Genomic DNA, 72,089 nt, shown 5'->3' on the forward strand with positions numbered 1-72,089 from the left:
GCTTAAATTAATTACCCCAGATGATATTTATCTCCACTTTTTATTTTTCCTCCTTTAATTCTAAAAGTTTGGTTATGTCAAACATAAGCTCTAGTTAACTATATAGTGAAAATGTTGATAATTCGTTTAAAGAAGAAGAAAAACAAAAAATATAATTAATCTACCAACACTCTTAAATCCTGAACTAGTATAAGTGTTTTTAAATTTACACTAATATGAAAAAATCCTACTTCAATGAAAAAAATTATAAAATAGTATTATAAAAATTGTATGCAAGAATAATATAATTCTATTAAATTCAAATACAAACTTACCACCAACATCTTTACAGAGGAGTTAATTAGAAAGAAAAGAATCCAGATTTAACAGACTTATTTTAAGAACAAAATCGATCAAACAACAACCAGACACAATCTTTCCCATCACACAAGGTTTTAAATTGCAATATTAAACGGTTACTGAGACCTTCATAACCATGATTTTACACTAGAGTAGCTGCAATTGCAATTGCAATTGCAATCACAATTCGGTTGTAGATACTTTTAAAACTATGATTGAGACTGCAATTGTGATTACCTACTACAGTTTTAAACCTTTCCTGCACCTTTCATCTTGTTGCTTATATAAGATCTCTTTCATGCCTTTTCTTGATAAAAATAAAATTAAAATTAAAAGTACTAATATTTTATTAAAAAAGTAAATATTTATTTTATGAGAAATATCAAATTATAATAGTATTTTATTTTATACAAATTTACTATTTTTATACATGGTATTGATACCTATAATTTGAGAGGATATTTATTTTATATATATTTTAATTAACGGATGTAATTTTTTTAATGTATTAAAAATAAAAAAAATATTAACATCTTTTTTAACTAAATTATTCATTTTATTATTTATTAATATAAAATTAACGATTAAAATTATTTTATGTGTAAGAGAAAATATCAAATTCTCTCAATAACTAAGAATACTTTTATATATTTAAAATTAATAAATTTTTAAAAAAGATATTAATAAAATAGTTAAAAAAATATAAAATATAGACCTTTCATTAGAAAATTTGTCTGGAATTGATGAACATATATACAATGGTAAAAGGAAAGGTCTGAATATAAAAATGGCACCGAAATTAAGGACCCACCTATAATCGCCAGAATCGAGGTTGATGAGAGACATGGCAGGTGAACTTTGACTGAAGTCGGCATTTTTGTGGCATCAGTATATAAAGAAGGCAGACAAACTCATTCGGAGATGACAAGAAAAAGCACATTGACGACAGAAAGAAATTGCATCTTCTTTGAAAAGAGTACATCAATGCAAGTTATGGAAAATAATAATTACATCTTGGAGTCTAACGGCCCTGAAGAAATTAATGGCAATAAGGTGATTTCCTTTGTTCTGTGCCATTTAAAGAGATTTTCAGCCTTCTAGAATTTCACCAGTGCCTTGCATATTCAGTTTGGTCTTCTGATATGCATAATTAGAAGTTTAATTTCAAGCTTTCCCTTATAGCTGTTACTTTCACCTTTTTACTCCATTAATGCGGTTCTATTATATATATATATATATATATATATATATATAGAGAGAGAGAGAGAGAGAGAGATAGAATTTTAGGGATGATGCATGCATGTTAACTTTTGTTTGTAAAAGTGGATCTTGATCGATTACTGTTAAACTAATAATCAGAATAAAAGTGATCATATATTTAAGAATAATGTTAGTATCACTCTCACAAACACAACACGATTTTGTGATATTAGAATTTGATGTTCTATAATGGAAAAAAACATTGAACCTATATATATATATATATTCTTTTCTTTTCTTTACATCAACATAAAGGGAAGAAATATTTTATATGCTTGGGAGAAATTTTTTTAAAAAAAGAGAAAATAATATATTTTTTAATTTTAAATTAAAATAATTATGTAGAACAAATCATTTCTGGACGTATATCTATTTAAATATCCCTAATCATAATAAGATTAGTCGCAGAGACACAGAAACAGAATAATTGGAACTTCATCCGAGATTTGATGAGAAAACGGAGATAGAATTTGAGGGTTGTCTGAAAAAGGAGGTTTTGGAGAGAGAAAGAGAGTATAAAATTTATATTTTAAATAAATATGTTTAAAATTAATAATAAAAAATATAAATTAATATATTAATATAGATTTAATGTATTTATTATTATAAATGAAATTAAATTTTGTGTTGGAAGTTTAAACTTTAAAGAGGATAATTGAAATTAAATGTTATTCCCTTATTTTATACTCTTTCAAGTTATACTTTTTTAATCTTTAATAACAAGCTTCGTTTTCTCTTATTTTTATTTGATTTAGTAAGGATTTTGAATTTATTAATTATAATTTTAGCTGTTATTGTATGATGATGATGATTATTATTATTATTATTATTATTATTATTATTATTTAATTCATGTTTAAAATAAAAAAGTTTAATTTACCATATGTGGGTTTAAATATTTCAATCCACAGTTATTGCTGCAACACTACAGTTTTGTAACCATATCATGATCACTATGGTTATAATTGTATTTATGATCGATTTTATCTGCAATTTTTCACTATTGTAATATCAACACAACCTAAATTTCAAATCATAGTTCATAATGTTCCATAATATATATATATATATATATATATATATATATATATATATATATATATATATGTATTCGCATTAACCATGGCTCAGTACCGTGAATCTTCAGTCGAGAGGTCAGAGTCAATGTACTAAAGATCCAACGCAATCCCACGTGAAAAACAGAAGATCCATAGCCTTTTGAATTTCAATGATTCTACCTCCGTCTTAATCATCTGCCATTAGTGAAATTCAACTCTTTTTCCTTTTACCTGTATGTTTCCACAAAAGAATTAGTACTTGGGTAGATGAAGAAAAACTGCATTGAACAAGTATATTTTATAACTTTATTAAGCCGAAAACCTGTTTAGGCTTATGCTCCCATTCCACTTAGTTAACCTATTTTCTTTCATTTCGTGTAAGTACACACGAATCATTAATTTGGTCATATTTGACTTCTTCTAGCTTGCAATGTATGTTACTATGTTTACCCTGAAGGAGTGATGTTTACATTGACTAGCAAATGATAATAATTATGAACTCTTGAAATTTCTTACAACTTAAAAGCATCTCTGTGAACTCGAGTCACTGGCTCACTGCTGTCAAATAAATCTTGACACGTAAAGTAAACAATTAATGACAAACGAATCACCATTGCTACGTTCGCCTGGAAGGAAAATAATTCAACACATACGCACACACAAAATAATAATAAAAATAATGATAACGTAATCCATTGCATCATTAATTTCCATCATGTATTTAAGTTTCAATGCATAGCTATATTCTCCTACCAATAATTATACCCTGAAATTTTCATTTCCTTCAAACACATAACACCCAACAAGTGTGGAAGATACTTGCTAATAACTTTAGGCTTGTCTTTGATTATGCACGGATACCAAAAGTTCGAAAAAGCTAAGAGGGTAATGGGAGAGGTTGGAGAAGAAAATGAGAGGTTGAAGCTTTCATTGGCACGGGTTGTAAGGGATACAAGTAGTGACGAAGAAAACGAAGAAAGTGAGGAACTTATCTCCCTTTCTCTTGGAATTTCATCCAAAGGCCAACAGCATGAGAAGAAGAATAGCAAAGGAACTGAAAGGATAAGTGAAAGTGAGGATTTAAATAAAGGACTTGATCTTGGGTTAGACATCAGGTTTGACCCTTCATTTCAGGTTGAAGCCACAAAAAATCCCAACACTGAAAGTAGCTGTGATTATGAAAGGAATGAAGAGAATATCAGGGACATGTGGCCACCCAGTAAAGTTCTCAAGACAAAAAGAATTGGGGATAAAAGTGAAGCTTCTCAACATTCTCAGCTTAAGAAAGCTAGGGTTTGTATCAGAGCCAGATGTGATACCCAAACGGTTAGTATAAACATGTACTATACTGAACATAACTACATAATGCTTCTTGATAATATATTTAACATTGAGTTTCTTTTCTTTGTCCCAATAACATTTGCATAGTTCCAAATTGAAATAAATCATGGATTTAAATTACATTGTAACTGTAATTGGGGTTGCAATATAGCGATTTTTTAGGCTTTTTTTTCACCATTTGTATACGCGTACTTTACTTTATAAGCCTTCAAGGTGACTTGTTAGGCTTCTGAAAGACTGAAACTAAATTGCGATTGGGTCGGCTGCATTGATTAGTCCTTTTTCTCAATTTTGCTTATTGTAATGCAACCACAATTACAATTTAAAATTGTGAAATCAATATTAAAGACAGAAATCGAAATAGAAGAATAAATAATAATCAAGGTGTAACTTTGTAATAGAAGAATTGTCATTAAATTTATAAAATATTACTGTATTACTTTCTGTTAAGAAGAAATTTGTTAATTAAAGAAACATAAAGAGTACTCTAATATGCATACAAAAGTTCAAAATGTACAAGATAAATATTATTATATATATAAATTTCAGTACTATTGTTTTTCCTTTTTCTCAATTCTTTCAAGGCTGAAATTAGAACATTATTGAACTTTAAAACAGATGAATGATGGTTGCCAATGGAGAAAATATGGACAGAAAATGGCAAAAGGGAATCCGTGCCCCCGAGCGTACTATCGATGCACTGTCTCTCCCTCTTGTCCCGTGAGAAAACAGGTAAAGGGTTTTCTAATGGATTGTCTCAGGTAACAAAGGAGAATAGGTCATAAATGGAGAGCAATAAAACGATTGCATACATGCATTACCAAATTCCAGTTCTTATATTTTTCTTTACCTCCACTTCAGTTTGTTTCTAAACAAATGATTGCATGAGTAAGCAATATTTTTTATTAGACTAAGGTTAAATGCAATGAGACTAATATATTTTTTTTATTAGCAAAGAAAATAAATAAAGGGGAACAAGAGGGTACCCAAACCCAAATACAAAGTTTGAACACTTCAGAGCTTTGATGAACATAAATGACTGATTAACCTATTTAAGAAAAGATAAATAAAAACCATTCATCTTATCCCTAATTCAAATCTATGATCTTAATTTTATCATTTCCATTATAATATCAAAACTTGAAGACTAATCGTTATAAAAACTGTGATTATTATAGCTCCGTGAGGACCATATGACAACAAATCATAGTGCACCAAGCCTCTTTTGCTTTGTTTCCCAGTAAAATGTCACGATGTTGCAGGAAGTTGGCCCTGAAATTTTTATGAAGCACATTCTGATACCGTATACATTTAAAACATTCCTGCCAAATACCATTTGAAATATTGCATATATAAACTTCTCTGATATATGTCGATCGGTTTCCTGTTTCTGAGTATCACTCTTTAAAATCTTAAATTTTAATATGGGATTTAACTCAAGTGACTGATGGACTTATACGCTTAGGCAGAGTTATCTAGGTTGAATAACATTATTTGCAATAACAGTTTCTCTTATTGATTTTATGACTTAACAATTGAAATTGTAAACTCGAAAGGTTATAGCTAACATTAATAATTAATTAACCTTAATTATTTGCTTCAAAATTTTCAGGTTCAAAGATGTGCTGAAGACATTTCAATCTTGATTACCACATATGAAGGAACCCACAACCATCCACTGCCAACTTCAGCCACCACCATAGCCTACACAACTGCTGCGGCCGCTTCAATGCTTCAGTCTCCCTTATTGAGCTCACAGGACCTACCCAATTCAGATTCAATTTCCCTTATCTACCCTGGGGCTTCTGATAACATGAATGCCCTAAAATTCACATCAAGCTATCAGCAATTTTCAAAACCACAACAGCTATACTATCACAACTCATATATTTCAATCTCCAATTCCCACCCCACAATCACTCTTGACCTTACCACACCTCCAACTTCACCTCAAAACGGAAAATTCACCCCAGGCTTGTCTTTCATGCCAAAATATTCATCAACAAACAATTTTTCCTCAAGTACTAACTCTTCTTTGCAATCTAGTATGCTACAGCCGCCTTATTGGAATTCTTATAATGAATACTTCAACTATGGGGGATTGATCACCCAAACTAGAAACCAAAATGGTTGCTTTATGAACACTGGAAAACTACCATTTCAGGGGCATCTCTACCAACCCACTTACACTAGAAGCTGTGCATTTTCTCAACAACCTTTACCAAATTCCACTGCAGCAGCAACAAAGGCAATCACATCTAACCCAAAATTTCAATCTGCACTAGCGGTTGCTCTCCCAACATACGTTGGTAATGGAGCTGCTAGTGGTGAGGTAAAAGAAAATCATGTTGGGGTCGAAAGTGAAGCTTTGAACTTAAATCTAGGTGGAGAGATGCCATACACAATGAAAATGCATCTTCAAGGCGCATGAGCTTGCCATCATGTGTACCTAATGTTCCGAAAGCGAACTCGGCCATATTTCAACCATCACAAGCATCTAAAAGTTCCCTTGGATCATCGATATCGTCTAATAAATGTAACCAACTCTTAGACTAATGGAAGTCAAATAGTGTACAAATCACACCATTCGTTCTAGTATTTCCCAAAGTTGGTTTTGTACTGTAAAGAATAGCGAGAATAAAAAAGTTTGCTACTTGGCATATGCGATCACCAAAATAGAACAATAATTTATTGTTGTTTCCTTTTGCAAAATTTCATAATGAAAGTTATTGTTTGCTATTTACCTATAACTTGATAACATATATTTATTTACTTGAAGCAACTATATTTATGTAGATATACTAGTATTTGAACACATGGGATGTATTAGAATAATTATACAGTTATGATTTATTATTTAGGGAGAAAATGGTGTATTAGTAATTTTTTTCTTATTAATAATTTTGAAAACAAATAGAAAATAACTTATCAGTCTTTTGTGGAAGAAATAAAAATATAACTTATATATGCACTTAATATAGTAAAATAATTTGATATAATATTATGTGATTTATAGATGACAAATAAAATTACAAATGTAGCATTGCAAAAGCTGGGATAATCTTATGTTTGTAATAAAAGAATATCTCAAAAAAAGATTAACCTCTTACTAAAAGAAAAAAATATTATATATGATAAACTTAAGGTTGTTCAGAGCAGCTTGTATGGTAGAATGATGTATTTTTTACCCCTTGTACCTCGCTTTCTGTTGTAAATACAATAAATGCTCGCAAAGATCCTAATTCCAATGATGGCGATGATGGATCTTTCTTACTTAACCCAGAGATATACTTGTCAAAGTTCGTGGGAGAATAATCCAGAACGTAGGCATCTAATTTGAAGGCCATTTTCGACTGAGATAACATTTACTTTGACATTGGCTAGAAGTAGTGGGGTGAAGCATTACATCAAGGAAACTCCCTTGTGTTATTAGCAACATTTTGGGCTTGTGATATAGTAACACCTACACACAATATTACCTTTTAGTTGGTACTTTTGCTAGACTAAATGCATGTTTTCTATGAAATTTTGATGTGATTATTTAATATTGATAACAAACTAAATCAAGCTGAAACTCCCATATAATTCTATAACATACTGTACTATATGATAAGTAAGGGTGTCACACCTAAAAGAAAATAAATAAATAAATGTCTTTAGAAGACTAGTCCCTCAATAATATTGGTCCCCATGTTAACTCCCATTTCTAAAACAATGGCGAAAAAATGGCATGACACATTAGAAACCATGGAGAAGATCTAACTAGCTAGCACAAAAAAATAAAGTAAAACAGCATTTTGGTCATTTGTAAAACAGAGTCAAACAAGTCAACCCATAAAAGAAGAAAATGGTGAGATTGAATTAAGAGAGAAAAAAATGGGACAAGCCTTTAGTTTTACCAACATGCACCAATTGTCCACCATTACCATAACCTCTATCTTTCACACAACTGAAAATGTCATCCAATTGTCCACCATTAACTTATCAAATTGAGTAATCTATGCATGAAATTGAAAGAGGTGCGTGATGACTTGGTGGATGATGACACAAAAATTAAATGAGTTATTTATTTATTTTAATGAACTCGTAATGGTGGGCAAAAAAGTTGACTAACGAAGGTGTGAGCAAGAAGTGTGCAGGGTTGGTGTGGTGGTGTAGTTATTGCAATGGTTTCAGCATAGCAGTTTGAAAATGATTTTGGGAATGGGGCAAATAGGTGCATGAATGAGAGAGGTTGTTAGGGAGGCTAGTTCATGAGGTGGTGGTGCAAAGCATCCTGGGCACTTGGCCTTGTTAGAGGCGCAACTTAGTTTCATTATAGCTTTTGGAGGAACTTCAGTGATCGAGGATGGTGCAAAGCAAAGGTAGCTAATAATGAGAAAAAGAGGTCAACGGTAGTGACATAATGTGGTCACGTTTGGTAGTTGTCGATAATAATGGTGGCTATTGTGTAAGGCTAGGGTTTTGGTCTCTTGGTGGCTGAGCAAAGCGAAGATATTCATGGTGAGGTTATAGGTCTAACCAAAGGAGTGTTGACGACAACGGTTCGAGTGGTTCATGGATGATTTGATGATGGTTCATGGGTATGACTAGATTCGAAGGAGTCTATAGAATTTTTTGGAGGTTGAATGAATTGTGGTGCCATGGAAAGGATAAAAGGAATGTAAATCTATTTATCTTGATTCGACTACCAATCATCTATATATGACATTCCAGTTCCTATATTTTCACTCTAGATATTTACATTGACTAATCAATACTACAATATCCTTTTATAAAGGTTTGAGATACTTCGCCTAAAAATAACTAGGGATACCTCACCCTAATGCTCAAAAGGATACTTTGCCCTTATAAAACACTATTAATACCACTAAAAATACCTCACCTAATTAATACCTATAAGGATATCTTATCACAAAACAAAACACTTTAAAAGTAATACAACTTGAGGCTTTAATAATCTCGTACTAATGTAGTAAATAAGCTCCGAGAGAAATTTTAATTTTTAATATTTATTTTCTTTTTCTCTTGTCAAAAACATGTAAATAAATGCCTTTAAATAAATTAAAAATTGATTTAAAAACAAGTTATAGAAACCAAAATAATTTGCAAATGGTTTTAGAAAGAAATAACTTAAAAATAGTATGCTGGAAAACAATTTTGCAAAAGATTTTAAAATGATATTTGTTTGGAGGGCAAGTGTACATGTCAAGAAGTAATAAAGGGTTCTTAAATTAAATTCTCGAAATATCGTCCCACAAGGATTGTTTTTCAATTACTAAGAATTTCCTAATTTAATTGTTTAAGCTTCAAAGATATGAGATTAATTAAAACAAGAATTTCTAAAATTAATTATAAACTAAGAGTAAGGAATACATTGCACGTCTTGGTTAAACTTCTCGGAGAGGAACCTAGGGCATATGAGTTTTCTCATTCAATCCTTTATGTTATTTTTGTGTTTAACTCTAAATTCGATTTCCTTGTGATTACCAATCATTCATACAAATACTATTAATATTCAATGGTCATGCAATATTAATATTCTTTTCTCTAAATTAACATCCTCAATGATCATGCAAGATATCAATTTAAGAAAGCTTAAAGAACCTATGAACTTGTTAATTTAATAACGATTAGAAGAGAAAGATTGGTTTAGTCTACCTAATCTTTCATCCCGTTTTATCCTATAAATCTATTAATTAACCGAGGTACGGTCGCCTAACGATGTAATTAATTAGGATTAAGAGTGAGATGCGATAGGATAAATTTTAATCATGAAACAGAAATCGAATTAAGATTCAAACATCAAAATCTCATAAATTTATAAATAACAATTCCCATAGCCCTAGCTATGGATTTAGTTACTCATGTTGAAAGAAATAGTTAAAACAATCATAAACAAAACCATAATCAAGAGAAATAGCAAACTAGAATATGAGATGAATCTTCCGTCTTCAAGTATGGTCACTTGAAGCTCCAGTTTCTGCCAAGAATATGCTAAGGATTTGTACAAGAGAGGTGAAAATGATCGAAACCTCGAAGGACTAAAGTTGTGTGTAAAATGGTGTTCAAAAGATGCCTTTGACGATGCCTTTCTCCCCCTATTTATAGAGTTTGAACTCCTTTAAAATTGTAAGATTGGGTTTCCGCAAACGAGCACAGCCGTGCACCACAATGCAGCACGGTCATGCATTCCTTCAAAGCACCCCTGTGCTTGTTGGGCGTGCTTACTGTTGTAGGACTCTAATCTTCATCCAGTTGGGTCCAATATGCACCAAAATTCACTTCAGGCTTCCTTCTACCAAACAACACAATCAATATATAAATTTGTGTAAAATATCAATGAAATAAAAGTCAGATATGAATATTTTATGGCTGTAAATAAGATCAAATTACAGACTTATCAATATTTTTAAAAATAATTTCTTGTATAATATTAATATAAAATTAACCCTTATAATCTTAAAATATTTTTAAAAAAATTAAATTAAAAAATTATAGTTTAAATTTTTGAAATATATATAAATTTTAACTCATTTTTCATGTTTATCTTTGTCAAAACTTCAACTTAGCTATTTGACCATTTTTATTTATAGTTATAAAGGCTTGTTCTTTTCCTTTTCTTTTCTTGATTCCACCTTAACCCTCCTTTTCATCCTTCAATAACAAAATGAATTACACAATTTTTTATATACTTGATAATAAGAGTTAATATAAGGACCAACTTGATAATAGAATTTCTTCTTCATTTTTTATAAACTAATTTGATCAATTTCCTTTATTTTTTTTTATCATCAAAATAATTTGCATTATTTACAAGAGCACAAATAGTACTCCATAAGAAGAATTTTATACGCGTTATACAGATGTTTGCTACTGCTTAAGTTCACATGTATTCAACCCCTTACGCTTGAACTTGACTTAGCTAAAGAGAGGGGATGCATTGAGACGTACTCAATCTCACAAATAAAAAACATAATTAAGCTAGATATAGGGAGAGAAGTAAGGCGTACAGGGACCTAGTGTTTCGTTTTTGTTTTTATTTTTGTTTTTGTTTTTATTTTCCAATTTGTTTTGTTTTCAATTTGTGTTTATTTTTATTTTTCTGGGTTAAATTAAATTTGTTTTTTATTTTAAATTCATTTTCAGTTTTTAGATCTATTTTCAAATTTTAAATTCCCTTTTTAGTTTTAGATCTATTTTTTGCTTTCGTTTTAAATTACTTTTGTTTTAAATTCATCTTTAAATCACAAAACTTCCAAATTAACCACTGTTGCATGTTTAAAATTGAAAACATAATGAATTTGTATTTGTGTGAAATGACCTAGCTTTGCTCGCTATATTACAAAATTAATTGAAAAATTTAGTTTTATTTGACACCATTACAACGTGAGTGTCAGCAGCAATACCCCCTCTCGCTATAACGAAAATCTTAAAGGAAACTGTACTCTGGTATCTGTAGAATCTCACTACAACGAGATCTTTTTACTATATCGAGACTGTATCTAAACATACACATTCCTCTGTTGCACTCTCGGTACAGCGAGAACGCAACTGAATCACCTTTTTTTCACAGGACCTCATCGCTATAGCAAAAACGCCACAAGCTCATGCTCTCCACTCTAGGTGTTCTCGCTATAGTGAGAACACCCTCCAACACACACTTAGCCAATATTTTCAATCAATCAAACCACATCAATAATTATACATAAATACATACATACATATATATATATATATATATATATATATATATTCATCTATACGTATTCATACATATACACATACATTCACATCATCATACTCATTCAAATAGAAATTTGTAATTTATATTAATATATGAAACATCATTACAAAATTTAGGACGTTACACTTCCTGCAATATAGCTTTCTATTTTCTTAATTTTTTCTTTTCGTTCACTCTAAAATTCACTTGTCGTCCCCCCTCTCTCGCTCCTCCTTTCTTTTAATGACTAAAATAATGTTTTATTCAATAAATATGATGATAGTATGATAAATATGAATTGGATGAAGGATATGGTAGTAATATATTATTAAATCTTATTATTTAAAATTATATAAGATTTTGGTGTTCAAAAATTTATATTTTTTTCATACGATTCCTCTAGTAATAATTTGTTACTTTTTTTAGTATGCGCTTTTGTTTAATTTTAACTTGATTTATACAATATCACGTAGAATTAACGTGAATGATGATGTTATTAATACTACATTTTATTTATATTATATCTTACTAAATTATATGAGTTAACTTGAATGTTTATGTAACTAAATGACAAAATAAAATATCAATAGATAAATAAAATGAAAATAATTTTTGAGAAACTAGATTGAAAAAAAAAGAAGGAAGAACCGTATAAAAAAGTTATAAAAAATTTACGATTAAAATTTTATTCAAGCCTTTTGTTTAATATATTTAGTTTTTCTTTTCTTCTAATTTAAAAATATGATTAATTGAAAAAAATTTAAACATATATAAAAAGTTCTTACCATTGAATATTTAAAATTTGCTCATTAAAAATTGAATAGATTATTTTTATTTATTATAAACTGTAATAAAATATTTTAATAATATTTAAAAAATTTAATTTTGATGAACTATTGATATAATTTACCTAATAATTTAGAAATTTTGAATTTTTTATTAAAATATTATTACAAGTGTGATCATTAAATTAATGACAAATTTTACACAGAAAATGTATTTGAATTAAATTTATAGTATTACAAATTTTTACATTAAATTCCTTATATTCAATTCCCCTTGTGAAAAAAAAGCTGACGTCAAATGCAAATGGGTATGTATAATGCAGAATGTGTGATGGGTTGTTGGGAGTTTGTAGCAAGTTGGCAAGAAAGGCAGACATCATCTGAGAGAAAAGAAAGAAAAAAAAGCATTTGGGATTGGGACCGCTAAGCTGACCAGACCTGACCATTCTACAAAAATCAAAATTATTGCAACTAAAAGATTCTCTCTCTCTCTCTCTCTCTCTCTCTCTCTCTCTCTCATGAACCCTTTGCCATGGAACCATTTCTCTCTTAACAAAACCAAAATAATTTTCTTTTCGCATTCTTTCCCTTCCTTTCTTGATTCTTCCAAGTCCATTCCAAGCTCCAAGCTCATCTTCACTCACAGGTCAGAACCTTCTTTCTCTCTTTATATGTTTCGATTTCGCTTAAAAATCCGATTTTTGTTTTCTGTGGATGGCTTTTCTTGAAACTAATTCATACCCAGAGTATTTACTCTGGCATTTGTATCAAAACCCCCTTATTTGTTTCGTAATTGTTGTGGTGGAAATGGTGAAGACGATCTGGGGTGTCTACTAAGAATCCCCGTTCTGTGATTGTGTGAAGAAATTTTAATGGGGTGTATGGAAACTGTTGATTTTTCTGTTTTCTTGTTTTGGGCTCTTACAGAGCATGAATTAGCATATACCCACTTCTTTGTTTAGTCTGTGAATGAATTGAATCTTTCTTTTAGTTCACTGATGCAAACTCAAGGACTGTTGCTGAGTTGAATGTACAACTCTTTGTATTATTATGTTGTTCAATTGTGAATGTTTTGTGGGACAATTCAGATGTTTTCTCATTAAGTATTAGTGGATTGATGATTGCTAAGCTCTGAGAAAGTAAACTGTGCTCTATTGTCTGTGTGTTTGCATTCTCTGAACCTTTGATGTTGTTCTCTGACATGTAATAAAAGATTTTCATGTTTCTTCAATATAGTTACTCACTCAATCACTCTCTCTCTCTCTCTCTCAAATTTATATGTATGCACATGGCATGTCAATGAATGATTTCTACTGTTTGGATTGTAGTTGATTAGGATATAGGTGGTGAGGATGTCTACTCCGGCAAGGAAGAGGCTGATGAGAGATTTCAAAAGATTGCAACTAGATCCTCCTGCTGGCATCAGTGGGGCGCCCCAAGACAATAATATCATGCTTTGGAATGCTGTTATCTTTGGGTGTGTAAAAGTTTACAAATCCTGAAATTTTATTTTCTTTATTTCTAGTTTGTGTTTCTCTTTACTTTTCGGTTTTGGACGATTTAAATCATAACAGAAATATAATTATGCTTTTCTTGGTGCTTTTTCAGACCAGATGATACCCCGTGGGATGGAGGTACATTTATATCTTCCACCTTATGTAACTGAGACTTTGTGTCCTATTTCGATGTTTCCTCTTGTTGCAATAATTGTTTGATTTTCTGGTATGTGTGATAGCATTAATCTTTGTTATGATCAAGATTGATTAGAGGACGAACAGATTTTGTTCTAAAATAATATATAGAGCTGAAAGTTGAAGTGTGTTGAACTACATGCCCTTTTATCTATTATGTATATGTTTTGTTGCTTTAATATTATTTAATCAAATATCTTGATGTAAAATTGTGTCTTGCGTTCAACTTTGTCCTTGAAAGCAGAAATTAGAACAATTCAAGGTAGATCGGAAGTATCTAATATGGTATTATTCTTTTATTTTATTCATACAAACATAAGTTAAACCTGTAGGTGTGTCGCACAATGGTTAGTAACTTAGTATTTGATGTATTTTAGGTTCTTAAAAATATAATGGTTTAAATTGACTTTGTCATGGTCATTTAATTATGCCTGGGTGTGGAGGCTTCTAATTTCTGGTTTTTTGTCTGACTGATTCTGTCTTTCAGGTACGTTTAAGTTGACACTTCAGTTTACAGAGGATTATCCAAACAAACCACCTACAGTGCACTTTGTTTCTCGAATGTTTCATCCAAACAGTGAGTATAATAAAGATACCCTGCAAATCCATTTTGGAGTTAGGATGAGAATTTTTGAAATATTTGTGTAGTCAATGCCTGAGGGTTTCTACAACATTGATTTGGCTTTTGGAAATTATTATTGAATCAGCTTCTGAACAGTGGTGACTTTTCTTCCTGCAAACTTTTTCTGAGAATGGTTAAACTGAAAAGTAAAACATGCATTATTTTATGTTTTAGTCCTGATCTAGCACTTTGGTTCTAGAGTATAGATGGTGTGTATACCTCTTTTCCTTTTTATAAAGTTATTATTTTCATCATGGCATCCTGTAATGTTCAAATTTATTTATATTTGTTATAAAAGAAAATTTTAATATTTTAGATATTTAAAAGCATTCTAAACTCTTACAAGTAAAATAATTAAAGATGTGATTAAGGCCTTTTTCTCATTATCTATCTGTTTCCTGGAGATGCTGGTTTTGGGGATTGATAGGATTAAAATAGTCTGGATACTTTGACACCTGTGTAAGAATTTTGTATCATGCAATAACTTCATATAGAAAATTATTTTGGACAATCTGACTGATGCATCATACATAGTTAACAATTTAGCTTGTTGATCTGACACTCCGAATTTATGAAAAGTTCCTCAATAACAAGAATGTAATCAAACAGTAAATATTTCCTTTTGTATGCATTTTAATAGCTTTCAATATTTCTAAGCCCCTTTTACTTGGCAATTTAGTTTATGCAGATGGCAGTATATGCTTGGACATTTTACAAAATCAGTGGAGCCCAATTTATGATGTTGCTGCAATTCTTACCTCAATCCAGGTATTTGTGTTTGACTTAATATTTTAAAATTTCTATGAGACCATAAATTCTGGCAATGGTTTGATTGTACCCAGTCTATTAGAAAATGATATAAATTTCTAGAATAGTCTAGATAATTATATGAAACAATTTAAAAAAAATTATTTTTATCTTCTAGTTTGTAGATACTTCTAGAGAGAGTTCTAGAATATTGTATACCTTTTACTTTCAAGATAGTTCTAGAATATTAAAACACCCAAACATAATGGTGGATGATGTCTATAAATAGGCATGCTACCTCATTGTAAAAGTTAAGAAAAAGTAATCAACCTATCAATTCTTCATCTTTTGAATCTCTTGTTAAAACTTCTTCAACTCTCATTTTCAATTATTCCTACTAACATATTTCAACTATCTTACTCATCTCATCTACACCAAAAATTATCACAGTCCATCAATTTGTCTATGATACAATGGGTATCAATATCATTATTGAAAATACTTTACTCAATCACGGATGAAGGAGGAAAAATCAATTGTGCAAATAATTTGTTTTGAATATTACTTGAATCTTTGAATATGTTTTCATTAAGATTCTACATTGGTTAGGAATATCGTTTGAGTACTCTTTATAAGACTTGGACAATTCTTCCTCCTAAGCTAACTTTTGGGGTTGCATTATGCGAAATCCATTTCTTATGAATTTGTATGTGCCGTTACCTGCATTGAATTCTGAAATTATGGTAAAAGAAACAATGCCTTTTTATCTATTAGTTTTACATACGGTATCTGTCATGTAGATTCATGTACAAGTGATCTGCTTCGATATAATTCCCAATCATTTTTTGTCATGCAGTCATTTATCCAATCCATTTGAGTTCTCTCTTACAAGGCCGTATGTGCTGACAGATAACCCTACCAATTAAATTCAACTAATAAGAATAAAACCTAATTACTTAAGCCCATTTTGCTGATACTGTATATTCCTAGAATTGAGCCAACCCTCATTTGCCCAATTGACTATTTAATGTTAAAATGATTTACATCAATCCAAAAAGAACGAAGTAACCAAGAAAAACACATGAAGAAATTGTATATAACTTGATTAGATATATCGTGTTTGATTTGCTTTACTATGGAATCTTGTTGCAGTCATTGTTGTGTGATCCAAACCCAAATTCTCCAGCAAATTCTGAAGCTGCTCGGATGTTCAGCGAAAACAAGCGTGAATACAACAGAAGAGTTCGTGAGATTGTTGAGCAGAGTTGGACTGCTGATTGATTAATCATCCATCATAGGCCTTAGTGGCAGTTAAAAGGGGTTGTCAATGGATCTGATTGAATAATCACGAAACTTCTAAAAGAACAATTATGAATTTCTAGCTCTTGATAGAGTGCTTGCTCAAACTATATCAATTAATGTTCCACCTTATTTTCTCCATGTGCACACTCAATTTTTATTAAAACCCCATATCATTTGTTTCATCGTCATGACATAAGATGGCGTGCTGAATAACAGACTACTGTGGTTCGGAATAATCATTATTGTTAATATTATATAATATATGTAAAATAGATAGTGAAAAATTAATGGTTCATTATAAAAACAAATATTTTTAAAATTTTAAAATATTAAATACAATCGTTGATTTAAGAAGGAAATAAAATGTCATTTCAGAATAAAATATTAAATTATAATATATATATATATATATACTCAATTATTTATTTAAAATTTTAATTGTAATTATATAATTGTTTATAGTGTGTGTGGGAAGGGGAAGGGGAAGGGGGAGAGGGTTAAATGAGTGTAGTTACTAAATGCTCGTTTCAATATTCGTATCATAGAATTTTGTGGATATTTACTTATATTTGAATTCAAATTTATCAAGTATTTACCTTATTCATTGTAATATTATTTATTTATTTATTTGTTGATACTCAATGAGTACAGGACCCATCACCGATCGTCGTCCTTTAGGAACATGTATTACATGCCACTAAAAATATGATGAGCTAGATTGACGAGAGTGAAGCATTAGTCGAGGATAACTATTTGATGATAAATCTATTAAGGGATTTTTTTTATTTTTTATTTTTTCACATGTTTGGATACTTGAAGAAGGGATGAATTTCTATCATGATTAGTTAAGTACCTTTTAACTTTATTAAATAAATATAGTTATTAATGAAAAATATTAATAGACAAAGTAACTTCTAACGTATAAAATACTATACAATGTAAACAAAATACACTGTACAAAGTTGATGCCTTTAGTATTTTAAAGTTGGCGTTTAACTGATGAAAATTTAGGTCTAAATTTAGTTGTACTCATGATGAAAATGTTATTCCTAGCTTTGTATGGCTTATTGGAACAGTTTCATGATTTATTGGAACCATGGTAATCCAAAGGAGCAAGGAATTGATAAGAGCCTAAATAATACTTTTGATCAGAATTTCAATAGTAATAATGAAAATAATAACGATTTTCTAACTCAGGCAATATATGACAAGAAATTAAAAAATTATAAGTTTTATTAAAAAATGTAACATTTAATATAATCAATATATTGAATTTCATTAAATTACGTAATTTTTAATAAAATAAATTCTTCTATATAAATTTTTTAATGTGTAATATTGCGTAGACTATATAAAAGCCATAATAATAATCATAATAATATGAAAAAAAAAATTGGTGGCCAAAGTGTGTTTTGTTGACCTTATTGAAGAAATTACATATTTACATAAACATTTATTCATTATGATAATGAACTTATGAAATGCAAAGAAAGATTTTTCATGACGGGTGGTTTACAATTTTGTGCTGAGGTTTCCACTGCTGGTCCATGACTCTTGAACTTGCATTGAGTACTGTAAATTCCAGAGAACATCCTCTATAGAAGGGCGCTGGCTAGAAACCTTGGAGAGACAGTTAATGGTAATCTGAACTGCAGTTCTCATTGATTCATATGCATATGTTCCCCGCAGTGAAGGATCAATTGCACTTCTTAGCACTGATGCTAGTTCTGATGAACCTCTTTCCAGCTGAACATGATATAAACAGCATAAAGATTAAAAAAAATATATCTTCATTTGGTTATCTTTTTTTTTTTTTTCTTGATTCTTAAATGGGTTTCAGAACATTTATTATGTAAGCTTGGCAAACTTTATAATTGTGAGTATTTAAGAACAAAGGTTTTAATGGATACCTCGTCCTTCAGCTCCTCTATTTCACTGGAGGATGCAATTTGTTTGCCAGTGATGACTTCAAGTAGAATAACTCCTAGCTGATATATATCTTCTTTTTCTGCATTATTTGTGCTGCATATGGGTATAATAACAAATTATACTTTAGGATACAGCAGTGGAATTGAAGAGAAGAGAAAGGTAGTCAAGAAGAAAAATACCTCCCACTATTATTGGTGGCAGTTTGTTCATTATGTGCACCCTGAAAATTGATCAAGGCATATATCAATGGAGGTTAGAGTTTTGGATGTAATTGTGCAAATATTAATTAGAGAATGATCAAATTATGTTCTGTCCATACCTTGGATTGCAATGAAATTTTGTATCTGCTGACTTTTGCATTGAGACTATCATCCAACAGAATGTTCTCAATCTTTAGATTGTTGCCAAATATGCCAGGTGCAACTCCAGTGTGTAAGAACTGGACTCCTCTTGCAATGCCTATGCTGATTGCCATTCTTTGTGGCCATTTCACCATTTCTCTCTTTCTCCCATCTGTTGAATGAAGATGTTACATATTTTGGAGCAGTCATATCTTTGCTTTAGCATTTAATTCTATATGATTCTTTACCTGTAAGTTGATCCCTCAATGACACAGTTGAGATGTATTCAAATACAATGTAGACTGTGCTTGTTGTTTGGGGAGGGTCCTGTTGAGTAATGATAGAGTGTCCCAGAACACTCACCATATGCCTATGCCTCAAATTGGGTAATACCTCTATGTACTGCATAATGCTGTGGGGCAAGTTCTTCTGCTTTATTTTTACACAGTTAACCAGGACCATTGAACCATCTCTGAGCCAACCTTTATACAGCTGTGTAAATGTGATAGTAAAAGCCATTAAAAGTTGGACTTGTGGTGGGTTCCATTTCAGCACAAGTTATGATTCCACAAACATTATAAAAAATATTTTACCTGTCCTTGTGACCCTTCTTCTATTAGATTTGATGGGTCAAAGTTGTTTGTTGCATCTTCAATTTCCTCTGATGTGAAAATACGGTATGGTGGCAGTCCAAGTGCAGCTTGCTTCATTGTCTGAGGAATACGTCCTATTCCCACGGGAGAAGCCACAATAATGCATCATTTAAATGAAGGAATAAGAATTTTGAAGAAGATCTAAAGCACCAACTTGGAAAATAATGGCCATTTGTCTAAATCTAAGATGTTCATGATTTATCAAACAAATGCAATTAATAATAGAAATATAGTATTGACCTTACTTGTACCATAATTTGGTGTAGGAGATGCACGGGCAGAAAATTTATCAGCTAAAGATTTTTCTATTTTATGATGTGATTGTGATCTTTCTGCTTTGGACTTCCACAAGATGAACGCAATGAGTAAAGCCAGAACACCTGCAAATACTACAACTCCTCCAATTATACCAAGTATTAGGCCTAGTTGCACACTTGATTCCTTCTTCAGCATTTTTGCTGGAGGCTTAACAGCTAAAGCCCCTTCTTTCTTACAATAAGAAGATGGATGTTGTTGATTATTCAAACTTTTGGTTGATAAACAATTCCCAGAATACAGTACTGCGGCCTTTGAAGACATTGAACCAAAGCAAGATGGCAATTTTCCTACCAGAAGGTTGTGTGAGATATCCACAAATGTTAGTGAAGAACTACAGGTTATATTCACAGAGAGGTTACCACCTAGTTGGTTTGAAGCCAAATTTAGGTACTGAAGGGAAGGCAAAGAGATAAGAGAGGATGGGATGTTTCCAAAAATTTCATTGGAAGAGATGTCAAATATCTCAAGTTTATCTAAGTGCATTACTTGAGGAGGAATATGAGATCTCAGTGTGTTATTTCTCAAAATAATACTCACAACATTATTTCCCACTGAAGGGAAATCAGGACCAAGTTTGTTGCCTCCCAAGTTGAGCTCTTCAAGAGAAGTTAGACTTTGAAGATCAGGAACACTTGCATTGAAGAGATTATCAGCCAAAACCAAACTCCTCAGATTCTTCATAGAGGATATTGATGATGGGATTTCCCCATAAATGAAATTTGAGCTAATGTTCAGCACTTCAAGAGACCAGAACCTGTTGATCTTGGGTGGTAAAGGACCCCACAAACCCAAGGACACCAATGACAACACCTTCAAATTTGAAAGCTTTGTCATCACAGTGAAGAAAGAATCAATGGAAAAGCTTCCTGAAAGGGAATTCCAAGAAGCTGCTTTGGTGATGTGTGAAGATGGGGAACTCTTCTTTCCAATGATAGTTAGTTCTGTCACATGACCATTTGAACAAACTATCTTGAGTGAAGGTGAAGGAGGGAGGAAGCACAAATTGGTCCATCTTGTCCATCCTTGAAGAACTTGAGGATATTCAAGAAGCTTCTGAACTTGGAAAAGAATTCTATTTTCACTTGATGATAGCTGTGCAATTGAAGGAGGAGTAAGCAGAACAAGCAACAAGTAATAGAAGGAAACCCACAATATCTTCATAGTTTTAGGCTAAAATACTTAGAGATTGGATAGTCACAGCATACTCTACTCACTGCAGAGTGCAGGATTGAAGCAAAGGAATTGACATGGTTAAATTGCTCATAATATGATATGAAACTATGAGCCTCACTGAATGGCTATACAAAAAACAGAATCCTTGGTCCTGGCTTTGTATTTTTTTTATTTTTAGTTTTTAATTTCTTTCTAGTTGTACAGAATCTAATAATTTGAAGAGAAATGCTTTAAATCAGAAAAGTTACTTGTCATAGTATAATGATTGTGAGAAAAGATTTTTGATGGGAAATTATGAGAATAAAGAATTTCACTAATGTGGAGCAGGTGGTAGGACAATGGGGGAGAGGACCCAAGTTTTTAAAATGGATCTCAAATCTGGAAAGAATGAAATTTCAATTTTTCCGTGAAGCTACCACGAAAGTAGTATCTAGTAAAGGAGCTTTGTTACACACATCACATGAGAAGAGTGCAAAGGCAATGAAGCGTTAATTATGATCATAGGGTATGCAAAGCATCATATTAAATAGCCACTTGGTTTGCTAACTGCTACATTGCCCAAGAAATCCACGCTGCCATTGATGCCAAAGTCAACACGACGCTGAAATCAAAGTTGCTGAGTGCAGGAACTTTGGTGTTGACCATTTTATATGGACCTTCATGTATGTTAACAATGCATTTTTTAAAGAAATTGAGAAAATTATAAATTAACACCATAGTGAGACTTAGTTTTTAAACTTCTAAAAAGATTTATTTCGATCTTTAAAACTTTTATTATAGGTAGAATAACTTTTCGTTAATTTATTTTCAAAATTATCTTCAAAAAATACAAATTAGCACTTCGATATTGAAATCATATACGGTGTAATCATTAAATTATGTGTGCTTTTAAAAGAAATATAGTTTTCATGTAGCACGCGCCATGGCACGTGATTGTAATGCATTTTATCCACAATAATTCAGCGTTTCATTGTCAACAATAATGCCATAACTGCACAATGGTTTGGAACTTGGGTGGAGAGAGCTCGGATTTTGGAGTTTTGTGTTGGTGGGTCTGTGTGTCGGTGAGGTGTTCCCTCTAAAGTGAGGGCAAAGTGAAGGCTATATACCTAAGTTGCCACACATTCTTGGTAAAATGTGTGACAGTGACACATATTTTAATGTGCTATTAATTATTTCCAGCTAATCCAGTTCTTGTTTTTTATCCCTGCATTAGAGACTAAGCGTTTGTTACATATTTTAAAAGTTGGACAACCTGTCATAAAGATTGGAATGGGAGAAAGGACAAGATCTGCAGAAGCGTTTTAGTATATGTTTCTCTTCCATACCCATAGCTGGTACTGATCCATAGATTTAGCAAAATAAAATGGAGCATTTGGGTTGTCGTTTTGTTAAATATGATTATATTCATTTTCTTGGTATAATCAAAATTAAAGTCTAATTGCCCTTTTGTTTGAATGTATGATGATGTAGAAGTCAATTTTTCGAATTCTTAATTGAGAGATGAATTTTGACTACTAGAGGTATTCTGCTGATATTTTATTGAAACTGAGAATGGAAGAGTCTGCGAAAGAAGATTATGCTGAATAGATAATAATGCATGTGTTCCGATTCTGCAGAATCTTGCTATGCAGTTTATGAATATTGATATTTATCTTAATTTCTTTATATAATTTTTTATTAAAAGTTGTAATATTTTATGTTATTGTTTATTAAATCATATGATATTTTGTTGCATTTTTACACAAACATCAGAACAATTTATATTATTTTTGAAAATAAAAATTATTGAAATGAGGACGGGCATGTTTATATTTTACTTAATCTTGAAACAGCGATGGAAGTGTTTAGATTTGAAAATAGATAAATATGTTAGTTATGCTAAATTCATAGGTTGAGTTAATGCAACTTAAATTTGATAGTGACTCTCGACATACCTTAAAAACAGGACATAAACTACATTCAGTCGTGGATATTTAGTGAATAAACTTCAAATTCTGTCGATGGAATGTGCTAGCAAAAGGATCTTATAAATGCTCAAGCAGTGTGCATGTTATATTGTTAGTTTTATGTGCTTATTTTGTTAACTTAGAAAATGTACATACCCCTTTGGATCGATGACAGATCTTATTTTTTCACTTGTATTTTCCCTTGACTTTTATAAAAAATATTGGGCTATATAATTTTCTTATTATATTTTCTATTTAAAACTTGAAATTTTAATAAAATAAAAACATACCAACTCAAAATAAAAATTCAAAAAGTAAATAAAACACTACAATAATGCTTATCATCTTAAATTATTACACGACTTTTGAGCTGTAGGCTCTTTTATTTTCTGGACATTAAAAATATCCCTTAACTAACAATTAATAGACTAACTGTTTAGAGAGATAAAGACAATTGAAATAAATTTTACCCTTCTTAATCTCCATACATAAGTCTAATTAAGTATCAAACCTTAAATATATAACATACTTAAAGCATCAAATTGTTTGTCATAGTAGTGTCAATTTTTATTAATTTATATTTTTTAATTTATCTTATATTATATTAGTTTATCACCATTATTGTATTATTGCTATTATACTTAAATTCATACGTTTATGAAACAAAATTCAAACAAGTCTTTTTTTTCATATTTTTTTAACTATTTTTATACATCAAAATATTTTATCATACTAAGTTTAAATTGTACCTTATATATTTCTATTTTTTTTATCCTTCTCCATTATATAATTAATCAAATTTATTATTGTTTTTTCTCTCTATCTCTTCACTTCTCTATGTGAAATTATTTTTATTCAAATAATTATGTAAAACTAACGAGGGATTGTAAGTTTGAAACGTAGACATATATAACATGTTCCTTTCCAAAAGTTACACGTTATAACAGAAGACATAAATGTAAATTCAGCTTTATAAGTAAAACCACACAATGTCTATAACTAGTATAGCTACCTACCTACCTTAGGGGAAAGGAAAGGGAAGATACATGTTTCATTTTCTTCTAAACCTCTCATCTTTTCTTCAAACACTAGGTAAAGATTTTCGGTTGAGTGATGACAATCTCTTTAGTTTTTTCTGTCGAGGATGAAATTCTCACACTTCACCTTCATTAGATCAATTGCCCTTTATACAAGTTGCTTGATATCCAAACACATTTGTTATATCTTCGAGGTTAAACAAAGATCCATTTCGATTTGAATGGTTTGTTGATGCATGGTATAAAGTTGATTATTTTTATAATTTTGTCTCGTTTCAAGTAGCCATAGCAGATTAGGAACTTTTCTACATCATCATTGATTAGAAGGAGGATAACTATCTACTTGGTTGAAGATGAACATGAGGTTTTGATGCTTAATTATCAAATTAATTGAACTTCTAATTAACGGGTTATTAAGACAGACAACATGCAAAATCATCACTTGTGTATCAAGTACCTAGTAATGCTAGTAAGAAGAAGAAGGGTGCATTGAAAAGTTCTATTAATTAAAAAGCCAAAAGGTGCTATTGTAAAAAAATTGAAAGGAGAAATTGAAGCAAGCAAGTATAAGAGAAGCATGTAATATGGAACCTACAATAAAGTTCCACCAGTATACAGCTCTTTTTTTTTTTAAACCTTCATTCAATATGATCCAATTGCAAAGCTTTCATGGCATGGTTGTTGCATATGCTAAATAGTCTCAAAACATATATCAAAAGTTTTGGAAGCCAAAACTTGAAGAGATGGCAAGAGTGTATCTACTTAATCCTTGACAAGCATCAAGTTGCCATAGATTTTATGATTCTAAGCCTTTATCAATGGCAGACCCAAATAACTAGAAAATTAAACATATGTTAATAAGGTATGTAGACACACCGTTATTAGTACTTTATCTAATGAAATATTTTATGTGCCTAAACTTACTAACCTCAATTTCAAATAGAAATGATTATGTTATATATTAATTTGGGTGAAGTCAGGTCATCATGCAAGATACAAGCATAGAGAGAGAAATGACAATCTTCCTAACCTAAAGGTAAAGTTAGTTGAAGGAGATCTCATAATTGAGACAGTCATTTCTCAAGTTAATATTGAGCATAATGTGAATAAATTAGTAGATTTTAGGGCTACAAGACAAAGTTGTGTTAAGAAAATATATTTTTATCTTTTTCACTTTTGTAGGAAATGAAAATGAACATATATATTTGGTGCTTCTATAATCTACAATTTTTCGAGAAGATATTTTTTTTAAGCTTGCATTTGACAAGACAATGACTTTGAATGAAGTGCTTCATTTTTTTTCTTCCAAATATTAGAGATAATTTGATTTCCGTAGCACTTTTGAAAAACGTTTTGGTTCAAGTATCATATAAATCTAATAACATGGTAATAATAATAAAAAATAAAGCATTTGTGAGAGAAAAGTGTTACTGTAATTAAGAACTTTTTATACTTAATGTTTCTAACATTATTAATGAAGATTATTCCTTTTCTACTTATTTGAGTGACTTTATTTACATGTGTTATACTAGATTATGACACATTAGTATTTCTTATATTAAGAAAATGTAACATCTTGATTTATTTTATGGAATTAATAATGAATGATTGAATAAATATCATGTTTATATTGAATCTAAAGTAAGAAAAAAGACATTTTATCCTATATAGTGAGAATCTAACTTAATTAGTTTAATTTATATTGATCTAATACAATTTAAAATAAATTATGACTAGAATTATATATATATATATATATATATATATATATATATATACACACACGTCAAAATCAATAAAAATAATGATAGTATAATGTTGTCCCAGTAATATTACATTGAGAAGATTCTTTAAAAAATTTAGTCATTTTGACGCATTAAACTTTTGAGCATACATTATGATGCTAATAAAAAAAAAACGGTAAACTTGTCTAATATGAATATGCTTAGATTATTAAGAGTTTATTATATTTAATGACCTTAACTTGATTTGATATAGTTTATATTGTGGGCAAATTGAGTAGGTATGCATAAAATTTTAACCTAGATCATTTAGCTACAATTATTAGACTCATGAAACATTTAAAGGATATCATAAATTATGGTGTTAAGTATAGTGGGTATGAATTTCACTCGGTGATATGAAATGATCAGCTACAAATTATCTAAATATAATTTCTAAAGTTTATAACTATAAAGTTGACTAATGATAAGAATAAATTGAAGAGAAGCTTCTTAACGAATATACTATTAAAAATAAACTTTTCAATAAAAATAGACATAAGATTACATTAGATATTCTTGTTCAATTTTTCGTGAAATTTTTAGCTACTTTTCATCAATAACTAATTAGATCAAACCATATAATGAAATTTGTTAGTATTTTTGGGTCACATATATATTATTTAAATATGTTATGACTATTATCTGATTAGCAAAATTATAAAGTGGTCTGTTTAATATTAAGTTTACGGCTAAGGGCATAATTGTCATGAAAAGTTATTGTGTAGATACCATAAGTAATATTTTGATTTGATGACGGGTCAAATTAGAAATATTAAATTTTGAATGTAACTTACAGCAGTTACATAAAGGGGTTATAGTCTCTGTTTGTAGAGAGTTACAGAACATACTATTTTTCTACTTCTTTTCTCTTTATCTCCATCAGGAGAGAAACACAAAAAATAACCTAAAGCCCTCAACATTTAGAAGATCACACACCCGTTAATAATCTCATCATTCCTAATGGCAAATTCAAGTACATTTTTGCATTCTATTTTTATCATGAATTGAGTGCAGGTTCATAAGGATTAATCTATTATTGTACTGTAATTTTGCTTTTATATGGGTAGAAGCATGCGTTTTGGCACAATTATTGTTTGTTAAAAAACTCAACAATTGGTATCAGAGTAACCCATACTTAATTCATGTATGATTTGAAAATTTTGAAATTAGGGTTTCAAATTAAAATTTATTGATTATTTATTTATCAAATTACTGTTGTGACTGGTGCTGTGCATTTGGGTTTCCGTTGAATATTTAATGTGGCGATGTGCATTTGAGTTTCTTATTGCACTGTAATTCAATGATGGGAATGTCGCACGTCAATATCCTATGAATATGCTTAAAACGATATCACGATATTTGTTGTTTCCATGCTTCTTGAAATTATGCATATTGAGTATTGGATTTATGAATATGCCGTGCTTCAATTTGAATATGTCGTGATATTCTTCAATTTGAAATTATGTGCCGATACATACAAACCAAAGTAAGAAATAGTAGTTAAGCATTTTAAATTATTATTTTATGAATATGCCACATATTCATACCATTATTTGCTTAAGATTGCGTGATATGTTTAAGTCATAATTCACTTGGTATCTTTATTTTTATTATTACTTTTTTTTTAGATTTGATATATCAATATTCAAATTTTGGTTATTGTTTATATATTTTATACAATAGTTTAATATTTTAAATGAGTTAATTGAATCAAGAAATCACTTAAGTTACCTCTCTTGTGTAGATTATTTATAAGAAATATTAAATGATTGTGTGTATGTTTATCCATGCAAGTATTAATCGGCCTAAAAGAAGACTAATACTTGGTCAGATGGTAAACATGTGATAATTATGAGGTTTTGCTTGTGAATGATAAATCAATCTAAAGAGAAATTTATTATTTGACATATTTTATTATCAATGTTTGATCATTACAACAAGGGTACCACTAGCAATTAATATTACTGTCCAAAGACTTGATATTAATAATGTACTAGGTATCTTGAGATGGGTTATGCCATTATTTGAACATATTAATGATTGGATTTTATTATAATGTGAGCATAATTAAATTATTTGTTTTGTTCTCGTTTCAGCTACTATTGCTTCAATATCTGTTAATCTGGATTCGATTCCAGTTCTTAATTGAACAAATTTTAAGGACTGGAAAAAGAACATGGAAATTGTTGGCTGCATGAATCTTGACCTTGCATTAAGGATTGAGAAACCTACTTCTCCTACGGACTCTAGTACCTCTAAAAAGATGAAAGATTATGAGAAATAGGATCGCTTAAATTGCATAAGTCTTATGATCATTAAGCGCGGCATACCTGAGGTCTTTAGGGGTGCTATCTTTGAAGAAATAACAAGTGCCAAATATTTCCTTACTGAAATTGGAAAAACTTTGCAAAAACCGATAAGGCGAAAGCAAGTGCTCTTCTTCAGAGCTTGATTTTCATGAAGTATCAGGGCAAAGGAAATGTGAGGGAATACATTATGAGAATGTCAAATATTGCTTCAAAACTTAAGGTACTAAAGCTTGAGCTGTCGAAAGACTTGCTCATACATTTAGTATTGATTTCTCTTCTTTCACAGTTTGGTCAGTTTAAGATATCTTATAATTGTCAAAAGGAGAAATGGTCTCTTAATGAGCTCCTCTCATACTATGTGCAAAAAGAGGAAAGACTGAAGCAAGAAAGGACAAAAAGTGCTTATGTTGTAAGCACCTCAAAAGACAAAGGCAAAAGAAAGAAAACTGAGGATCCTAAGAATGAAGCTGCTAAGGGTCCAACACAAAAAAAATAAAATCAGGGTAACAACTGTTTCTTTTGCAGTCAACCTGGACATGTAAAGAAGAAATGCACCAAATATCATGCTTGACATGTAAGGAAAGGTATGTTTCTTACTTTGGTCTGTTTTGAGGTCAATTTAACTTCAGTACCTAGAAATACTTGGTAGTTAAATTCTGGTGCCACTACTAACATCAATGTTTCAATGCAGGATTGCCTAAGCTACCGAAAGCTAATTGATGCTGAAAGATGGATATATGTTGGAGATGGCAAATCGGTGGAGGTGGAAGCTATAGGACATTTTAGATTATTATTATGTACTGGATTTTATTTGGATTTAAAAGACATTTTTGTTGTACTGTCATTTAGACAGAATTTGGTTTCAGTTTCTTATTTAGAAAAGTCAGGTTATTTGTGTTCATTTGGAAACAATATGTTCAGTTTGTCTTTTAATTCAGATATTGTTAGAACTAGTTCACTTTTGACTTATGATAATCTATATTTGCTTGACACTATAGCTACCTATAATGAATCTTTAAGTGCAGAATCACGTGGTACTAATCGTAAAATTGACGATACTAACTCAGGAGCATTATGGCACAGGCACCTAGGTCACATCTCTAAATATAGAATTGAACGACTTGTATCAAATGGAATCTTGGATTCTATTGACTTTACAGACTTTGATGTTTTTGTTGAATGCGTTAAAGGTAAACAGATCAAAACAAAAAAATTAGGTACATATAGAGCTACAGACGTTTTAGAATTAATACATACAGATATTTGTGGGCCATTTCCTACACCTTCTTGGAATGGTCAACAATATTTTATATCATTCATAGATGATTACTCTAAATATGCATACTTATTTCTTATACATGAAAAAGTCACAATCTTTAGACGTGTTCAAATCCTTTAAGGTTGAAGTCAAAAATCAACTCAACAAAAGAATTAAAACTGTCAAATTTGACCGTGGTGGTGAATACTATGGCAGATATGACGGTTCAGGTGAACAACTTTCGAGACCTTTTGCCAAGTACCTAGAGGAATGTGGAATCATCTCACAATACACAATGCCGGGGTCATCTAACATGAATGGTGTGGCTGAAAGATAAAACCGGACTCTTAAGGATATGGTAAGGAGCACGATTTGTCATTCTACCTTGCCAGAGTCACTCTGCGGAGAAACACTAGAAACTGCAACTTACATTCTAAATAGAATGTCAACCAAGGCAGCTGCCAAAACACCTTATGAGTTTTGGGTTGAGCGAAAGCCTAGTCTGAAACATTTTCATGTATAGGGCCACATTCTTTCAGAATATTGAGTTTGGGGGAAAGAATAAGATTAGAGACTTTATCTTAGAGGAAGAATTGGTAACAATTCCAGAATAGATTCATACAGTTGCTTTTGATAAAGCAAGTTCAGAACCTCTACAAGATATTGTTATTGAATCTCCCACTTAAGATAATTTGGTCGTTCATGAAGAACAAACTCAGGATCCTCAAGAACCTATGCTTCATCAGCCAGTACCTTTGTGGAGATCCACGAGAGAAAGGAGAAGTGCTATTCCAGATGATTATGTGGTATTTCTCTAGGAACATGAGGAAAATAATGGTATGGTCGAAGATGACCCAGTCAACTTCCGTCAAGCCATGCAAGATTTCAACTTAGAAAAGTGGATTGAAGGAATGAATGAGGAGTATAAGTCCATACAAGTAAGACAACAAGGTTTGGGAACTTGTCCCATTACCAAAAGATGTGAAACTCATTGGTTGCAAATGGATATTTAAGACCAAGCGGGATTCCAAAGATAATGTGAAGAGGTATAAGGCTGGTCTTGTGGCTAAGAGCTATATTGGTGTGTAAAAACCAATTACTGGGCAAGTGCACCCATTGTCAGAGTAATATTAAAATTAGAATACCAAGTGTCGTATCCACAGGGACTGTTACTAAGAATTGCTTCCTTGATTACCTAATTATTAATGAATATTGGTAAGAAATTTTGTTGATAAATTTGCTGAACTAAGAAAATAACAATTTAAAAGAAATAGATTTCTATGATAATAAAGCCTAGAAAAGTATGACTAAGTGTACTCAAGAGAAATAGGTGAGTATCTAGGTTATAAATCCTCCTAAATGTCTAAATAACTAGAATTCTCCTTCAACTACTTACGTCTAGCCCCTTGGTGCCACAAGAATTCCTAAAATAAACCAATACCTTTATCAAGGATAATAGTTCCTAACCTTTGGTTGATTAATCAGAATCTCTTCCTTAATTAGTTTCCCTAGGTTGCATTAAGTTCATTATGAATTCCATAATTAGGGTTATTCCTAATATAGAAAACTCATGCCTTTCTATCTCTATAAATACATTAAAGCCCTTTTAATTGAGCAATGATAAATTCATGCATGATTTTTACTTAAAATCAAACAAGAAAAGAAGATAGGAGACAATTAATACTACTCAATTAAACTCAAGAGAAGAGAATATGAAATAACATTAAGAAGAATTCTAGAAAGTTTAGTCAATTAGGATTCATTACGTCTAGATACTCAAAGGAAAATTAGAACCTAAACATCCCAAAACTACAATTACAAAAGAGAGAGATTAAAGAGCTTGATTCCATTCTCCAGCCGTCACTGACTCTGTCTTTCCCAAAAACAGCTTCCCCTAGGTTTCTGTGCCAAGTCCCCTTTTATATGAGTGGTCTCAGGGCTCATCTTCTAGCAGAAGTTTAATTCTAACGCATGTTAAAAGTACATGTCCATGTACACGACCATGTACTTTGGCCATGTACATCTCTGGTATCTAACATTTTCCCTTCACAGCTTTCCTGAAAAGTACATGCCCATGTCAACAGTCATGTACTTTGACCGTGTACATCTCTAGCCTTTAAGATTTGCCCTTCACAACTTTTCTAAGAAGTACACGCCTATGTACATGGCCATGTACTTTGACCGTGTATATCTTTGGTTTTGATGATGAACTTCAATTGACGCGACCAGTTAGATACACGGGCGTGTACTTGCCCGTGTATATCTCTGTTTTGATTATGTGCTTGATTGATGCAACTAGTGAGATACATGCTCATGTACATGGCCATGTACTTGCCCGTGTATATCTCTGGTTCATTTCTTACTTTAATTCCCAATATTATTTAACCTCCCACTTCTTGATCATTTTTCCTGAAATATGAATAAAATGTACTCAAAAGTTGCAATTATCATTCATGAATTACATTTTAGGATAAAGTATAGAAGACATTTATCATATACCCAAAAGGAAGGGATTGACTTTAAAGAGACTTTCTCTCCGGTTTCATCAAAAGACTCTTTTAGGACGATCATGACTCTTGTTGCACATTATGATTTGGAGCTCCATCAAATGGATGTCAAGACAGAATTTCTCAATGGCAACATTGTTGAGACAATCTATTTAGTGCAACTAGAAAACTTTAAAACAGGTGTCTCGTCAATGGTACTACAAATTCCATCAAGTAATTCTCTCATTTAGTTTCAAGATGAACCTTGTTAACGATTGTGTGTATCACAAATTCAGTGGGAGCAAGTACATTTTTTTGGTCCTATATGTTGATGACATATTGCTTGCCACTAATGATATAGGCATGTTGCACAAAACCAAGAGATTTCTGTCAAGAAACTTCGAAATGAAAGATCTTGGTGATGCCTTCTTTGTATTAGGAATTCAGATACACCGAGATCGATCTTAGGGTATTCTAGGATTGTCACAAAGGAGTTATATCAAAAAAGTACTTAAAAGGTTTGACATGCAGGAATGTAAATCGGGAGATATTCTAGTTGCCAAGGGAGACAAATTTAGCCTCAATTAGTGCCCAAAAGGAAACTTAGAAATTCAAGAAATGTAGAAGATTCCCTATGCATCAGTTGTAGGGAGTCTAATGTACACCCAAGTATGTACACGTCTGGATATAGCATACATAGTTGGGATGTTAGGCAGATATTTAAGCAATCCAGGAATGGATCATTGGAAAGCAGCCAAAAGGATTGAGGTATTTAAAGAGAACAAAGGATTATATGCTCACATATAAGAAGTCAGACCAGTTAGAGATCACTAGGTATTCTAACTCTAATTTTGGTGGATGCAAAGATAGTTTGAGATTCACTTCAAGCTATATCTATCTGTTGGCTAGTGGTGCAGTTTCTTGGCGCAGTGCCAAGCAAACTCTTACTGCTTCATCTACCATGGCAGCAAAATTTATAGCATGCTATGAGGCATTTAATCATGGGATTTGGCTGAGGAACTTTGTCACTGGGCTGCAAATTGTGGAAGGAATTGAAAGACTGCTTAAGTTATATTGTGACAACAAATTACTTGTCTTATATTCCAATAATAATAAGAGCTCGACCAAGTCAAAACACATTGACATCAAGTTCTTAGTTGTTAAGGAAAAGGTACAAAATGGACAGATTTTCATAGAACACTTATGGAGAAACTCCATGATAGTGGACCCTCTTACCAAGGGTCTTCCACCCAAGGTCTTTCATAAACACACTACTCGCATGGGCATTTTACAGTTTGAGGAATCTTTAGTTTAGTGAAAGTTTGTCATTTATGTATTTTATGTTCCATATTTAGTATTATGCAAGCATACTTTTGTATTTGGATATTTTTCTGATCAGATATAAAGTTTAATATTTAATTATTACACTTTGTATAATAAGGTTGTTGAATGATCTTACTAAGGTAAGGTAGGACCAGTTGAAAATTGACATGTACAGGTCACCTTCATGTGATTTTCATGCTACACATTTCGTGAGGAGTCTGTGTCATTTGGTTGTGTCAATATTAGTAGTCACTAATGAGTTTAGTTATGATTGATATAATGAAAACTGCTTTGGTTCTGTGTACTGATACAACGAATAAAAAGAGAGGTTAAAGCATAGAATTACCATAACATTTTTAATATCATTATGTCACTTAATATATGCTATTTACTTTATAAGAATTTAAATATATAATTAATTTTATTAAAATTGTAAATTTATTAATAATTTGAGTATTTTTCAAAAAATACTTTAATATTCTTGAAATTCTTTATTTTACTTTTCATCTAATTATTTTTTCACTAAGAGTATTTTTATAAAATAATTAAACTGAAAATAAGAAGTGATATATACTTATTAATTATTATAATAAAATAAATAAATTTTATTAAAAGTGTTAGAGTATAATATTAACTAATAACTTTTACTCTAATTATTTTTATCTTTTATTATAAAGTTTAGTTGATAAAAATTGTACTTAATAAATAAAATTATTGATATAAGATAATTATTATTATTTTTTATATAAATAAAAAGTGTTAAAATAACAATTAAATAAGGCAGAGCAAATATAGAAAGTACAAGATAAACAGTAATGATTAGATTTTTCTGACAGTTGTGAGAAGGTTTGCGTAAGTATCAGAATTTATTGCAAATAAGATGACAAATCAATTTGTTCTGAACCAAATCTTAAATATATGATTTTGCTGCTCAACTCATGTAAGCTGAATGTGGGAGACTAATTTTCTAACGCTTATTTATATTTATATTTTAATAATTTTTTAAAATCTTTTTATATTAATATATTTATGATAAAAAATATTTAAATAAAAGCGACAATAATAATCTATTTATATGCTATAAAAATATAGAAAGAAAACAATAAAAAGGAAATCTCAAAAACAACATTTTCATTATTTTGAGAGAGAAAAAAAAGTGTTTGGATATTGGATTGGAACGATTTTTATAAAAAAAATAATTATTTAATCTGACTATAAAATTATAATACACCTGTGAATGGTTGTAATGACATAAGTACTACATTAAATCTCAGTCATTAAATATATAATTATAATATAAAATTTTATCAAATAATATATTTTAATGGCTAATTTCGCAGGATGCAAAACTTATTTATACATATACTGAATGGCTCTGTTCTTACAAGACTGGTTTGAATCAGCGTAGCGTGGGCAGGTGGTTTGGGGCCCACGAGGGTCCATGGAATTGGCTCAAAGATCTTAATTTTGTTGCAAAGGTTAGGATTAGAGGCTTGTCCCTTTCCAAGACACCAAGCTCACCTCACACTATCTCACCGCTTAATTCCAGCTAAATTTATTTTTTATCCCGGCATAATACAAGTTGTGGAACTCTATCTGTGCACGAGGTAGGTACTATTAATTTTATTTTTTAAAATAATTTTTGCATGTTGTATAGATAAAATTAAAAATAAATGATTTTTTAATTTATGTACAAGTTTCTTTTGTGTAATTTAGTTACATAAAAAATTTATTTATCAATTTATCTATATATATATTATCAGTATATTATAACAATATGATTTTCTCTCTTAGCAAATGATTACCTAGTTATGTAAATTTAAATTATCTTTTAATTTGTATGTAAGAATTTTTTTTAATTTAATCTTTATAAGTAAAGAACTTATATATTAATTTTTATATAAAAATTTATTTTTAATTTTCTTTCTATCATTATAAAAATAATTTTATATTAGTATCAAGTAGTATTTTTCTGTCATCTTTAAAAGAGTGATTTAAATTTTTATAAAAATCTCGCGGAGAGTGAATTATTGATTTATTTTTATTTGAATAATATAAACTCAAATTTAAGCCTTTTTCTTTAGTCTGAAAAGAACTTACAAAATTTGTGTTGCATATTACATTAATTATTATGCAAATGTAGAAATACTCTTCTTTATTTTCTTGGAGCGTCTTCATTGCTCTCACCTTATCCAATTCACTCTCTCCTTTCTCACTATGCCTCACTCTCACTCCTTGATCTTCATCACCCATATTGCTACCATTATATTGTTTTCAAACTCTCCATTAGAATTAGTGAATGTTACCTTAAAGTTGTGGTAGATGTTTGAATGAGGCTATTAGTGGTAGTGCTACAATAATTTCATTAAGGTCTATAGGTGATGGCTTGTTCTAATTTGTAGTTTACAATGCATAGTGTAACAACTAAAGATATTGGTTTGACAGTTGCCAAAACTACAGCAATTGAGGATAGCCAACAGTTGGTTAGGCACAGTAAACGTTTCAAGAATATGCCTTTACGGTTTAGGGAATAATTAGTATATTAGTGTACAGGGAGAATGGAGGTGGGGGAGGGGATGTAATGTGTAACCTCTTTTCTCTGACTATCTCTCTGTGGTGTTTCTCTTTTTTCTTTGTAACTTCTACTCTGTTCCCTTCCTCTGTAATACAAATTCCTGTTGTTGTTTTGCAACTCAATAATAAAATCAGTGTTTCACAATCTTCTATTTCTTGTTGTGCTTCAACTCTGTCAAATTGGATAATTCATTACTAACAGCCATCACATTTAGTGCTTTCATTCTTCTCTAATGGTAGAAAATACACGGCTTAAGGAGTTACAATCTAATATGAAAAAAGCTTTTGATAAGATTGCGAATCAAGATAAATCTCATCTGCATTTGAGTTTTTGTATGGATAGTGTTGAGTTACAATTGAGCAGAATTCAAGCATCGCTGGATCAACTTGTTAGTGGTTCCACGTTTTCATATTTCTATTGCATTAGTTTCAAGTCCACCTCAGTTTTAGGAAGTAGTGCGTTTTATGTGCATAAGTAGTTTATTTGGTAGTTTTCATTTCTCTTATGTACAACTATAAAATAGCCAAACTTATTCTTCAATAAACATAGTGCAGTTTGCTTATTCTGCATTTTCATATCTCTACATACGGTTACAACATTATGGTATCAGAGCTCCATTCCGGGGCCTGATCACCACAGTAGGAGTTGCAGTCTTCTAACTATCACACGCAATGGCATCAGAAAACTCATTTGTGCAGCCCGCAATACCAAAATTTGATGGGCATTATGACCACTGGGCTATGCTAATGGAGAACTTCCTGAGATCTAAGGAGTACTAGGGGCTGGTGCAAGATGGCATCCCAGTATCTACAGCAGACACACCTCTTACCGAAGTACAGAGGAAACATGTTGAAGATAAAAAATTAAAGGATTTGAAGGCAAATAATTACCTATTTCAGGCGCTGGATCGTTCAGTTCTGGAAACAATCCTCAATAAGGATACTGCAAAGGATATATGGGACTCATTGAAGCAGAAGTACCATGGAACATCAAGGGTCAAGAGAGCATAATTACAAGCTCTCTGAAGAGAATTTGAAATTCTCCACATGAAGCAGGGAGAATCTGTTAATGATTACTTTGCCCGAACACTCACCATTGCAAACAAGATGAAGGCTAATGGTGAAAACAAAGGTGATGTTGCAGTTGTTGAGAAAATTCTAAGATCCATGACTCCCAAATTCGATTATGTTGTGTGTTCCATTGAGGAATCTAAGAATACCGAGACGATGACTGTTGACGAACTACAAAGCAGTCTCTTTTTACATGAGCTTCGGATGTCATCTCATGTGGAAGAAGAACAGGCCCTACAAGTTTCCCATACAGGTCACCATGCAGCCCAAGGCCGCGGACAAGGAGGGCGTGGAGGAAGTTTTGGCAGACGCGGAAGAGGACGAGGCCGTGGGCGAGGTCGACAAAGTTTTGACAAATCCTCGGTGGAATGCTACACATGCCATCAACTTGGACATTTTAGTTGGGAGTGTCCAACCCAACTATGTCGAGAATGATGAAGAAATGTTGCTGATGGCTCACACAGAGACAACCAAGACAAACAAAAATACCATGTGGTTCCTTGATTCTGGGTGTAGTAATCACATGTGTGGGAGAAAGGAATACTTCTCTGATTTTGATGAACATTACAAAGACACAGTCAAACTAGGCAATAACTCTAGTATGGCTGTCACGGGCAAAGGCAGTGTTCGACTCCAAATGCATGGCAACACCTATACGGTTACTGGTGTCTTCTTCGTGCCAGACTTAAGAAACAACTTACTCAGTCTTGGGCAATTATAAGAAAAGGGCCTTAGCATTCTCTTCCAACACGACAAGTGCAAAGTGTATCATCCAGAAAATGGTTTACTCATGGAAACCCACATGTCTTCCAATCGAATGTTCCTACTGCATGCTATACCTTCCCCTACCAAAACCACTTGCTTCCACACAGCTGTAGAGGACAACATGCATCTTTGGCATTGTTGATATGGTCATTTAAATTTTTAGGGTCTAAACACACTTTATCAGCATAACATGGTACATGGGTTACCACCAATCAAGGCATCCACCAAACCGTGCAAGAACTGTTTAATTGGGAAGCAGTCACGTGACTCATTTCCAGGAAAAAGTACTTGGCGGGCTACACAGATTCTGCAATTAATTCATGTAGATATTTGTGGACCAATTACTCCTATCTCTAATAGCAAAAGAAGGTATTTTCTCACCTTCATTGACGACTTTAGCAGGAAAACTTGGATCTACTTCTTGATTGAAAAGTCAGAAGCCTTTTTTTGTCTTCAAGAACTTTAAAGTTCATGTTGAAAAAGAAGCTGACTCCTCCATCAAAGGACTGCGCACTGATCGTGGGGGAGAATTCACCTCTCAAGACTTCACCAAATTCTGTTCTGACAATGGTATTCGTAGACAACTGACAACTGCATACACTCCACAACAAAATGGGATCGCAGAACGTAAGAACCGGACCATTATGAACATAGTTCGAAGCATGCTCTCAGAGAAGAAGATGCCCAAATCTTTTTGGGCTGAAGCTGCCGCTTGGTCTGTACACATCTTAAATCGAAGTCCCACATTAGCAGTGAAGAATCAAACGCCCGAAGAAGCTTGGAGTGGAGTCAAACCTTCAGTCAAGTATTTTCGCATCTTTGGCTGCCTTTCACATGTTCATGTACCAGATGCTACGCGTACCAAGTTAGATGATAAAAGTCAAAGTTGTGTTTTGTTGGGAGTCAGTGAAGTCTCAAAGGCTTACAAATTGTATAATCCGATTTCAAAGAAAATCATTATCAGCCGAGACGTTGTCTTTGATGAAGATAAAAGTTGGGATTGGGATACACAATATGTTGCAGCCATCTCATGTGATTTAGAATAGGGAGATAAAGAAGATGTTGTCAAAAATGAAGAACACAAGGATGAGGTTGAAGACACAACGCCAGATGCAGCACAACAGGTACATCATGAATTGGTTAATGAATATAATAATTCCTCTGATTCTATGACAGCAGAAGATACTCCCACGTTGCAACGATCTCGGAGACCACCTTTCTGGATGGCAGACTACGAAACTGGTGCAGAATTCTTTGAAGACAGTCCAGAAGCGAATATGGCTCTATCTACAACCGGTGACAATGATCCCACACACTTTGATGCTGCCGTACAGATTTCAAAATGGAGGAAAGCCATGGATGAAAAGATGGAAGCAATAAACAGAAATGACACATGGGAATTAGTGGACTTACCTGACGGTGCCAAGAAGGTTGGTGTGAAGTGGATTTATAAAACCAAATTCAAAGAGAATGGTGAGGTGGATAAATATAAAGCCAGACTTGTAGTAAAGGGATATGCACAAGAGTATGGGGTAGACTACACTGAAGTATTTGCACCAGTAGCCCGCATGGAGACCATTCGCTTAGTAGTAGCAATTGCAGCTCAAAAGGGATGGACACTCTATCAGCTAGATGTGAAGTCTGCATTCTTACATGGAGAACTAGATGAAACCGTGTATGTAGACCAACCTTGTGGTTATGAACAAAAAGGGGTTGAGAATAAAGTGTACAAGCTGAAGAAAGCTCTTTACGGACTTAAGCAAGCACCTCGTGCTTGGTATAGCCGCATAGAAGCATATTTTTTGAATAAAGGATTTGAGAAGTGTGACTATGAGTATACTCTCTTTGTGAAGAAAGCAAAAGAAGGTACAATATTAGTTGTTAGTCTATATGTTGATGACCTTATCTTTACTGGTAATGATGAGTTGATGTTTGCAAATTTCAAAAGCTCCATGGAACATGAATTTGCCATGACAGATCTTGGTAAAATGAGATATTTTTTGGGTCTTGAAGTTATGCAACGAACAAATGGCATTTTCTTATGTCAAAAGAAATATGCATTAGCAATACTACAACGGTTTGGAATGGATAAAAGCAATCCAGTTCAAAACCCAATTGTTCCTGGTGCTAAACTCTCAAAGGACAATATTGGTGTTAAGGTGGATAAGACTTACTACAAACAAATTGTGGGAAGTCTTATGTATCTAACCTCCACTCGGCCTGATATGATGTTTGTGATAAGCTTAATTAGCAGGTTCATGGAGAATCCTACTGAGCTACATTTACTGGCAGCTAAAAGAGTCCTGAGATATTTAAGAGGAACAACTGAATTTGGCATTTTCTACAAAAAGGGAGGAAACAGTGAACTTCTTGCTTATACGGACAGTGATTATGCAGGGGATTTGGATGATAGGAAAAGCACTTCGGGTTATGTGTTCTTATTATGTTCAGCTGCCATTTCGTGGTCATCAAAGAAACAACCAATTGTGAGTCTATCAACTACTGAGGCAGAATTTATAGGTGCAACATCATGTGCTTGTCAAGCTGTTTGGTTGAAAAGGGTGTTGGAAAAATTGTGTAGAGTGCAAAGCCAAACTACTGTAATTCATTGTGATAGTAGTTCTGCTATTAAGCTATCAAGGAATCCAGTAATGCATGGGCGTTGTAAACATATTGACGTCCGATTTCATTTCCTTCGAAACCTTGTAAAAACTGGAACTATTAAGATGATACATTGTGGGACACAAGAACAAGTGGCTGATATTATGACCAAACCTCTCAAATTGGATACCTTTTTAACACTAAGAAGGTCACTAGGACTATGTGCTGAATCTGATATAAACTGATTGCTAACATTCAGTTTAAGGGAGGATTTGTTAGTGGTTCCACGTTTTCATATTTCTGTTGCATTAGTTTCAAGTCCACCTCAGTTTTAGGAAGTAGTGCGTTTTATGCGCATAAGTAGTTTATTTGTCACTTTTCATTTCTCTTATGTACGGCTATAAAATAGCCAAACTTATTCTTTAATAAACATAGTGCAGTTTGCTTATTCTGTATTTTCATATCTCTACGTACGATTACAACACAACTTACACTCAACATTTCATCTTTTTTTGGGAATCTGTCTATTGGTGCGGTGAACTCTTCTTCTTCGACTACCAGTTATTCCATTTGTTCCTCCTTTACAAATGCAACATGCCAAGCTTGATTTTCCAAAATTTGACGGAACCGATCAACTCGATTGACTCTTTAAGGATGAACAGTATTTTGCTTATTATAACACAGACGCGGATCGTTTAACAATCGCAGTGGTACATTTTCAAGGGCTAGTTGTACCATGGTTCCAGATGTTACAGCATGCTAACTAACTTTCGACGTGGTGTGATCTAGTATCGACAATTGAGGCTCAGTTTGGTCCTTCACCATTCGATAGTGCTCGTACGAAACTATTTAAATTGGCCCAAACATCCTCCGTCTCTGATTATTATAATGAATTTGTGTTATTGGCTAATCAGAGTGAAGGGATCACACCAGAAGCCTTGTTGGATTGTTTTATTAGTGGGTTGAAGGATCCAATTTGTCGCACTACTTAAGGCTGTTTCATTGACGCGTTTGTTTGACGAAAAAAAACACTTTGGGCCTCTCAGTTTTGCACAACAAGCCTACTGTTGATAAATCCAACTTTAACTTAGGCGCTTCTACGTTATCAAAAGGGGGCGTTGTTGTGTTGGACTCCCAACTATGTGTCCAAAAGTTCAGATTTTAAGCACAATTTTTCACATAATTGAAGGGAGTGAGAAGTCAGAAGAGTGGGTGAGAGAAGTCAAAAATTGAAAGGTTTTTTCTTGCATCCGGTGCATTGTGTATTTTGGAGAGAGACATCAAAAGAGAGAAGGGAAGTGAGGGAAGAAAGAAGCTCCAGACCAGCTACTCTATTTCTCTGATATCCAATTAGTTCACCGTTAGATCGGGCTGAAAATTTTATAGCAGATTCATAACACGGTGATCTGTGTTCTGACCGTTCGGATTGTCGATTGGAGATCTGAAGTTGGAGATATTGTCTTCGCACAGAAGCCCTATTTTTGGTGACTCTGCACAGACCAGCCGCATAGAAATCGTTATTTCTCCTTATTCAACCGTTGGATTGAGCTGAAACTTTGATAGAAGTTCCCAGACGTATAGTTATTCGTTCTGACCGCTGGGATCGTCGATTGGAGGGTTTGTCTGAGAGAAATCGTGTATGAACAACAGCTCTATTTTGTGAGATTTTCTCTCTTTGGTTAGGCTTTATTGCTTGGTTGTATTAGCTGGTTGTTTGCACGAATCTGTGCAGTATTTTGAGACTCTCTTGTAACCTCATTTGATTATAGTGTAGCTTGATTGACTGGCTTGAGCCCGTGGGTTTTTACTTCTCATATTGAGAGGATTTTCCCACGTAAATAATTCTCTGTGTCATTGTGTTTGTTGCTGCCATTTGTTATTGTTGTTACTCCTCACAGGTTCTTGCAAGTTTGGGGAATTGTTTCCGCTGCTCACTTTAGATAATTGTGTTCTTGTGTTTGGTTTTCCCCAACAGAGTGGTATCAGAGCTCTTTGGGCTTTGGTTTTGGGATTATTTTACTTGCTTGAATGATGGAGGCAAATACAAAAATGGTAGCTTTGAATGGTACTAATTATCATTTGTGGAAGGGCAAGATGAAAGACTTGTTGTTTGTGAAGAAATTGCATCTTCCAGTCTTTACTACTCAGAGGCCGAAAAATATGTCTGATGAAGAATGGACTTTTGAGCATCAGCAGATATGTAGTTTTATTCGCCAATTTGTAGAAGACAATGTATATAATCACATTGCTAATGAGACATATGCTAGAACTTTGTGGGAAAAGATTGAGTCCTTGTATGCTTCTAAGTCAGGGAACAATAAATTGTATTTGTTGAATTGTCTGATGAATTTGAGGTACAGGGAAAGTTCTTCTATTTCAGATCACTTGAATGAATTTCAAGGGCTCCTAGATCAATTGTCTGGAATGGGTATCAACTTTGATGATGAGGTTTTGGGACTATGGCTATTGAATACTCTACCTGAGTCTTGGGAGACATTTCGGGTTTCAATTACAAACTCAGCTCCTAATGGCGTTGTTTCTTTGCAAATGGAAAAGAGTGGTGCTCTTAATGAAGAGATGAGAAGGAAGACACAGGGTTCTTCATCTCAGTCTGAGGTGTTTTTCACAGAAAATAGGGGGAGAAGCAAGAAAAAGGAACCGAAGGGTGGTAGAGAAAAGAGCAGGAGTAAGTCCAAGTCAAGATACAAGAATGTGGAGTGTTATTACTGTCACAAAATAGGGCACATCCAGAAGAATTGTTTTCTTTGGAAAAAGGAGAACAAAGGCAAGAAGGGCAAGCAGAAAGAGAAGGATCATAATGATGATGATCGTGTCACTACTACTAGAGGTGATGACCTTGTTCTTCTTTGTGACTATGAGTCTGTTAATCTTGTATCTGATGAGAGTATGTGGATAGTTGATAGCGGTGCTACACTGCATGTTACACCAAGGAAGGAGTTCTTCACATCTTACACTTCTGGTGATTTTGGAGTGTTAAAGATGGGTAATGATAGTGTGTCTAAGGTGATTGGTGTTGGTGATGTTTGCTTGCAAACCAACATGGGAGTGCAGTTATTACTTAGAGGAGTCAAACATGCTCCTGATGTTTGCTTTAATCTGATATATGTGCCTTTGCTTGATGATTGTGGTTATGACAGTCACTTTGGTTCTGGAAAGTGGAAACTCACCAAAGGTAACTTGATTGTGGCCAGAGGGGAGAAACATTCTAAACTGTATTGGACTAAAGCTTTGCTTGCTAAAGAGAGTGTGAATGCTATGTACATGGAGTCATCTTTGTGGCACCGAAGGCTTGGTCATATCAGTGAAAATGGGCTTAATTGCTTAGCTAAAAGGGATGCTCTTTCAGGATTAAAGAATGCAGAGTTGGAGAAATGTTCTCATTGCATGGTTGGTAAACAAACCAGAGTATCCTTCAAGAAGCATCCTCCCTCCAGGAAGTCAGAATTGCTTAAACTGGTACATTCTGATGTTTGTGGCCCATTAAAGGTAAAGTCATTTAGTGGTGCACTTTACTTTGTTACTTTTATTGATGATTGTTCCAGGAAGCTATGGGTCTATGTATTGCAGAGAAAAGACCAAGTGCTTGAAAAATTCAAAGAATTTCATGCTTTGGTTGAGAGGCAGTCTGGCAAGAAGCTGAAATGCATTCGTACTGAGTGGTGAGTACTGTGGACCCTTTGATGTTTATTATAGGCAGCAGGGTATTAGACATGAAAAGACTCCTCCTAAAACTCCTCAGCTGAATGGTTTAGCTGAAAGGATGAACAGGACCTTGGTTGAAAGAGTTAGGTGTATGCTTTCTGAAGCAAAGTTGCCTAATCATTTCTGGGGTGAGGCTTTGCTTACGGCAGTGCATGTTATTAATCTTAGTCCTGCAGTTGCCTTGAAGACTGAAGTGCCAGACAAAATTTGGTTTGGCAAGAATGTGAGCTATGATCATTTGCGTGTCTTCGGTTGCAAGGCCTATGTTCATGTTCCAAAGGATGAAAGATCCAAGTTGGATGCGAAGACAAGGCAATGTATCTTTATTGGTTATTGTCAGGATGAATTTGGCTACAAGTTATATGATCTTATTGAGAAGAAGATTGTTAGAAGTCGTGATGTGCAGTTCATGGAAGATCAAACCATTGAAGATATTGACAAAGTGGAAAAGAATACACCCAAGAAAGATAGTAATCTAACTTATGATAATCCAATATGGTTGCCTGTTGACAATCTGGATCATGCTGAGACTAATTCTCAGAATGAAGAGCAACATGGTGATGTTGATGACCAGCAGGTTGGAGATAGATTAGAGGTTCCGATTGATGGTGATCAAGGGGAACATGATGATGATCTTGATGATGCACCAGAACAACCACTAGTTCCACCCAGAAGGTCTAATAGGCCGAAACAACCATCTAAAAGGTACGATCTTAAAGATTATGTGTTGTTGACTGATGATGGAGAACCTGAATGTTTTGAAGAGGCTATTGAGAGTGAAGAAAAGAAAAAGTGGCTAGATGCAATGCAGGATGAGATGAAATCCTTGCATGATAATCACACTTATGACTTGGTGAAGTTGCCTAAGGACAAGAGGGCCTTAGAGAACAAGTGGATTTTCAAGGTGAAACAAGACAATAATTCTACATCTCCAAGGTACAAAGCCAGATTAGTGTTGAAAGGTTTCAGACAGAGAAAGGGTGTTGATTTTAATGAGATTTTCTCACCTGTGGTGAAGATGTCATCCATCAGAACAGTACTAAGTTTAGCTGCTACTTTTGATTTGGAGGTTGAACAAATGGATGTGAAGACAACTTTCCTTCATGGTAATTTGGAGGAAGAGATCTATATGAAGCAACCTGATGGTTTTCTTGTTAAAGGTAAGGAAGACTATGTGTGCAGGTTGAGAAAGAGTTTATATGGTTTAAAGCAGGCTCTGAGACAATGGTATAAAAAGTTTGAGTCCTTTATGCTTGATCAAGGCTACAAGAAGACTACCTCTGACCATTGTGTCTTTGTTCAGAAGTTTCCTGATGATGACTTCATTATCCTGTTATTGTATGTTGATGACATGCTTATTATTGGAAAAAATGTTTCCAGGATTAACAGGTTAAAGAAGCAACTAGGCGAGTCATTTGCCATGAAAGACATGAGAGCTGCTAAAAAGATTCTTGGTATAAGAATCACTCGTGATAGGAAAGAGAATAAACTTTGGCTATCACAGGTGCACTACATTGAGAATGTGTTACAAAGATTCCAAATGAAAAATGCTAAAGCTGTGAGCACTCCTCTTGCGGCTCATTTTAAGCTGAGTGTTAAACAGAGTCCTTCAAATGAAGCTGAGAAGATAGACATGAGCAGAGTTCCTTATGCATCTGCAGTGGGTAGTTTGATGTATGCAATGGTATGTACAAGACCAGATATTGCACATGTTGTTGGTACAGTCAGTAGATTTCTGTCAAATCCAGGTAGAGAGCATTGGAAAGCTGTGTAATGGATTTTGAGGTATCTTCGTGGTACTAGTAGTTTGAGGCTTTGTTTTGGAGGTGATAAACCTACTTTGGTAGGTTACTCAGACTCAGATATGACTGGAGACATTGATTCCAGGAGGTCTACTTCAGGCTATATGATTAAATTTGCAGGGGGAGCTATAGCTTGGCAGTCAAGACTGCAAAAGTATGTAGCGTTGTCTACCACAGAGGCAGAGTTCATTGCACTTACTGAAGCGTGCAAAGAGTTGCTATGGGCGAAGAAATTCTTGCAAGAGCTTGGTTTTGTGTAGGACAAATACTTGTTGCTCTATGACAATCAAAGTGCTATCCATCTTGGTAAAAATCCAACTTTCCATTCTAGATCCAAACATATTGATGTAAGGTATCATTGGATACGTGATGTTTTGGATGCTAAACTGTTGGAGTTGGCTAAAGTTCATACTGATGATAATAGTGTTGATATGATAACTAAGGCACTACCAAGAGGGAAGTTTGAGTACTGTTGTGAGATCGCCGGATTGACGGTCACCTCCATATAGTTGTGAGGGGGAAAATTGTTGGGTTGGACTCCCAACTATGTGTCCAAAAGTCTAAATTTTAAGCACAATTTTTCACATAATTGAGGGGAGTGAGAAGTCAGAAGAGTGGGTGAGAGAAGTCAAAAATTGAAAGGTTTTTTCTTGCATCCGGTGCATTGTGTATTTTGGAGAGAGACATCAAAAGAGAGAAGGGAAGTGAGGGAAGAAAGAAGCTCTAGACTAGCTACTCCATTTCTCTGATATCAGATTATTTTACCGTTGGATCGGGCTGAAAATTTTACAGCAGATTCATAACACGGTGTTCTTTGTTCTAACCGTTCGGATTGTCGATTAGAGGTCTGAAGTTGGAGAAATTGTCTTCGCACAGAAGCCCTGTTTTTGGTGACTCTGCACAGACCAGCCGCATAGAAATCGTTATTTCTCCTTATTCAACCGTTGGATTGAGCTGAAACTTTGATATAAGTTCGCAGACGTATAGTTCTTCGTTCTAACCGCTGGGATCGTCGTTTTTAGGGTTTGGCTGAGAGAAATCGTGTATGAACAGAAGCCCTATTTTGTGAGATTTTCTCTCTTTGGTTAGGCTTTATTGCTTGGTTGTATTAGCTGGTTGTTTGCACAAATTTGTGCAGTATTTTGAGACTCTCTTGTAACCTCATTTGATTATAGTGTAGCTTGATTGACTGGCTTGAGCCCGTGGGCTTTTACTTCTCACATTGAGAGGATTTTCCCACGTAAATAATTCTCTGTGTCCTTGTGTTTGTTGCTGCCATTTGTTATTATTGTTGCTCCTCACAGGTTCTTGCAAGTTTGGGGAATTGTTTCCACTGTTCACTTTAGATAATTGTGTTCTTGTGTTTGGTTTTCCCCAACAGGCGTTTCGTCTTCACAGAATTCTTTTGCGTTACTGCTGCTTCTACTACCCCAGCCATAAAACCGTCACCTCAGATACGTTGTATTTCTCTAGCCGAGCAACAATTACGCAGGGAAAAAGGTTTGTGTTTCACTTGTGAAGAAAAATATACATGGAATAATCGATGCCCCAATAAACAGTTGATGATTTTTGAACTCAAAAAGGATCCTCCATCATTGCCCTTAAGGAATCTTCACCTGGCAATGCCGCTTTGCACCATTTATCTTTGCATGCTTTTCGTGGTTCTCCGAGCAAAGCTACTTTATATTTTCAAGGTTCTATTGCTGGGAAGTTCAGATAGTTTCATTCAACCAAGGTTGGATAATTCTTTGCATCTTCCTGTTCAGCCAAGTCCCAATCTTAAGGTCATGGTTGGTGATGGGTATTTTCTCCAGACAGAGAGGTTCATTCCAGATTTAGCAGTATCAATTTCTGGTCATACTATTACAATTGCACTTTATGTTTTGGCTGTGAGTGGCTCTAAAGTTGTGATTGGTGCTTCTTGGTTGGCCACACTTGGACCTCATATTGCAGATTATAGTGTTGGTTGTGTTAAATTTTTCTTTGGTGACAAGTTTATTACTTTGCAGGGGGATTCACCGTCTGTGCCTTATTATTCCCATTTTAATCATTTGAGAAGATGTTATATGTCAGACAAGATTTCTGAGTTATATCTTCTGTATTCTGACCCTTCACCGGAGATCATCATTGCTGCTGCGGTAGAACTTCCTTTGGAATTGCCTTCAGATTTATTATCAATTCTACACAGGTTCACTTCAGTTTTTCAAGTTCCAACGAGGCTTCCTCCACCGCATCCACAAGATCATGCCATTCCTCTTCAGGATGGTGTTTCTGCTGTTGAAGTCAAACCATATCATTATCCTTTTGCTCAAAAAGCTGAGATTGAATGTATGGTTAATGAGATGCTTCAACAAGGGATCATTTAGCCAATTATTTCTCCATTCTCTGCTCTTGTATTGTTGGTTAAGAAACATGATCGATCTTGGCATTTTTGTACCCACTATCATGCTTTGGATGCCATCACGATAAAGGACTTTTTTCCGATTCCCACTACTGATGAATTGCTTGATGAGTTGTGAGGTTCTGTATTTTTTTTTCAAACTGGATCTCAGGTTTGGTTATCATCAACTTTTGGTTTGTCAAGAAGATCGCCATAAAACTGATTTTCGTACTCACAATGGTCATTATGAGTGGCTTGTCATGTCATTTGGTCTCACCAATGCACTAACAACTTTTTAGACAGTTATGAATGACGCCCTTTTCTGCATAAATTTGTGTTGGTCTTTTTTTTTATATATTAATTTGCAATTCTACTTGGATTCTTCATTTAGAGCACTTATCTGTTGTTCTTCAATGTTTACAACAAAATCAATTTTATTCAAAACTAAGTGCTCTTTTGGTCGGTCTTAGGTTGACTATCTTGGACATATTGTGTCTCATAACGGTGTTCAAATGGATCCCTCCAAAATTGAGGTAGTGCATGTATGGTCGATTCCAACTACAATGACTCAGTTACGCGTATTTTTGGGATTATTTGGTTATTACAAACGCTTCATCAAAAATTATGCTTCCATTGTAGGCCCATTGACTGATTTGTTGCAAAAAGATCATTTTATGTGGAACATTACTGCATAGACTGATAAATCTACATTTTATCATATTTTTTTAATATAGTTTTGTTAATAAATAAGTAGTAAAGTACTAAGTAAACTTAGAAATATCATAAAAATTGCATCAATATTCATAATTGTGTAAATAGTTTAGAATTTTAGATTTTAGATTTTTAGTCCAATTCTGAACAATTTGACTTAAAATGACTTAATTCTTGTGCAGAAGTTTGAGCTGAGAATTTGAGTTGAAGATTGAAGTGAAGAAAGTAGAGGAATTAAGCTTAAAAGATGAAGAATCAAGTGTTATGTGTAGAGCATAACCACTTTGAGTGCATAGAGTTAAGACTTTGAAGAAGAAAATTCATGAAGACCAAGAGAGTAGCAACTCTAAGTGTTCAAAGTAGCTACGCAGTAAGCACGTGTTCACGCTAAGCGTTTAAAGTAGCTATGCCCAAGGCTAATTCAATTATGCACAGTGCGTTTGTCCACTCTAAGTGATTAGAGTAGCTACGTAGTAAGCGCGTAGCCACTCCAAGCGCTGAGAGTAGCTACGCGTGAGACTTTTCCATATAGAACACTTGCGTGTGGACACTCTTATCACTTAAAGTGTCTATGCAAAAGTAATAGAATTTTGAATATCACTTCTAAATGTCAACTTTGGACGATTTGAGTTCCTAATTTAGTTATAGAAGCTTCCAGAAGACCTTTTATGCTATAACTCTCAGAGATTAATGTGTGGAAAGGAAAAAGACGGAAAAAACATTATAAATAGAAGTTAGAGGTTTAGAAAAAGATACTTTGGTTCATTTTTGTTATTTTTCACTTTGTAACTGTTTTAACTTGCAAAGGAAGTGAAAGAGAGAGATTGGGAGTGACTTTCAAGCTTCATTGTTAGATGAATTAGTTTGAAGATTGGGTTTTGGAAGATGTTCTTCTGTTTTTTGTCTTCTTCTTCTCTTACTTCTCCTTCTTTCATTGTAATGTTGTTCTAAACCTTTTTGGTTGGGGATCTATGGATCCAGATTTGATATCGTGATGTAATTGTAGATTTAGATCTTGAGATTTTAATTGAATTGAATATATGATTCTGTTCTTAATGCAGTTGTAAACTAATCATTCATTCAATTGAACTTAAAGGAATCTTCAACAATATAAATTGAGTTTATTTCTCAGACCTGAATCATATGCCCAGGTTATTAAGATCTTATGAATAAGTATCATGATCTAGTAATCCTATAATTTTTAGAACTTAATGCAGTATTTGATTAAATTTCACCTAAGGAATTAAGGAGGTTTAATTAGGTATTAGGATCAATGAAGTAAGGAATTCTCCTTTGATTAAAGAAGTGAAATTGATTATCAATCAATTAAAATTCTCAAGAGTTTAAAACATGATTATATTGCAATTGAAAATCTGGTGAAGTAATTTCTAACTATTTTCCATATAGCATTTTTAATACAAAATTTTTACTCTATTTTTACAGCAAGTTTATTACCTTTTAATGTTCCTATTTCTTACTTTTACATGTTACAAACCTTCCAAAAGAATTGTGTGGCTTAACTAATTGTTAAATTGTGAAGTGGTAATTAAAAATAAGATCTTTATGGACAATATTTGGAGCTTATATTGATTTTCAAATTTTATTACTTGCTACAACTACCTAGTGTGCTTGCTAGTTAGTATTTCTATGAATTTCCATAACATAGACTATCTTTCAAGCATTGAAATCTACCTTGTTGCAGGCTCTGGTATTTGCTCTTCCAACTAAGTCTTTTATTTTGGAAACTGTTGCTTCCGGTTTAGGTATAGGTGTGGTTTTGACTCAGGATGGACATCCTATTGCTTATTTTTCAAAGAAAATTTCAAGCAAGATGCAGAAGCAATTTCCTTATGCTTGAGAATTGTATGCTATTACGGAAGCTGTTGCTAAATTCCATCACTATTTGTTTGGTCATCATTTCGTCATTCGCACCAATCAAAAGAGCTTACGACATCTTTAGGACCAAACAATTCATACTCCGAAGTAAGAGAATTGGTTGCCAAAACTCTTGGGTTATTCTTACGCAATTGAATATAAACCGAGCTCTAATAATAGAGCTGCAGATGCTTTGTGATGAAGCGTGTTTTTGTGTTTAAAAAAATTTGTCACAAATCCTCATCAAAATTTAAACAATTTAATGTAGTACTAGGGTTACCCTAGATTGTCTCCCGTGAACATTGGCTATTAATCTTCATTAAACATGTTGAAGACATTAATTGAACAAGCAATTAAAATGGGGGGTTTTGTGGTTTCAAATCAAAATAAAGAGTAACCAACAAACGAGTTTAATTAATTTAAACAATAGAAAGCAACAATCCTTAGTTCATCCACAAAGATTCTATCCTCATGCCACTCAAGATTTAACATTCATCCTCTCTCCCATGAATTAGGTTAATTTAACAAGCGAAAATCAACCTTATGATCCCAACGAAATTATGCAATTTGTTAGGCTCTAATCTCTCATCCCAAAGTTATGCAACCTTAGAATTAAATCTAGGATTAAGCAATCCCTAATTTAGAATCTCCTTAAACGAATTAGGGTTAATTAAGCAATACCCCCCTTATTCATCATTAATTCAATTCAAGAGACAAGGAAGAAGTAATTCATGAGAAGAAAGGAATTATATTATCATTAAATTCAAGGAACTCAAGAATCTATGTGAACTTACTAAGAATTACACAAAGTTTAGCCCTCCATGGAAATGGGGGTAAAAAATGCAATTGGGAAATGCAGAAAATTCATTAACATTAATGTAAAAGCAAGAGAAATGAGAAACCAAACCCTAGGTTAGACCCTTGGCTGTCACCCAAGGTTGCCCTAAGCTCTGGAAAATATCCTGGCTTTAGTAAAGAAGAGAAAAGGTTCAAAAAACGTCAGAACCCTCTACCCTAATTTGGTAAAAATCTATTTATACTAAAGCTGGCGCCCTCCAAAGTAGTTACTCTCATTCTTTCATAGTAAATACGCACAACATCAGTTGGGTTTTGCCTCTCTGGAGTGATTACTATGAATATTCATAGTAATCACGCGCAGTACTGGAACATTTTGGACTCTCTGGAGTTGTCACTATGAATTTTGATAGTAACTACGCGCAGCACCTTCAATTCTACATGCTCTGGAATGATTACTATGAATATTCATAGTAACCACGCGCAGGTTTAGTGGATTTTGGGTTGCTTTAGTTGTCACTTTAAGCTTTGAAAGTGATCACTTTGGTCCCTTTGCTGGAAATGGCTTGCTGTAGTTGTCACTATCAATTTTGAAAGTAGTTACTTTCACCTCAAATTCCTCAAAATCTCTTCAAAATAAGCTTGGGGATTCCTGCCACATTATTCAAATGATCAAAACATGTAAATAAACTATATAAATCAATGTAAATTAACTAAAAACTAAGAAACCTATATTATTTAGCCTAATTGGAATATTCATCTTATTTACACTATCTAAGTCTATTCTTTTCTATAAAAGGTAATAAATGATGTATAAAAATTTAGTAAAATGTGGATTCATCACTTTGCCATGCTCTTTTCATATGGCACTGTCTTTTCCATCCTCTTCGCTTTTGAATAACATTCGAGTTGTTGTTTCCAAATCTTCTTCACTGTAAAATTTCTTAAAACAATTTCAAGAAGATCCACACACTTATCCACATCATGTTGTGCATGATGGTCTATTGTATCACAACAATTGTTTGGTTATCCCAGCAGAAAATTGTTCAATTATTAATATTATTTTGCAGGAATTTCATTCTTCCAGAATTGCAGTCATGCTGGATTCATATGTACTTTTTCACGTATTGTTGGTTATTATTTTTGAGATGGAATGCAAACGGATATCTGCAAATTTGTTAGCACTTGTCAGGTGTGCCAGCGAGCAAAACAGATTCAGACTTCACCAGTAGGTTTGCTTAGTCCTTTGCCTATTCCTAAGAGAGTTTGGGATGATATTGCGATCGATTTTATTACAAGCTTACCCATTTCTCAAGGGTACATTGTTATATTTGTGGTGGTCAGACCATTTGTCTAAATATACGTATTTTACTCCATTGCGATCCTTTTTTACTATTGTTCAGGTGGCTTAAGTTTTTCTGACTACCGTTGTTAAATTGCATGGTGTTCCTTAGTTCATTGTCACAAATCGCGATAAGGTTTTTACTAGTGCTTTTTGGAAACATTTTTTAAACTTCAAGGCACCTCATTCAAAATGATTTCTACTTACTATTCACAAACTGATGGTAAATCAGAGGCAGTAAACAATTGCTTGGAGATGTATTTACGTTATTTTGTATCTGAGCATGCTCATAAATGGGGATCTTTCCTGCCTTGGGCAGAGTTTTGGTATAACACATCCTTTCATACCTCCATTTGAATGACGCCATTTAAGGTACTTTATGGAAGAGATTCACCCAGCATCATTTCGTTATCTATTAATGATGGCACTCTTACGGATGTTCGTGCACTTCTTAAGCAGCGTGACATGTTGCTAGTTGAACTCAAGCAAAATTTTCTCAAGGCATAACAATGTATGAAATTTTATGCCAGTCGTCATTGGACTGAACTTTATTTTAATGTGGGGGATTAGCACTATCGCTTATCTACTAGAGCTTCCTTCACATGCCAAAATACATCTTGTTTTTCATGTGTTTGTGTTGAAAGCTTGTAGCGGTGACTTGTCGGCACAACATATTTCGATTCCTTTGATTGAATGAGCTGACCTTATAGGCAAGGTTATTCCTGATAGGGAGGGTAATGTAACAACTGAAGATATTGGCTTGATAGGTACCAAAACTGCAGTGGTTGAGAATAGCCAACAGTTGGCTAGGCACAGTCAACGTTTCAAGGTTTAGAGAATAATTAGTATATTAGTGTAGAGAGAGAATGGGGTAGGGGAGAGGATGTAATATGTAACCTCTTTTCTCTGACTATCTCTTTGTGGTGTTTCCCTTTCTTCTTTGTAACTTCTATTTTGTTTTATTTCCTCTGTAATACAAATTCCTGTTGTTGTTTTGCAACTCAATAATAAAATGAGTGTTTCTCAATCTTCTATTCTTCCTTGTGCTTAAACTCTATCAAATTGGATAATTACTGACAACCATCATACATAGTGATGTTTTGAGAAAATAATGGTTACAAATTCAATGTACATTGGTTATGACTTTGTTAGAGAATGCTAACATCTACGTAAATAAAGAGGCTTTAAGAATTAACAAGCAAATATATAATGAATTCTATTTTACATTGATTTCTTGCCATTTTTCTTGAGAATATGACCATTTTTACTTAAATAAATATAGATTCATTTAACGAAAAATTGGAGAAAATGGACTGACTTGAAATTTTCATCATCTAAATATGAAAAATGGAGAACCTTAACTTCAATTGTTTCTACCCCTAAACCTTTACTTTTGGAACAATTTTTTGCAATCATAAGAAAACCCTTCTCGTTTGAGAGGGTCTTAATTGACCATTTTAGATACCGTCTCTACTTTCTCTCGTTCTTATGTTACAAGGGTACATCTATATTCAAGGTTATTGAGCCACAACTAGGAAACTCTAGTCTAATTTGACACTAACTCTCATCCAATTGGAATATTATTATATCTCTTTTAAGATATCACATTTGATTCTTCTTAATTTTATATGTGATTATCTCCATGTACCTTTGTTTTTTTAGTAATATTTAGAAATTTTATTTTATTACCTTTTATCTTTGGTCAATTTTCATAGTCTCACCTTGATGATCATTTTCTCATTTGGGTGAGTTAAATTGAGAGTGATGTGCTCTGCATTGATTTCTTCTTAAAATCTCAAAGGGTCTTCTGGGTTTGATGGAACAAGCAAAAGAGTTACTCATACTGCTTATAGCACCATTAAATTTGGTCTGGGTTTGACCACCACCACTACTCAAAATGTAAGGGGGGTGTATTAGATTAGAATTTTAAAGGACTTTTTTAGTTGAAAAAAGTCTTACAGATTTTAAAAAACTTTGTAGGATTTTTATGACTTTTAAGACTTTGCAAGATTCTGCAAGACTTTTAAGTCAGGATTTTAATAAATTCTGCAGAGCTATGCAGAATTTCATGGATTTTTAACATTAAAAGTTCAAGATTTTTTTTCATATATTCAAATTTAGAATGAGTCAAAACAAAAAAAATAAAAAACAACAATATATGGATAAATAATAATAATAACTCTCTATAATATCATGTCTTCCAAAATAGCATTCATCCACATATCCATAATCTTCCAAGCATTAGCATCTTCTCGCTCTTGCTCTTGGGTTTGAATAATAGACTCAAAATTATGATCTTCATTAACAGATAATGTTGAAGATGAAGTTTCATCCATTAGTTCAATTAGAAATTCATCAGAATGACATTCTTTGGGAAGAAACTTATGTAGTGTTACACATGCTAACACAAGTTTTAGTTGTGGCTTAAATAAAAATGGAGGTCCTGACTTAAAAATTGTGAACCTTGATTTAAAAATACTAAATATTCTCTTGATCACATTCCTTAAAGATACATAATGAAAATTGAACAATTCTTTCTTATTTTCAGGGTTATTACCTTGACCTACAAAATCTTATAGCTGTTATCTTACACCTTGAAATGGAGCTAAAAATTGGCATCGATTAGAAAATCCACAACCCACCAAAAAATATTTACCTAATTATATATGCAATATATATAATATTAGTATAATAAATTATTATTATTATTTAAAAAATAAGCACTTACCTTGAGCCACTTTAAGTCCATTCCTCCTTGTTATAGCATCATTTAGTAGCTTAGTATCATGAGCTGGGCCCTCCCACCCACTAAGAACGTACATGAACTCCAAATCAAAATTACAAGCGGCTAATACATTTTGTGATATTTTTTCATGACGATTACGATAACTGCCTACATCTCGCCCTCTCACAATTACTGGAATACGTTTCCCGTCAATAACTCCAATGCAATCCCAAAATTTAGCATATACAACACTTCATTGTATGAAAAATATAAATATAGTAGTGTCAAATTTAATTATAATTTTTATTGTAAGATAATTAGTACATTCCTTGAAGAAAGGAAAGAATGTTGTGCATTCTCTAATTTTAGCTGGAAAAATTGATTATGGTTTAGCCATCAAAGTAGGTGCTATCGTATTCAAAGCCTTCAAAATCTTGTAAAAATTTTCACTTGTAGTAAATTGTGATCGGCCAAATATGTTACAAATTACACAATATCAAGTATTCTGACCAACAATTTATAGGAATGATGCAATTATTTCTTCAACACAAATATATCGTATATCCTCTAGAAGTGTTTTTTTCTTTAAGAATTGCACATAACTTTTGAAACACATCTGGATACATCCTATAAACTTGTCAAAATATTGCATGATCATCGTTTAATGCTCATTGTATATATTCATTTCCCATGTTAGTAATTCGTTGTCGATTTAATGGATGTTTAATTTGTTCATTACGTATCATAACTAAAAACTAAATCAACACATGCATTAATGCATGCATTGCCATTACACATGTTTACATGGCTTCATAAAATTCTTCGTCACCTATTTCTTCTTTGTCTATGTCACTACCTTTATACATGCTCGAATGTGACATTGTACCTATATAAAATAATATAACACAAAATAATAATATAATAAAAAAATAAAACATGCTAAAATATTTCAATCAAGTATGACCAAAATAACACCAAAACAATATAGTTTCATCATTCCAAAATGTGTTCATACACAAGCAAAATATAAAGCAAACACTTCAATCAAGTGTAACCAAAATAACACCAAAATAATATAGTTTGACAAAATCCAACATGTGTTCATACACAACTAAATTACAAAGAAAATACTCCAATCAAGTGCAACAAAAATAAAACCAAAACAATATTGTTCATCTTAGCTTGTACTTTATCCAATATGAGCACTCTTCTATTAACATCATTAAGAAAAAAACTTTCTTTGCATTAGTATTAAGAAAATTAGCCATCATTTAGCGAGTTCGATCATCCAAATTTGGGATTTCTTTTATAGTACTCCAAATATGTCCCTTTGCCTCTTTGTATCTTTCTCTTTTCTCCATCAAGTTAGACATTTTTTCAAAATTGACGGCCATAGTCTCAATGTCAACAAATAGATTTTCTAGAACTTTGACTTAACTGTTGTTTCCAACTTAGTTAGAACTCCCTCTATACTTGAACCTACTCTGCTTACGATTAATTGGTTTCTTAGTGGAAACCTCTGAGCCTAAAAGGGGTTGAGGTGGTGAAATGCTTAGGGCGAGATAATGGATGCTGGTAAGGTGGTTCATAGTGATCTAGTGCTATGAATATATCATTGTTAAGATCATATAAAAAGCTTCCTGTCCCAAAATTAACCACTTTCTTCTCCAAAAGTTGTAGTATCAGTATCATCAGGGTCTATTGACATGGAAGTGTGCCCACTAGCAATTCTACCCCAACAACAATCTTCAAATCCTCATAATCAACCATACTTTTTTCTTGAAGATTTTTGTGACTTGGGTGAGACTAGAAAAAAAAATCCATTATTAATATATTGAAAATAATATAATGCACTAAACTTGTAAACTATTAATATATTTAAAAGAATACGAAGTAATCTCACCTTTAAGTACTCTTTGCACTTCATCACTAATGGTGAATGTCTTTGTAATTGAGTCCTACCCAAAGGCAGTGTTATTGTACATAAGTGTTGAGATATTATTATATTGTTTCTTAAACCACTTCATTCGACTCAAGTAATGATTATATGTTTTATGAAATTTAATTTTAGCATTAAGACAAGGAAGGATGACTCTCTCCACATTTAGTTTGCTAATTGACCCATTAACATCACGCAGTCCACTTTTTATAACATCTACTATCAACTGTAACAATTCATCAGAATCCTCCTTGGTTCAAGCTTCATAGTTTTCTTAATTATGGATAAGAATACTTATTAAATTTATATCTCACCTAATAGGTACCTATATAATTAAAAACAATACTATAGCCTCATAAAGAACTTAACTGCTATATATATATATATATATATATATATATATAGAGAGAGAGAGAGAGAGAAAGTATACATTATTATTTCTATATTTTAGATATTTAAACATCCATAGAGATCATGATATCAATTTCAGCTTTCAGCTTTCCCTTTTCTTGACGCATCATAAAAAAATTATTACTTAAAAGTTAAAATTTCAAGCGTTTTCTGTGTTATATCTCTGAGGAATAAACTCAATTAAATAGAGTAAAATAGAACAAGTTAATGGCACTGTCATTTATGTTTTCACCAAATAGGGGAATGGAATGGGAACAGTGGTACAGTATTATATATGAGCAGTAGTTCAATATTATTAGCCGAAAAAAAAATGGGGACGAGAGAAGCATAGAAAAAAAAAAGATGAAAAACTCACATGAAAATTTCTTGAAGCACTTGAAAAGTCACTTCAAACAATCCTCTAAAATCTGATGTGTTTGGATAAGATTGTTTTATGAATTTGATATTTATAGATACTACTAAAAAGTCTTTCAAAATCCTTCTAATACAATAATCCTTTAAAATCCTTGTCTTTTTTTTAATACTAATAAATTGTTTTTAAGTTGTAAAAAGTCTCAAATGAATACCAATGGATTTTAATGGACTCTTTAAAAAATTTTGAAAATCTAGATTGAATACTACTAGATTATTTTTAAGTGACATAAAATCTTGATTAAATACCAACCGACTTTTTATTTAAAAAAGTCTTTTAAGATCCTATGAAAATCTAAACTAATACATCCCCCTAAAATTTTGGAACTAGTTGTTTGGACGATTTGGGATAGGATTTTTTATAGTAATTTGTAGTGAGTTTGAATTGGTTTAAGGGAAGGAACAATAGAGAAGTAAAGATGAATAAGAAACAAGAGCCAAATTAAGTTAAGTTAAGGTTCTTCATTTTCTTAGAAAATGAATTGAATGGTTATGTTACTAGGTAAACGGAGAAAATTCAGATCCCCTCAAGTTACTATAAGCATCATAAATTTTACCTTAATTATATTAATAATAAAAAAGATTGCTTTTATAAACTTTGTTTTTTTTTTTATTACTTTTATAAACTTTGTTAATATCTGTAATGGGTTCTGTCAATTCAATTACTACCAGCAGAATATAAAGTCGTAGAAAGCATATAAAAGAAGAATTCCTCTGGTTAATTTATATTCAATGGTAATGATCAGCCCTGCAGTGAGGAATTACACCAGAAAAGCAAGAAAGTGCAGTACAAAATTTAGGAAATCACAAATAAAAGAAGGAAAGATAAGTCAAAGACAAATAAAGATAGAGAGCAAAGAGGTTCACCCAAAATCTACCTACCCCCTCAAACTCTTCGCCCACACATATATTATTATTAATTGTCCCTAAACCGCAAGGGAACCCGATTTACACGTTTGCTATACTTAACCGTATTATTCTGCCCACTATCCTCCACCATAACATTACCCTCCCCTTTAATCTGGACCTTGTCCACAAGGTCAACCGAAGTAGTCAACGACAACGGAATGATATTAGGAGTAGGATCACCACGACAAGGCTTCAACAGCGAGATATGGAAGACAGGGTGGATTTTGGCATAAGAAGGGAGCTCGAGATGATAAACAATAGCACCAATACGAGATAAGACTTTAAAGGGACCAAAATAACGCATCCCCAATTTTTGTTGGCGTTGTAAACGAACCGAATGTTGACAATACGGCTGGAGCTTGACAAAGACAAAATCACCCACATTAAATTGAAGTTCAATACGGTGGCGATCAGTGTAAAGTTTCATACGATTTTGTGCTTTGAGAAGGTTGCCTTTAAGTTCTGAAAGTAACAAATCACGCTGCTGGAGTTGAGTTTGAATATCTGGAGGAGTACCATCATGAACAGACAAGGGGACGATGCTGGGAGGGTCGCGACTGTACAGTACTTTGAAAGGTGTCATACCAATTGAAGTGTGAAAAGCCGTATTGTGCCAGAACTCAGCCCAAGGCAAATAAGAAACCCATTTATAGGGGTAATCTGAGACAAAATAATGCAAATACATCTCAAGGAATTTGTACAAAGATTCTAATTGGCCATCTGTCTGTGGATGGTACGCAGAGCTCATTTTAAGGGATGTACCTTGAAGCTTAAAGAGGTGTTGCCAAAAAAAGCTAGTGAACACCTTGTCCCTATCGGATATAATGGAGCTTGGAAAGTCATGCAATTTGACCATAATAGATAGAAAAATAGCAGCCACCTAAACCGCAATGAAATTAGAATGCAAAGAGGCAAAGTGAGCATATTTGGATAGACGATTGACCATCACAAAGATAACAGTGTAACCCTGAGATGTGGGCAACCCGGTGATAAAATCCTTTGTAATATCTTCCCAAACTTGGGACAGAACAGGTAAAGGACTAAGCAATCCAGCTGGAGAGGTTTGAACATGTTTTGCGTGCTGGCATACTTGACAAGTTCGCACAAAATGTCAAAATGCATTTGATCCCAATAGAAGTGACCGGCAACACGAGAAAAAGTGCGTAAGAACCTAGCATGGCCACCCAGTCTCGATGAATGAAATTCATGTAAAATGAGGTGGACAAGCGAACAGTCTGCAGATGGAATGACGACGCGGTTCTTGTAAAATAGCAAACCATCCTGCATAGAGTATTGCGAAAATGGCAAAGGATCTGACAAAAATTTTAAAATCAGTTGCTGCAAATTAGATGATAGAGCGACAGTGGCACAAATTTTATCAAGGAGTGACGATCGCGGGATGGACAATGCCATCAAGAAAGAACGAGATAAAGCATCAGCGGCTGCATTTGTGGGTCTGGGTTTGTATTCAATAGAATAAGAATACCCTAGAAGTTTAGGTAACCAGGCTTCTTGCTCCAGTGTCTGGATAGTCTGTTCCTATAAATGCTGCAAACTATGCTGATCCGTATGGATAATGAAGTGGTGACCCAATAGGTAGTGCCAGAACTTAGCAACAACTTCAGTAATCGCATAAAGTTCCCGAACATAAGTCGACTATTTCTGCATATGAGAAAAGAGCTTCTTAGAGAAGTAAGCAATTATATGTCCTTCTTGCGCCAACACCGCACCTATTCCCTGTCCCGAGGCATCCGTTTCCAAGACAAATGGCTTGGAAAAATCAGGAAGAGCAAGTATATGTGCCTCCAACAAAGCAGCCTTAAGGGAATCAAAAGTTGTTTGTGCACTCGAAGACCAAGCAAAGCGGTCCTTTTGCAGCAAATCTGTCAATGGTCTGGCAATCTTAGCATACTGCTGAATAAAGCAGCGGTAATAACCCGACAAGCCCAAAAAAGCACGTAACTAAGTAACCGTAGTTGGAGCAGGCCAATCACGCACTGCACTCAGTTTGGAGGGATCCATTTCAACACCATGTTGAGACACAAGGTGACCTAAATAATCCACCCGAGTTTGTCCGAAAGAACACTTAGAGAGCTTAGCATAAAACTGATGTTGCTGCAGACAATGCAGGACCATTGATAAGTGTTCCAAGTGAAGGGGCCAAGTGGGACTATAGATGAGAATGTCATCGAAGAAAACGAGAACAAATTTACACAAGAAAGGCCGGAAGAGATCATTCATAACTGTTTGGAAAGTGGCCGGAGCATTGGTGAGGCCAAATGGCATTACAAGCTATTCATACAAACCATTATGAGTGTGAATAGCAATTTTGTGGCGATCTTCAGGACAAACTAGAATTTGATGGTACCAGGATCGAAGATCCAATTTTGAGAAGAACACAGAACCGCGCAACTCATCCAAAAGTTCATCAACCGTGGGAATTGGAAAGGAGTCTTTGACCGTAACTGCATTCAAAGCCCGATAGTTGGTACAAAATCTCCAAGAACCATCATGTTTCTTGACCAATAAAACTGGGGCAGAGAAAGGAGAAGTACTGGGTGCAATCGTCCCCTGAAGAAGCATCTCATTAATCATGCGTTCAATCTCTGCCTTTTGTGCAAATGGGTAACGATACGGTTTGACTTTAACTGGAGTGACCCCATCCTGAAGAGGAATTGCATGATCCTGAGGATGGGCAAAGGCAAACCTTTGGGCAAGTGGAATACGGTAGCAAACTGGTGCAGGACAGATAAAAAATTAGGAGGCAAGTTCGGAGGAAAAGGATTCTCATCCGTAACTTGTTGTTCAGGAGAGTCACAGTGCAAAAGATACAATTCTAAAATCTGAGCAGAAGAATGATAGTGCTGCAAATGATTGAAATGAGCATATTGAGGCATCGAGGAAGTGTCCCTCTGTAAGGTTACAAACTCACCACCAGAGAAAATTTTAATGCAGCTATTACTATAATTCTCAATATGAGGACCCAGAGTGGCCAACCAAGAAGCACCAATGACAACTTCAGAGCTACTTACCGCCAAGACATAATGGGAATAGTAATAGTATGATCTAAAATTGAAATAGATAAAGCAGGGATATAACCCTCAGTTTGCAGAAAAGACCCATCACCTACCTGACCTTCAGGTGAGGCAAAGGTTGCACCGAAAGACGTAATAATGCACCAAGCGCGGCTGAATGAAACTGTTAGAACTACCTCCATCAAGTAGTACACGGACAGGCTTACCAAAAATTGTGCCCTGAAAATAAATGGTTGCACTGCTAGGAGAACCCCGAAAAGCATTCAAAGAAAGATGGTGAAGGGCGGCCTCAGAATCTGGGGAATCGTTGGGAGGCTGTGGCAGGGGCAGATCCTCCTCAAGCTCAAAAAGTAAATACCGTTTATTTGGACACCGGTGATTCCAAGTATATTTTTCATCGCATGTAAAATAGAGTCCCTTTTCCCGATGTAATTTTTGTTTGGATGTGACGGCTTGACAGGCAGCGTAGGTAAAAGTGGTGGTAAAATAGAAGGAGGAGGCGTTGATGAAGAGAAGGCCTCCTTAGTAGATGAAGAAGGAGCCGGGTTTGGGTTGGATCGTACAAAAGGAGTTTTTGGGGTCAGAACCGAAAAGCCCACAATATCTTGTTCATCAAACAAATGGGCTAGAGCAACTGCCTTAAGCAAATCTAAAGGTCCCTAGGCGACGACCTTTGGCCGAATCGGGTCCTTCAACCCACTGAGGAAACAATCAAGTAATGCTTCATCGGTGAGTCCTTCACTACGGTTAGCGAGAAGCATGAATTCATTGTAGTAATCGGAGATGGAAGAAGTCTGAGCCAATTTAAAAAGCTTGGGACGAGCACTGTCAAACGGCGAAGGACCAAACTGCGATTCAATGGTAGTGGCCAAAGCAGCCCATGACGGCAATTGATTTGCTCGTTGGAGCATTTGGAACCATGGAATAACCAAACCTTGAAAATGAACTGAAGTGATCGTTAAACGATCTGTGTGCGAAGTGTTATAATAGGCAAAATATTGCTCTGCGCGAAAAAGCCAATCAAGAGGGTCGGTATCGTCAAATTTTAGAAAATCTAACTTCACATGCCGCATCTGCAAAGGAGGAACCAGAGATGAAGGTTTGGGTTCAGCCTCAGAGTTCGTCGCTCCATTCGATGGATCAGAAGAAAATGATGAAAGATTAAGCGTGAGTTGTTCCAATGTTTGTTGTATTCCGGTCAGTTGCGATTCAAACCGAGACATTCTGAGACCCAAATCGACGCCTTTACGATCTTGCGCCTCAATCGCATCAAATGCCTTTTTCATGTCAGTTTGTAACTCCTTGAGTCTAGTGTTTTCTGCCATTGGAGTGAATGAAAGCACCAAATTGTAATGGGTTCCGTCAATTCAATTCCTACTAGCAGAGTATAAAGTCGTAGAAAACATATAAAAGAAGAATTGTGCTGGTTAATTTATATTCAATGGTAATGATCAGCCCTGCAGTGAGGAATTACACCAGAAAAGCAAGAAAGCGCAGTACAAAATTTAAGAAATCACAAATAAAAGAAGGAAAGACAAGTCAAAGACAAACAGAGAGAGAGAGTAAAGAGGTTCACCTAAAATCTACCTACCCCCTCAAACTCTTCGCCCATTACATATATTATTATTAATTGTCCCTAAACCGCAAGGGAACCCGAGCTACACGTTTGCTATACTTAACTGCATTATTCTGCCCACTATCCTCCACTATAACAATATCATGGTATATTACCTATATTATTTAATCATCATTAGATAAATTCATTAGGATGTGGATACAATAAGAACTTGAAACTATGGTCTTACTTACGCACCACTTTAAAAAAAATAAAATTCTATGAATATAATTTTAAAAATGATTTATAAATAAATTTTCAAAATTTAAATTATAGAATGTATTAATTTTTGAAAATTAGATTTAAAAAATTATAAATTATTGTAGAAAATTTCAGAATGTATTGATTTTCTAAAACGGAAGCGCGAAAAACATTCGCTAAAACTATCATTTTACTTGCTAACAGTTAATTGAGAGATCATTTTTTTTGTTAACATGAAATGGTTATTTATCTAAAAATTTAAAATGCTGATCGAAACTTTTTGGGTAAGGAATCAAAATAAAAATATTTTATTAGAAAGTGTAATAATGTACTTTTATTTTTTTAATGCATTTTAATAATAGAAAAACCTATTTAACTAGTACCGTTATTATAATAAAATTTATTGATTTATCTACATTTTTACATTACTAATTAGTAAGACTAAAAAATAAATATTATCATAGATTTTATTAATATTTAAAATGAAAATTATAAAATAAAATAAAATCACATATAAATTAAAAAATTATAAAATTTATAAATGTAATTAAAGTTACATTTTATATGTATTAGTTTTACAACCCGTACAATCTCCATCGATATAAAGCCATCTTCTCTAAGCAAGCTCATCTAATTAACCTCTCTCCCCTGTAAAAAGTAGTGAAAAGGAATAAAATAAAGAAAAAAATAACAAATTAACTTTTTAAAAATAATTTAAAATGTTTAGTTAGGAACCCACATATTAGAAAAGGTTAAAATGATTCGTAATGAAAAAAAAAAGAACCAAAATATATTGTGGAAATTATTTTTTTGTGTAATTTTTAGAAATAAAATTATTTATTTTAATTTTTAAAATACGTTTATTGAAAAACTGCTATAATATATATATATATATATATATATATATATAAGAATATTTTTTAATTTATTTAAAACTGAAACAGTTGAAAACTAGCAGCAATTTCACTTGCAACTGGCAATGGCTTTCTTTAAACGAGTAAGAAAATGTTGATTAATATTGCATTCAGTATGGCAATATGACAAAACAGATGTCAGTTTTAAAACATTAAATTAGATGGATTTGAATTATCACAAAATAATAATATAAAGAATATATACTAACATAAAATTTTACCACCGTTTTTGCCATATCATTAATTATTAAATTATATTTTATATTTATTAAAAAATTATTATTTTAAAAATAAATGTGAAGTGTAATCTAATAATATAAATTAATATTTTTATACTATTAATATATTTAAGTTATATTCTTAAAAAGATAGATAAACAATAGAAATAAAAAATATAGCTTTTTGTTTAAAATATAGATAAAATAAATAAATGTGAATTGATTTTGTTGAAAGCGTAAGACACGAAATTTTGATAATGTATGAAAGAAAAAGGGTCAACTCTGGCAATTTTTTTAATGTATATTATTAGTATATTTTAGTTAAAAAATTAAAATTATAGATAAATATTAAATAGTAGAGATTAAAAGAAAATAGTTTTTTTTTTCATATTAAAAACATAAAGGTTGTGAATGTATTTTGGTGAGAAGACACGATACCTCGGGGGAGGTATCTTGCAGTTGCAGCCAGTTAGCAACACTGTCTCCTCATTCCATAGTACACTGTCACTTCTGCCACTTCCTTAATGACAGCCACGTTTTTCTCTTCCCTTTCAAAGATGTAAATCTCTTCTAACTCTATGTTTATCTTTCTCTCTCTATCTATGTTCATGCATTCATTCCACCCTTTCATCACTTGTTTGTTAGTCGCTACACTCTCTTCACCAACTGTTTTCAGGTGGCGCTTCTTTCCCTTCCCTGCTGTTGTTGGCGTCAAATGTTTGAATTTTTTCCCATTTTGTTGTTCTTTTATAGGAAAGTGTGCACTGTGAAAATGACTCTTGTTTGGCTCTGTTTTGAACTTGAACCATTTCTGCTCCTCTTTGACTTCTACTTCTTGTCCTTATTATTAGATATTAGGCAATGTAGCTTCATTTTTGTTTTTTTTTCTTCCTTTTTTAAATCCCCTTTTGGTGTTTTCCTGATTTAAGTTGAACTTGGAGATAAAAATATGTTTGCTCATTTGTGAGAAGAAAACGCAGTGTCCTGGTTTTGATGTAGTTACTGATTTTTTTTATTCTGTGTTTATGATTCTGGTTCTTCGTCTTTACATTGTCTAATTAAATGGGTAGAGGAAGAACTAAGAATATATCAGAAGAAATGACTTTAAGTGATCTTGCTCTAAATGGTTTGACTGAAAATTTGATTTTTCATTGAGTACAATGATGTTTAAAGATCCATGTAGCAGATCCCACTAGTGGGATTGAACCTTTTTAAAGAATTTAACGTTTTATCGTTCGTAATTAATTGAGTTGATGATATGTATGATTCTTGCAGGTTTTGATGTTTGAATTCTGTGGAGTCTAGAGCATCGATATTTGCGGCGATGGGAAGACAAAGTCCTGGAAAATGGATCAGAAACTTATTTCTCGGGAAGAAATCATCGAAGTCTAAGTCATCCAAAGAGAAAGATATCTATGTAAGTTATTTTGGCTTTTGTGATTGGCATCAATTTGTGTTCATTATTCATTATACTCAAGGTTTATGTCATAAAATAAAGTATTAAGAACAGAATCTATAACCGGTGAAAGTTTACCCGCTGCATTAAAGTGCATATTTTGTTATTTAGGCCCTGTTTATATAAACTTCTTGATAAGTACTTGTAAGAGTAAAAACTTAAATAATAATATGAATCAAACTCCTTTCATAAGTTAAAATCAACTTATATTTCTCTATCTATTTATATTTCTCTATCTATTTTAAAATTTATTCCCCTTTAACTTCTCTAAAACTATAAGAGATAAGTTAAACTCATGAGAAAAGTTTTATTTATTTTATATATTATTTTTCTTCTCTTATAAAGACTTATTCATAAGCTCACCCAAATTGGACCTAAATTCACATTGATCAGACTCATACATAATGCTCAAAGTGCAAAAAAAGAGAAATTCTGAAATACATGTAAGTTAACTGTTCTGTTGTTTATAGGCTGTAACTGTAAGCACTAGACTTTTTAACATGCAAGTTGTAATTGTGATTTCAATTCTGGTGCAAAGAAACCTTCAAGTAAGAAGGATGTTATGGTGGTATCTTCCGAGGCATCAATTTCTCATCCAACTGTTATATCACCTCCATCATTTGGAATTAGTGCTACTAAAGAAGTGTTATCCACAAAGGAAGTAGTTAGCATATCATCAAATGAAAGGGTAATTCTTTCAATTGGAGACAAACAAGCCAATGCACCAGCTCTTGTTAATTTTGGTTCTGGCGACCATCATGAGAAAATCAGGCAAACAGAAGCAGCTATAACAGTTCAGGCTGCTGTTAGAGGCTGTCTGGTATTCACCTCTTATATTTATATCCCCTTTTGTGATTTTTGTTTTTTGTACAGATTATTAGTGAAACCCTTTTATTCCAGTAACATGTTGTGACTACTTTCTTCTGTCCCAAGTCTTTGGTGGTTGATCATTATTTGTCTGTCTATGCTGAACTTGAGGAACCTATTATCTGATAGTTCTTGAAGTACATGTTCTTGATATGTGAAGATGAGTTCTTCATAACAACCTACAGTCATCCATGATTTTTTAAATAAATTAAAATTCTAGGAGTATGTTTGAATTAATTTGTTCTGTTTGTTGTTCTTTAACTTGTTTATAGAAGTTAAGAATATACCATCAACTTGGTTTGCATCTTCTTGAAGGCCTTTAATATGACATGATGTGCTATATTCTCTTTTAAAACTTTCAAACTCATAATTAGCACAAAGACATGTATATCGTGATTATAAAACACAGTTGACTTCCTGCTTGTGATCTGATTGCACAAAATTGAATATACTAGAAATTTTAAATTTTTATAATTTGTTCTAGCATATACCAGCCACATCATATCCCATATTCTTGAGGATTTCCTCTATTTCTGTATCTATATTCAGTTGTAACAGTTTAGCTGTCTTAGGTACAAAGAATCTAGTAAAATGTAATCAATCTTAATTTTTTTAAATCTTAAGATGTGAAGCAAAATTTAATCTTGCTTTCTGTATGATACTTGCTATACTAGCTAATACATATTAGTTATTTCAAAAGATCTTCAAGGCATACCATGTGGTAGAAATATTGATAGACACCAACACAACTGTTGCCATTTCAATAAATTCTCAGTTGAAAATGTTAGGAAATCAAAGTTAAATACACCTCAAGTGTGAAACAACTTAATGGATATAAATGGAAGCGTACTCAAAATAATTGTGAGGAATGACTGAATAATCTCTCTATCAAATAATAACTTACACACAAGAGATTTTGCTCGCTCTTGCTATAATATTAGTATTCTAGAGCACTATAAAGTATACCTAAAATCCTTAGTGTTTAAGCCCAAATTTACACTCATAACTTTTCTCTCTCTAATGAAACAGTCAAGTAATGCTTTTGTTTTCTATACTCCTTCACATTGTTTTTTCAAAACATAAAAAATGTTTTTATTTATAGGAACTGGAAATTCATTTTCTGCTACACATGAATTTTAGGAAACCCATAGAAATAAACTCCATGAATTCCTCCTCCTTCTGCCTAATCAAGCCACATGCATATTAGTTCTCCACCTTGACTTGTATTTGACTCTTTAGTATGAGTCGTTGACTTCTGCAAATGTTGATTAAGTTTGAACAATGTTTGAACTTATCAACTGGAAATGATTTCGTCATCATATCGGCAAGAAGATATTTAGCCGTAACTATTTTCTTGATTACAACTATGTTGTCACTTACACTTTCTTTGATAAAATGAAGTCTGACATCAATGTGCTTCATCCTTTCATTATAAACTGGATTCCTAGCTAGATGAACAACACTTTGACTATCACAATGTATGATAGACACCTGCTTGCTCAACTCAAAACTATCCAAAAGACCATGCACCCATATGCTCTCCTTAATAGCCTCAATTAATTCCATATACTTAGCTTCAATAGTTGATAGTGCCATTGTGTTTGCAATGTCACCTTTCATCTAATAGTATATCCAAAGACTATAAAGATAAAACCTGTTAATGATCTTCTCTTATCCAAATCACTAGCATAGTCAGAATCTACATAGCCCATAACTCCTTTGGTTTATTGACCATCAATCACCAAACAAACATAAGTGACACCTCTTAAGTACTGCATGATCTATTTCATAGCTTCCTAGTGTACCTTCCCTAGTTTGCTCGGAAACTTGCTTATTACATTTACAACATGTGAAAAATCTGATCTAACGAATACCATGACATACATGAGACTGCCAACTGCACTGGAATAAGGCATGAGACATATTCTCCACCTCTTTCTCAATTCTCGAACACTTGGCTAATGATAACTTGTAGTGTGTAGTCAAAGGAGTATTGACTGCCTTAGATCGATCCATATTGAAACATTATAACACCTTTATTATGTACTTTTGTTGCAACAATCAAAACCTGTCATGACGTCTCTCCCTATGAATATCTATGCTAAGAATCTTCTCTATTGTGCCCAAGTCTTTCATCTCAAATTTAATTCTCAACTAAACTTTAAGCATGCTAATTTCAGCTTTTTTACTTGCAACAATTAGCATATCATCTACGTATAACAATAGATAAATCCTATAACCATTTGGAAGCTCCTTAGAATATATGCAATTACATATTGGTTTCTATTGTATCTATCACCAATCATAAATGCATCAAACATCTTTACATGGTCATACAGGTAGATCTGCTCCTCCAACTTATCATGCAAAAATGCCATCTTCATATCAAGTTTTTCTAGTTCTAAATCCAATATATTTACAATAGTTAAGAAAATCTTGATAGAACTATGTTTTACCACAGGAGAGAATACTTCATGAAAATCAATACCCTTCTTCTGAGTATAACCTTTTGCTACCAGTCTGCATTGAACCATGGAAGTTCAATGCTTGAGATTCCTTCTATTCTTTTAAAGATCCATTTGCACCTAACAATTTGTTTCCCTTTAGGAAGTTTCACTAGCTCCCATGTCTTTTTGTTTTTTTTTTTTCAATCTCCTCATTCATTGGTATTAGCTATTCCTTTGACTAGTTACTGTCTCAATCATGATGATAGGTAGATGGTTAATCTCCCATTGCACCATTTGTCATAGCAAAACCGAATGCTATAGGATCTATATCCAACGAGTCTAGTGTACAAGTAACATAATTCAAATATTTTTGAGGTCTTAGAATTTGTCATCTTGTCCTACCAGTAGAATATTGTATGGTTCTTCTCTAGTTTCTTTACTAGTATCCCTTATGTCAGATTGCATCTTCTTCTTGTTCCAACTTTCTAACGTCAATTTTTAGCTTCATGTGTTTCTCAACATCATGATTTGTTTCTGCCTAATCTCTGTCAAATTCTTCTTTTTGATTTATCATTGTCCTTTCATCAAACAGAACATCTCCATTGATAATGATCTTGGGTGAACATGACTTCTCTATACACCATAGTTTATAGCCTTTCATCCCTCATGCAAACTCTAGAAATATACACCTTGTCCTTGGCTCAAGTTTACCATCACTCACATAAGCAGGACAACAAAATATTTTCAAATTAGAATAGTTTACAGGTCAACCGAACCTTACCTCTCTTGAAAAATCTTCAGATTAATTGCAGTTGATGGAGATTTATTTATCAGATACTCAGCTGTATTGGTTGCCTTATCCCAAAATGATTTGGGAAGTACAGTGTTGATCTGCATGCAAAATGTACGCTCTAGAAGTGTTCTATTCATGCGTTCTGCAATACTGTTTTACTGTGGTGTTTTAGGTATAGTATAGTGCCTCACTATACCTACAATTTTACAAAACCCCTCATTTTTTGCTACAAAATTCTCTGCTATTGTCAGTTCTTAGTCTCTTAGATTGATTGCCCAGTTTGTTTCTCAATCATGACCTTTATTGCTTAAATTTGATGAACACTTCATCTTTATGTTTCAAGAAATAAACCTAAACCTTCTTGGAATAATCATTTATGTAAGTAAGAAAATAATGAGCTTCACCCAATAAGTTAACAGGAGCTGGACTCCAAACATTCAAGTGGATATACTCTAGTATCCCCTTGCTATTGTGTTTGCATGACTGAACTTTACTCGTTTATACTTTCCAAATACACAATTTCTTCAAAAACAATTTACAATTCTTCAAACCTTTTGGCAATCCTTTATCAGCAAGTATCTTCATTCCCTTCTCACTCATATGACCAAGTCTCGGGTGCAACAGTTGTGTGACATCATCTAATCTTTCAGAGGATAAAGCAACAGTAGTTTCAAAAAGTTGTGCTTCCCAGCAGTATATAGATCTCTCCTTGTAGTTTTTCTTTTATCACCATCATTGTACTTTTAGTTACCTTCAAGAAACCATCTTCTCTAACAAACTTATACCCTCAGTTGTCTAGGGCACTTATTGAGACTAGGTTCCTCCTAAGATTGATACAAGTCATGCTTGAAATGTTCTTTCAATACCTTCATCCAATCTAATTTGCACCACTCCTTCACTTACAACTCCAATAATTCTATTGTCTCATAATCTAACCTTTCCTTCTCTCTTTTCATATGAGGCGAAAAAATATCTATTAGAGGTCATATGAAATGATGCACTAGAATCCAAGATCTATTCGTTCCCAAGTCACTAGTGGTAACTATCAAGGTAAAGTCAACATCACTTTCTTCAAATC

At 33.1% G+C, this 72,089-nt stretch overlaps 5 protein-coding genes and 1 long non-coding RNA gene across 8 annotated transcripts in view; 3 read left to right on the forward strand and 3 right to left on the reverse strand.

Annotated features, from left to right (window-relative positions):
* The first annotated feature begins 3,545 nt into the window (after positions 1-3,545).
* Positions 3,546-6,429, forward strand: LOC113859633 (probable WRKY transcription factor 61). The gene is made up of 3 exons (XM_027492355.1): positions 3,546-3,983; positions 4,617-4,730; positions 5,611-6,429. Exons 1-3 carry the CDS (start codon positions 3,546-3,548, stop codon positions 6,427-6,429), a joined length of 1,371 nt encoding a protein of 456 aa, XP_027348156.1.
* A 147-nt stretch (positions 6,430-6,576) lies between these two features.
* LOC113858267 (ubiquitin-conjugating enzyme E2 2-like) lies at positions 6,577-17,050 on the forward strand. 2 transcript variants are annotated; one of them, XM_027490815.1, is made up of 6 exons: positions 6,577-6,587; positions 13,838-13,986; positions 14,118-14,143; positions 14,688-14,777; positions 15,502-15,590; positions 16,722-17,050. In XM_027490815.1, exons 2-6 carry the CDS (start codon positions 13,862-13,864, stop codon positions 16,848-16,850), a joined length of 459 nt encoding a protein of 152 aa, XP_027346616.1. In that variant the 5' UTR covers positions 6,577-6,587; positions 13,838-13,861; the 3' UTR covers positions 16,851-17,050. The 2 variants fall into 2 exon arrangements, with proteins under 2 accessions (XP_027346616.1, XP_027346617.1); XM_027490816.1 differs by lacking the exon at positions 6,577-6,587 and adding an exon at positions 12,976-13,155.
* Positions 17,051-18,242: 1,192 nt separating this feature from the next.
* On the reverse strand, positions 18,243-21,994 carry LOC113858027 (probable LRR receptor-like serine/threonine-protein kinase At1g14390). Of its 2 annotated transcripts, none has more exons than XM_027490430.1 (7): positions 20,046-21,994; positions 19,735-19,868; positions 19,390-19,633; positions 19,120-19,313; positions 18,980-19,020; positions 18,782-18,893; positions 18,243-18,617 (listed from the first exon to the last, which is right to left on the reverse strand). In XM_027490430.1, exons 1-7 carry the CDS (start codon positions 21,271-21,273, stop codon positions 18,384-18,386), a joined length of 2,187 nt encoding a protein of 728 aa, XP_027346231.1. In that variant the 5' UTR covers positions 21,274-21,994; the 3' UTR covers positions 18,243-18,383. The 2 variants fall into 2 exon arrangements, with proteins under 2 accessions (XP_027346231.1, XP_027346230.1); XM_027490429.1 differs by having other exon boundaries at positions 20,040-21,990.
* A 14,611-nt stretch (positions 21,995-36,605) lies between these two features.
* Positions 36,606-37,306, reverse strand: LOC113859302. The gene is made up of 3 exons (XR_003503536.1): positions 37,100-37,306; positions 36,897-36,948; positions 36,606-36,813 (listed from the first exon to the last, which is right to left on the reverse strand). It is a non-coding gene; the product is annotated as an uncharacterized LOC113859302 (long non-coding RNA).
* A 17,947-nt stretch (positions 37,307-55,253) lies between these two features.
* LOC113859635 lies at positions 55,254-56,676 on the reverse strand. The gene is made up of 3 exons (XM_027492356.1): positions 56,600-56,676; positions 55,799-56,046; positions 55,254-55,438 (listed from the first exon to the last, which is right to left on the reverse strand). The coding sequence occupies exons 1-3, from the start codon at positions 56,674-56,676 to the stop codon at positions 55,254-55,256; spliced, it is 510 nt and encodes a 169-aa protein (XP_027348157.1).
* A 9,698-nt stretch (positions 56,677-66,374) lies between these two features.
* The window catches only part of LOC113859154 (protein IQ-DOMAIN 31-like), a 9,635-nt gene continuing 3,920 nt past the window's right edge, over positions 66,375-72,089 (forward strand). The window contains exons 1-3 of the mRNA XM_027491970.1: positions 66,375-66,443; positions 66,724-66,865; positions 67,443-67,724. Of these exons, the coding sequence (XP_027347771.1) occupies positions 66,773-66,865; positions 67,443-67,724 (375 nt within the window). The 5' untranslated portion in view covers positions 66,375-66,443; positions 66,724-66,772. The remainder of the gene's footprint in view (positions 66,444-66,723; positions 66,866-67,442; positions 67,725-72,089) is intronic.

The sequence above is a fragment of the Abrus precatorius genome, unplaced genomic scaffold (assembly GCF_003935025.1).
Source record: "Abrus precatorius isolate BTA unplaced genomic scaffold, Abrus_2018 Scaffold2, whole genome shotgun sequence".
Lineage (NCBI taxonomy): Eukaryota > Viridiplantae > Streptophyta > Magnoliopsida > Fabales > Fabaceae > Abrus > Abrus precatorius.

Excerpts from the sequence above, each read along its gene's own strand:
- LOC113859633 (XM_027492355.1), top strand. The coding sequence starts at position 3,546 with ATGGGAGAGGTTGGAGAAGAAAATGAGAGGTTGAAGCTTTCATTGGCA. Across the intron at positions 3,984-4,616 it reads CCAGATGTGATACCCAAACG|ATGAATGATGGTTGCCAATG; the intron begins GTTAGTATAAAC and ends ACTTTAAAACAG. Across the intron at positions 4,731-5,610 it reads CTTGTCCCGTGAGAAAACAG|GTTCAAAGATGTGCTGAAGA; the intron begins GTAAAGGGTTTT and ends CAAAATTTTCAG.
- LOC113858267 (XM_027490815.1), top strand. The coding sequence starts at position 13,862 with ATGTCTACTCCGGCAAGGAAGAGGCTGATGAGAGATTTCAAAAGATTG. Across the intron at positions 14,144-14,687 it reads TGATACCCCGTGGGATGGAG|GTACGTTTAAGTTGACACTT; the intron begins GTACATTTATAT and ends TCTGTCTTTCAG. Across the intron at positions 15,591-16,721 it reads CAATTCTTACCTCAATCCAG|TCATTGTTGTGTGATCCAAA; the intron begins GTATTTGTGTTT and ends ATCTTGTTGCAG.
- LOC113858027 (XM_027490429.1), bottom strand. The coding sequence starts at position 21,273 with ATGAAGATATTGTGGGTTTCCTTCTATTACTTGTTGCTTGTTCTGCTT. Across the intron at positions 19,314-19,389 it reads ATTGAGGGATCAACTTACAG|ATGGGAGAAAGAGAGAAATG; the intron begins GTAAAGAATCAT and ends TTCATTCAACAG. Across the intron at positions 19,021-19,119 it reads AAATTTCATTGCAATCCAAG|GGTGCACATAATGAACAAAC; the intron begins GTATGGACAGAA and ends ATCAATTTTCAG.
- LOC113859635 (XM_027492356.1), bottom strand. The coding sequence starts at position 56,676 with ATGTCACATTCGAGCATGTATAAAGGTAGTGACATAGACAAAGAAGAA. Across the intron at positions 56,047-56,599 it reads GAAGAATTTTATGAAGCCAT|TGTTGTATATGCTAAATTTT; the intron begins GTAAACATGTGT and ends CATACAATGAAG. Across the intron at positions 55,439-55,798 it reads TGGACTTAAAGTGGCTCAAG|AATGTCATTCTGATGAATTT; the intron begins GTAAGTGCTTAT and ends TTCTTCCCAAAG.